The 72,089-nt window shown below is 37.2% G+C and overlaps 1 pseudogene; it reads right to left on the bottom strand.

The window, feature by feature from the left end:
- Window positions 1-57,015: 57,015 nt before the first annotated feature.
- On the bottom strand, window positions 57,016-57,326 carry LOC131508457 (protein S100-A11-like; annotated as a pseudogene).
- Between the last annotated feature and the right edge of the window lie 14,763 nt (window positions 57,327-72,089).

Here is a 72,089-nt window from a genome sequence, read left to right as displayed (position 1 = left end):
ATGGGTGTTCCAGCGAGAATATATAATACTTGTGCTCTTGACCAGTGTGGGGAAATAAAGAGGAAGCCAATAGATTTCATTTTATGTCCCAGTTCTGATTGCTCAAGGACAGTCATATCAATATTTTGTTGATAAAAGTTATGAGTCAAAGATCATTTAGCAATGTCTGCCAGGGACTCAAGTAGAGACATGTGATATGCTGTCTGGTGGAGGGGAATGAGGTAGAGTCACAGGGCCTGACTCTAATACAGGGATCGTGCATGGCAAAATGTTGGGCCATGGGCAAATCACTTAATAAAAATGAATCATTGAATATTTTGAAATCACACTGTAAGTTACATATCATATAATATGTTTTTATTATACTGCTAATTGTATATGGATTACAGAATGAAAACAATCTCTATACATTTAGAAACAAAAGGAACAACAACAAAAAACTTAGGTAAAATCTATAATCCCACCAAGGCAGCAATTTATTGATATTCTTTTACATACCTTTGTGTATATTATCAACTTATATGTCACCATATGTATAATTTTAATATTTTTCCTTTCTACTTGTGTGCCATGGATATTTAAAAATCAGAAGATAATTTTTACAAAGGTATTTTAATATTTGCATGGCAGTTATATGAATTTACCATAATTTACTAAACCAAAGACTTATTTAGACATTAAAGGAGGGTCTAACTCTTGTGTATTTAAATTATACTAACACTAAAGACAGATAGATAATAGATAGGAAGGAAGGAAGGAAGGAAAGATGGAAGAAAGAAAGAAAAAAGAAAGAAAGAAAGAAAGAGAAAAAGAAAAAAAGAAAGAACTGTCAACACACAGTGTTGCATTTGGTTCAGGTATACAGTGTAGTGATTGGACAACTCTACACCTTATGCTGTGCTCGCTACAAGTGTAGCTATCATCTGTCACCATACAACAGTACATAATACCATTGACCATATTCCCTATATTGTACCTTTCTCCACCATGACTTACTTGTTTGATCACTGGAAGCCTGTATCTTCCACTACCCTTCACCCATTTTGCCTGTTTTCCCCTGCCTTTGAACCATCAATTTGTTCTCTGTATTTATGGGTCTGTTTCTGTTTTTTGTTTATTTTTTTTTATTTCACATATAACTTAAACCATATAGAATTCTTTTTTTGTCTGACTGAAGTGAAGTAAGTCAGAAATAAGCATAATACCCTCTCCGTGCATCCATACTGTTGCAAATGGCAAAATATCATTCTTTTTTATGGCTGAGAAGTATCTCATTGTATGTACATATATATACCAAACCTTCTTTATCCATTCTTCTGTTGATGGATACTTACATTCCTTCTCTATCTTGGCTTTTGTAAATAATGCTGCAATAAACATAGGGATGCATATGCCTTTTATTTTTAATGTTTATTTATTTTTGAGAGAGAGAGAGAGACAGAGTGTGAGCAGGAGAGGGGCAGAGAGAGAGAGGAGGAGACACAGAATCCAAATCAGGATCCAGGCTCCGAGCTGTCAGCCCAGAGCTCGATGCAGGGCTCAAACTCATGGACCGGATTGAAAGATCATGACCTGAGCTGAATTTGGACTCTTAACCGACTGAGCCACCCAGGCACCCCACATATATCTTTTTAACTTAGTGTTTTTGTTTCCTTTGGGTAAATACCCAGCAGTAAGACTATTGGATTGTATGGTATTTCTATTTTTCATTACTTGAGGAACCTACATACTGTTTGCCACAATGGCAGCACCCGTTTACATTTTCATCAGCAGTGCAGAGGTTTCCTTTTTCTCCACATATTCACCAGCATTTATTATTTCTTGCCTTTTTGATACTGGCCATTCTAACACGTGTAAGGTGATATCTCATTGTGGTTTTGATTTGCCTTTCCCTAACGATTAGTCACATTGAACATCTTTTTATGTGTCTGTTGTTCATCTGTATGTCTTCTTTGGAAAAATGTCAGATCCTGTTCAGATCTTCTGCCCATTTTTAATCAGATCATTGGTTTTTGGGGGTTGAATTTTATAAGTTCTTCATATATTTTTTATACTAACCCCTTATCAGATATATCATATACAAATATCTTCTCTCATTTTTTAAGTTTCCCTTTTCTTGTGTTGATTGTTTCCTTCACTGTGCAAAAGCTTTTCATTTTGCTGTAGTTTCAGTAGTTTATTTTTGCTTTTGTTTCCCTTGCCTGAGGAGACATATCAATAAATATGTTGTTAAGACCAATGTCGCAGAGATTACTGCCTATGTTTTATTCTCGGATTTTTATGGTTTTAGGTCTCACATTTAATACTTAATCCACTTTGAGTTTACTTTTGTATACGATGTAAGAAAGTGGTCTAGTTTCGTGTTTTGCATAGCTGTCCAGTTTTCCCAGCACCACTTATTGAAGAGATAGTCTTTTCCCCATTGGATATTCTTGTCTCCTTTGTCATAGATTATTTTTTTATAATTTTTTTTTCAACGTTTTTTATTTATTTTTGGGACAGAGAGAGACAGAGCATGAACGGGGGAGGGGCAGAGAGAGAGGGAGACACAGAATCGGAAACAGGCTCCAGGCTCCGAGCCATCAGCCCAGAGCCTGACGCGGGGCTCGAACTCACAGACCGCGAGATCGTGACCTGGCTGAAGTCGGACGCTTAACTGACTGCGCCACCCAGGCACCCCAATCCTTTGTCATAGATTAAATGATCATACAAGCCTGGTTTTATTTTGGGGCTCTCTCTTCTTTTGATCTATGTATCTATTTGTGTGCTAGTTCCATACTGATTTTATTATTAGAGATTTATAGTATATCTTGAAATGTGGGATTGTGATACCTCCTGCTTTGTTCTTCTTTCTCAAGGTAGCTTTGGCTATTGGGGTGTTTTGTGGTTCCATATAAATTTTAGGATTATTTGTTCTGGTTCTGTGAAAATTTGCTGTTGGTATTTTGATAGGTATTGCATTGAATCTGTAGATTATTTTGGATAGTATATACATTTTGATAATATTGATTCTCCCAATCCATAAACATATGTCTTTCCACTTATGCATCATAGTAAATATATTTGAAATAAGTTGTTTCTAACTTCCTTTATCAAGTTTCACAAGTTACTATGTTGGATCAAATGAAATACAGATTTTTATGGGATTTACTTGATATTAAAGGGAATTGTTTTAAATTACACTACAGAATGTCTATGACGCTTGAGCCTTTGCAAACACATGTATCTGATTATGAACATAGGTCCAGTCAGTTCTCCTTAATCACTTATTTTGAAGAAGTGAATTTATTCCCTTTCTTTTGACCCATTAAGGGACAATTTGAACATAACATAAATTCCACATTTTTCTATGTGCTAATTTGTCATTGGAAAATACTATGTGGATATACAAAACAGCATCTGGTTGAAGATCTGTGGGAATATACACAACATAAACCTTACATGGCTCAAACATCTACCAGCTACTTCAGTTCAGCACAAGTGGTATGTGCTTAAATATCTAGTGTTTCTATCTTTTTTTCAGATCATCCTTTTCCCACCATTTCATAGTTCCTCATAAGCTGAAACCTGACACAAGAAAATTTCTGTGTTTTTTTTTAAGGTGAAGTACCTATTTATTTTTTTAATTATGTATTTCTTAGCCATTTAACATGCATACATATGCTAACACTTTTATTAGTTTCCTATCTCACAAAGTTCGTAAGTACTTTGTTGTTGAAACTCCATGTTTCCCGTAAGCTCTGCAGTTTTTATTTCATGACTTTGTATACTTATGGCAGTTTTTATGAAGACCTATGTCATAGTATAACAGATACGATGTGTGTGTGTGTGTGTGTGTGTGTGTGTGTGTGTGTGTGTGTGAATGTTTAAGAGGGCTTTCTTTTTTTAAAAAAAATTTATGTTTATTCATTTTTGAAAGACAGAGACAGAGCACATCAGGGTTAGGGCAGAGAGAGGGGGACACAGAATCTGAAGCAGGCTCCGGGCTCTGAGCTGTCAGCACAGAGCCCGACGCAGTGCTCGAACTCACAAACCGTGAGATCATGACCTGAGCCGAAGCCGAATGCTCAACCGAATGAGCCACCCAGGCGGCCCAAGGGGACTTTCTGAAAGACTGCCGTAATTCAATCTTTGTGTTGTTCAAGGCTAACGCTGATAAAAATGGTAGCTATTAGTTTTCACTCATTAAGGAGCCAGAGCTATGTAGCAGTTATATTCAAACCATTTATAATTCACTCAGCCCAGGAACTTTGAAGTTCTGTGATCCTTAATGCACTTTTAATGGATGAGTTTTGCATTAACTTTCACTGTACATTTATAAAGTGTAATTTTATTTAAAATTATTTTCTTTTCCTTTTTAAAATTTTTTTTAAGATTTTATTTTTGAGACAGAGAGAGAGAGAGAGAGAGAGTGCAGGGGAGGGACAGAGAGAGGGAGACACAGAATCTGAAGCAGGCTCTAGGCTCTAAACTGTCAGCACAGAGCCTGCTGTGGGGCTTGAGCTCACGAATGGTGAGATCATGACCCAAATTTATTTTACATTCACAATATTATCATAAAATGTATACCCTTCACTAAACTAGACAGTATCACTTTCTTTCCTATTTACTTTTAAATGTTCCCAATTTTTCCAATTTAATAGAAAAAAAACACCATAGTACTAACTAGGATTAATAATTTTATATACAGTTAATTTGCCACTTGTTCTTTTATTTTGAATAACATAGGCCATAAATAACCCCTTTTTTTTCTCATTGAATAGACATTTAAATTTTTTCTGTATTTGCATGGGCCCTTTATATACAATATTACAGAGCAATTCTCATTTGGCTAAATAATCAGTCCTTGGACAAATGAAGTAAATATTTCCCCATCTACTCTAATAATACCATAATAATATTTTATAAACACACATATACACTGAGTGAAACTTGAGCAGGATAAAACCAAAAAATCTATGCCAAGAAACATCACACTTAGGACACTGATAACTAAAGATAAGGAAAAATAATTTTGGAAGCATCCATAAAAAACTAACACCTTACTTTTAGGAAGAACAGTGCAAATGACAACAGATATCTTATTAGAAATGATGAGAGCCAGAAAGAAGTGATGCAAAAATTTGAAGTACTGAAAGAAAAGGTGTTTTAACCAAGAATTTTATACCCTGTTGTACACAGAAAAATTAGACAACTAAAAATAAAATGGCAGACATAAGTCCTAACATACCAGTAATGGCATTAAATGCAGATGGTCTAATACCAATTAAAAGAATACCAAAGTCAATTTAAAACATCACCTTCAATGGAGTACTACACGGCAACGAGAAAGAACGAAATATGGCCCTTTGTAGCAACGTGGATGGAACTGGAGAGTGTGATGCTAAGTGAAATAAGCCATACAGAGAAAGACAGATACCATATGTTTTCACTCTTATGTGGATCCTGAGAAACTTAACAGAAACCCATGAGGGAGGGGAAGGAAAAAAAAATAGGCTAGAGTGGGAGAGAGCCAAAGCATAAGAGACTCTTAAAAACTGAGAACAAACTGAGAGTTGATGGGGGGTGGGAGGGAGGGGAGGGTGGGTGATGGGTATTGAGGAGGGCACCTTTTGGGATGAGCACTGGGTGTTGTATGGAAACCAATTCGACAATAAATTTCATATACTGAAAAAAAAACATCACCTTGCTATATTCTGTCTACAAGAAAATAATTTAAAATATAGCAGAAGTAGATTGAAAACATAAGGAAGGAGTATTTTACACTATACAAACATTAATCAAAGGAAGGTGTAAGTGGCTAAATCAATATCAGACAAAATAGATTACAGAGAAAAGAAAATTATTACACAGGGTGATATACGTGTCAACCTACAGAAAATGCCTACCAATCCAAAACTGTGTATGCATGAAACAACAGGACTACAAAATATATGATTCACAAACCAGTAGAGCTGAAAGGAAAATTAGGTAAATCCACATAATAATCAGAGATTTTAATTTCCTTTTTTCATCAATTGAACAACTCCAGGTAAAATTAGCAAAGATATAGAAGAATTCAGCAAAAACATCAACCAACCGGATCTATACGAAAAACTCAACCCAACAATAGCATGTGAGGTAAAGTTTCTTTTCCATTGTCCATAAAACATACATGATAAATTATAACTGGATCATGTAACAAACTTCCACAACATTAAAAGAATTGAAATCATAGGAAATGATCCCTGACAAAAAAATGAAATCGCAGTAGAAGTCCATAACAGAAATGTAAAAGAAAAATTTCTGAACACATGGAAACTAAATAACACACTTCTTTTTTTTTTTTTTAAGTTTATTTATTTTTGGGAGAGAGAGAGTGTGTGGGGGGAGGGGCAGAGAGAGAGTGGGAGGTACAGAATCTGAAGCAGGATCCAGGGTCTGAGCTGTCAGCACAAAGCCTGAAGCAGGACTCAAACTCAGGGATGGCAAGATCATGACCTGAGCCAAAGTCGGTCGCTTAACTGACTGAGACCCCCAGGAGCCCTTAAACAACACACTTTTAAATAATCCATAGGTTAAAGAGGAGGTTGTAAAGAATATTTAAACAAAACAAAACAATGAACTAAATAAATATCAAAATACAACATATCAAAATTTGTTGGAACAACACTAAATACGTGTATTAGAGACAGAATAAAAGTCTCCTATCAATGATCTAAGATCACAAACTCAAGAACCTAGAAAAAGAAAAACAAAATTAACCCAAAGCAAGCAGAAGGAAGGGAATAATAAAATCAAGAAAATAACTATATGAAATTGAAAACAGAAAAAAGAGTAGAGGAAATCAATGAAATAACTGATTCTTTGAAAATAATAAAAAATTAACAAAGTAAAGAACATATGCACACCAACATTAGAAGTTTAATATCACTTACATCTATTAAAAATTAAATATTGGGGGGCGCCTGGGTGGCTCAGTCGGTTGAGCGTCCGACTTCAGCTCAGGTCACTATCTCACGGTCCATGAGTTTGAGCCCCGCATGGGGCTCTGGGCTGACAGCTCAGAGCCTGGAGCCTGCTTCCGATTCTGTGTCTCCCTCTCTTTCTGCCCCTCCCCTGTTCATGCTCTGTCTCTCTCTGTCTCAAAAATAAATAAATGTTAAAAAAAAATTTTTTAAAAATTAAATATTAGGTGTAAATCTGATGAAACATATACAGGAATTATATGTGAAAGCTACACAATACTGGTAAAAGTAATCAAAGACAATCTAAATAAAATGGAGAAATACTGTATTGATAGATTTAAAGAATCAACATAGGAAAGTTGTCACTTTTTCAAAATGATATATATCAGTTAATAGAATTCCTATCAAAATCCCAGCAAGATTTTTATAGATACAACAACATGATTTAAAATTTATGTGAAAAGACAAATGAACAAAACAATTGTGTAAAAGAAGAATAAAGTGGGAGGAATCAGTTTACTCAATTTCAGGACTTAATAACCACATTGGTTTGGTATTTGCAGAGCAGTAGACACATAGGTCAGTGGAATCAAATAGAAAACCTGGAGTCTGAATCACCCTCACATATCCAACTGACCTTATACAGATGTGCAAATCAGTTTGAAGGAGAGAAGACAGCCTTTTCAACAAAGGGTGCTAGAAAAATAGAACATTCACAGACAAAAAAAAAGTCTCTACCTAAGTCTTACACTACAAAAATTAACTCACAGTGGATCATAGACTTCATTGTAAATATAAAATGATAAAGCTTTTAGAAGACATATAGCAAAAATTCTTGGGGCTCTAGAACTGGGCCAAGAATTCTGAGACTTGATACCAAATTGTGATCCATAAAAGATAAAATAGATAAATTAAAAAAGTTTTCTTTGCAAAAGTTCTTGTTAATAAGGTAGAAAAGTTACAGATGGGAAGAAAATATTTACAAATCATATATCAAATGATGGAATACTATGGAGAACTCACATCTCAAATAGCATATAATCCAATTAAAATGAGCAAAAGATGAAATATTTCACTGATTATATGATATATATGATAAATAAGCACATGAAAGGATGTTTGATATCAGCCATTAGAGAAGTGCAAATTAAAGTCACATAATATCACTACACAACTATGTGAATAGCTAAAATTTAGATAGGTAGATTGGTAGGTAGGTAGGTAGGTAGGTAGGTAGATAGATAGATAGGTAGATAACCAAATGCTGGGAAATATGCACAGAAAATGAATCACTCTTACATGGCTAATGAGAATTTTAAAAAGGAAAGCCACTCAAGAAAGCAGTTTGGCAGTTTCTTAGGTAAACATACTACTACTGTATAACTCACCATTTATCCTGGAGGAATGAAGGTTTATTTTCGTTTGGAAATGTGTATGGGAATGTTCATAGCTGCTTTATTCATAATGGCCCCAAACTGGGAACAACCTGTTCTTCATCTGGTGAGTGGCTAAACAAACTGGTACATCCATTAACTTGGAATACTACTCAGTAGTATGAATTATGCTAATGGAAAAAAAGCCAATCACATAAGTTACATGCTGTAGGATTCCATTTATGTAATATTTTTGAAGTGACAGAATTATAGAAAAGAAGACCAGGTAAGTGACTGCCATGACAGAAGTGGGTGTGGCTATAAAAAGGCAAAATGAAGCCTCCTTCCAGTGATGGAAATGCTCTGTATGCTGACTGTATCAGTACCAAGATCCTGATGGTGATAATGCAGTCTAGTTTTTCAACATGTTACCACTGGGGGAAACGGTCTAAAGGATACAGAAGAGCTCTCTGTATTCATTCTTAGAACTGCATACGAATGATCAAAAAAAAAAAAAAAGTTTAATTAAAAAAAAACATTAAAACCAGGGTTTCTCACTAGCACTTTTCTATTTTTATCCCCTACATTTAAATTTTACTAGCTATAATTAGGCTTCATGAGTATGTGATATACAGGGTCACACACTAGGAGTCTGTGCTTGGCTTAGTGCTCTCCGGCTCCATGGTGAAGTTCTTAAGAATATTTGAACAATGTGTGCACATTTTTATTACAGTGGGCTGCACAAATTATGTAGCTAGTCTGGTCACAAGTAACAAACGGTTTACAGGTAGCCCTCTTTTTCTATCAGGATTAGAAAATTTAGCTATTAGAGACACAAGCTCAAAATCGTATGTATAAATGATAGGAATTAATTTACATTAAAAGGCTAGAGTGAGGCCTGAGGCTAGTCTGAGTCCTTTTTAAAAAAAATAATTAGCCACGGGGCGCCTGGGTGGTTCAGTAGGTTACCTATCCTACTTTGGCTCAGGTCATGATCTCATCAGTTTGTGAGGTCGAGCTGTGCATCGGGCTCTGTGCTGACAGCTCAGAGCCTGGAGCCTGTTTCAGATTCTGTGTCTCCCTCTCTCTCTGCCCTTCCCCATTCACATTCTTTCTCTCTCAAAAATAAACATTAATTTTTTTTAAATAATTAATCTTCTCCGACATCATCTATATCTGCCTGACTTCTAAGTTTCAAAAGCTATTGTTTAACCAGATTTGCAGTACATTTTCTGACTTTTCACAACAAAATGTGATTACTTTTCCTTTTTTTTTTTTTTTGATCTTCTAAACAGTTTGCCTATTGTGCAAAGATTTCTGAAAAAATCAAAGGTGCTGTTCAGATAAGAATTTTTGCAAAATGTACCATGCCTATTTATCATACCATGAAGGGTTATCATAAATCAAAAAAAAGTGTTTGTTAGGAAAATGAACAAGAAATGTACTCAAAAAAGAAGATTGCATTTGCATAATTTTCAAAGGTCAATCTAATACAACATGAAACTTGAACTTCAAAAATTTGGTCAAAATGCAGGTACTGAGCTTAACTAAGGTAGCAGGTTTTTTCTTCCTTTCTCTCTTCTGTTCCCTCCTCTCCCCTCTGCTCACCTTCCCTCTCTCCCTTCCTCTCTTTTTCTTTATCTCCTTCTTCACCCCACCTTTTGTATGCCCTTCATTCCATTATAGCATCAGTGACATATATGTTTATTCTAGAAAAAAACTCTAGAAGGTCTAGGTTATTGTTCCCTCTGCTTCATGCTTAGGGAAGTAAAATCCTCTTAGAGAAGTCTCTTTACATTTTTATTAAAGCATTTGATTACATTTGAAGAAACATTTCTTGAGTATATGATATATATAATAAATAACCACATTAAAGAATGTTTACTATCGTCAGCCATTAGAGAAATGCAAATTAAAGTCACAATATAATATCACTGTGCAGCTATGTGAATAGGGTACAAGTTGTATTCTTTAAAAACTTCTAAATGCCCCTCTTACCAAAAGTTGTTTGTAGAATCCAATTTTTGTGAGGAATCTAATTTTTGGAGGTTGAGGGGTAGGTGGGTATATAAAGATTTAAAACTTTTGAATTCTTTTTGTGTGATTTGGTGATTTTCACTACATTTTACTACATTACACTTGGCCGTTTATTAAGATGTTTAATTATTCAGGATTGTGTAGGTTCCCAGTAAGAGCAATGCTCCTTAACTAGTTTAGTGATTCTTAACCTTGTTGCATATTTGAATTACTAGAGGAGGTTCCCAAGTCACAATGCCTTACAAAAATAAAATCTGGAAACAAATTCCAGGTGATTCTGATGCAAAACAGCCATTGATTTAGCTTAAGAAATTAATTGTATTTCCTGCCATAATGATGAAAATGTCCCAGCAATGGTCCAGTTGGTTTCAGGCCTAACTAGATCCAGTCCTTCAATCATGATGTTAGAATGTTTTATCTTCTTTTATGATTCATTTCCCTCTGCATGTTGACTACATTCTTTTTTATAAATAATTTTCTGCATGTGGTTGGAGGTGACCAGTCACCTCTCCTGTCTTAGTGGCTCTTAGTCTAAGACTGCTCATGGCCTGTAAAGTCAAATTAGGTGACATGACTATACATGGGGCAGAGTCAATGTCATGAATTACATGAAATGGGAGAGAGGAGATTTTTCCAAAGGCAGGGACCTTGGGTATATCTATTGATTTATTCAATCAATCAGTAGTCAGTCACTTGGTCAACATTAGAAGTAGATTCTCTTCAGAGAAAATTAACAACCTAGAGTTTAAAAACTGTGCTACAGAGAAAGTAAAAGCTGTTTCTTAATCTATTTTTACTATTTTTTTGCGTTCTCCTCCCAATTACATTTTGAACAGAACATTTGCTTTTCTTAAATTGATTTTTTTTAAATACTTAGCACAATCTTCTCAAATCGTAAGGCATATCTCTCTGGTTAATTATGTTTCTCATGTGAAAGATAAAATAACTACAAATATAAAGTAGCAATTTTCTATTGAGAGTTAGTGTCAGGTTCTTTGCCTAACACCCTGAAAACATTATCTGATTTAACTGTATATATATTGGGTTCTTAGGACTGGTATAACAGAGTACCACGAACTGGGCCACTTACAAGAGAAATTTATTGTATCATGTTTCTGGAGGCTTTGAGTGCAAAATCAAGGTGTCTTTGGGGCCGTGGTTCCTCTGAAATCCTTCGGGGAGCACATCCTTCGATCGCTATAGCTTTTGAATGAAGCTCTGCAATCCTTGGCATTTCTTGAAGCCGGTGGCTCCATTCTCTACCGTCAGCATCTCCTGGAGTTCTGCCTGGGTGTCTTTGTCTCCTTGTCACCACATTTTTTTAAAAAATTAATTTTTAAGTTTATTCTTGAGCGATAGAGACAGAGCATGAGCAGGGTAGGGGTAGAGAGAGAGAGAGGCACTGAATTCGAAGCAGGCTCCAGGCTCTGAGCTGTCAGCACAGAGCCCAACTCAGGGCTCCAACCCAGGAATGTGAGATCATGACCTGAGCCGAAGCCAGATGCTTAACTGGCTGAGCCACCCAGGTGCCCCCCTCCCTCCCCCCCTTTTTTTAAATAAGGACACCAGTCATTTCAGGTTAGGAATCCTCCCTACTGCAGCATGACTTCATCTTAACTAATTATATCTACGGCAACCATGTTTCCAAATAAGGTCACATTCTATAGTACTGTGGGTTAGGACTTCAAAATACCTTTTTTGGAGAGGACAAAATTCAGCCAACAAAACTATGAAATTGTTATCACTCACATTTTTCAGAGAAGAAATGTGTATATGTTGAGTCATTTGCATAGTATTGCAAGTAACAGAGCCAGTATTTAAACAAAATTCCATCTCCGGAATACCAAGCAAAGATGAGTTACTCGTTTCACTCTTTGCAGCTGGTAACAGTTTTCTGTTGCTTGAGTGTGGAGTCACCGCCTAATGTAAGTAAAGAAAAACCTACCAAACAAGTAATAAGTCCATAGCAAAAGAGGTGACTGCTGTTTAGAACCTCTCACACTGCATTTTACAGAGCAGGTAATAGGCATTTGTTGAATGAATGTTAGCTACTTGGAATATGAAATGTCATGTAGATTTTCCACCATCTTGCCTTACTTTATAAAATTATTAAGATGAGTCTGATACAGACAGTTTCAGTTTAGAAAGAAATTTCTCATATCAAAAATTATAAATAGGAAAGAACATTTTTACTGTTATTTGACTAATTGTCAAAATAAAGTGGAACTTGCTAGTACTAAGTATATCTCGGTTAATGTGTCCATATGTGGATGAAAAGAGAGATAAGCTAAACAAATTTCTGTCTTTTAGGATATTTCCGAGATTGGTTTTGCCCTATCTTTTAGATATATGAAGAAATTTTTAACTAAGTATGTGTTTTCATTTTAAATTAACAAGATAAAAAACCAAACTGAATTATCAGTTTTTCTATCAGGTGTTCTCATTACCACTGAAAAGTTACTATGTGCCTTTGGGCAAATTGCTTGAATAACACAATAGACATTTATACTGAAAAATAGTTAAAACTAGAAACTCTGGGGGCACCTGGGTGGCTCAGTCTGTTAAGTGTCCGACTTCGGCTCAGGTTATCATCTAGTGGTTCGTGCCCCGCGTCGGGCTCTGTGCTGACAGCTCAGAGCCTGGAGCCTCTTTCAGGTTCTGTGTCTCCCTCTCTCTCTCTGACCCTCCCCCGTTCATGCTCTGTCTCTCTCTGTCTCAAAAATAAATAAACGTTAAAAAAAATTGAAAAAAAGCAAAAACAAAAACTAAAAACTCTGGTGTGCATCGTGGTAGGACAGCAAATGCTATTCAGCAGATGTGCTGGCGTTTATTCCATTTCTTTCCTGAGACCAACTCCAGAACACAGATGCAACTTGAAATACCTTGAAACCAGTTCTGCTATGATACACGAGTAAATTTGATGGATGGGGGAGTAGAAATGTGGAAATCTGAGAAAATGGGGCATATGGGGGAAAATGGGATGATTCAAAGAGGAAGTTCCTTCTCATGGTGTTCAAAACCTTTTTCTCCCCCAACCTCTAAAATATTGTGCTAGCCAATCAAAGCAACTTTGAGGTCCTATTTAGATCCTATCAGTAGGCAGTGTGAGCTCTCTCATCTTCAGAAGAAATGCTGCTAGATGTAATTAAGAGACAAAACCACTCAACAGTAAACACATGTAAGAAGAGTTCGTTGACTTACTAGCAGGACCTCAAACACCATCATCAAATAGAACCATATCTAATAATCCATGAATTTAATTTATTTATACAGTTAATATGCAGATTTGATTACATGTTTATTTGAGACCAGTTTTTCAGGTAAAGAGCTACCACTGCACAGTGATTTGTCTGTGTACATTCACAATGCAGAACAATCCATTCTACCTGTGGGATCTTTCCATTATTTTAATAACTTCCACAAAGAAGGAACCACTTAAAACAATGGAAATAAGACCAGAATTGATATGATTGGCTATTTTATTTTACTATTCATGAGGAGTCATTGCATGGAAGCAGACTTCACAAAATAGTGAGGTTTTCTCATTCTTTCTTTATATGCTATGAGGGAAATTGTATCTTATTCTTCAGAATATAGAAGTGTATATTCTCAGTATGATTTCAAATCTTTTGTCCCATAAAGTCATGAAAAACAGGAATAAGCCATTAAGAAGAGGGTATTTACTTATCCTTCACTTATACTTGCCTATTGTCATTTCCAAGAGCAAAATATTAGGGCAAAAAAATTTAAATGTTTCTTTCTTAAAATAATTTTGTTGAAGTTACTCATTATATTTTCAGAGTAAAATCTGTTTATCTCTTCTCACCCTCTTCCATATACCTATGCATTTACACCTCCCATTGCCTTAATTTTTAAATGTTAAATGAAAAAATTTTAAAAGCTGACCTAGCCACCTATTTATAAATGCTTTCCAGAAAGTGTGTGTGTGTGTGTGTGTGTGTGTGTGTAGCTCTCAGTTACTTACCATGTCTGTGTTGCTCTGATAGCCATTATAGTAACTGCGGGAAGGGAAAATTAGGAGGGGCACCTACTGATGTTTGACTCATGGAAGAATACTTTGTAATACAGCCCTGATATTAGGTAGAAGATAAGATACAGTAAGTAAGTAAATTTGAAGATCTCATTGGCTTTATTACATGATTCATGGAATCAACATCCTACCTAGCAAGTAGAGGGGGGTGATCTATGGAGCTGTACGAAACAAGCATTTTATAGAAAGGAGGATGGGGCAAGACATTATCACTGAAAGAAAAGAAAGGATTGTTGCAGACAGTCACCTTTCCCTAGGGGAAAAGACAGAGGTCATATCATGCAAATTACCTCATTTCCTTTGGGGGATGGAAAAGGCCCATGATTACCTCATTGGTACAGAACAGAAATTCCAGATTAATTGGTATAAAGTCCCACTCACTGAAATTAAGATAGGTGTGCGGTCCTGGGGGCAGGTGACTCCACTTTGGGCCCGTAGTTTTCTTTTTAACAATTCAAATGAAATGAAAGCACTTTTCTAAAATAAAAGGAGAAGCTAGGGATGCATTAACTGCTCAGGCCAGGAGAAAAGAAAGCAACATTGAGGAGAGGATTAAAAAAAAAAAAATGATGGACCGCGAGAAGAGAAGAGATTCACAAAAAAGACAAGCTCTGTGTGTGTGTGTGTGTGTGTGTGTGTGTGTGTGTGTGGTGGAGAAGACAAGTTATCGCTGAGGGATGCTCTCCACACATGGCCAAACGTTAAATAGTAAACTCTGTGTCTTTATTTGGTGCATAAAAATATGTTATCTAGACCCTTGTCACTCAAAGTGTGATTTGTAAACCATCAGCATTAGTGTTACTTTGGAGCTTGCTAGAAATGCGGACTATTGGGCCCTATCCCATACTTACTGAATTTAAATCTTCATTTTACGAAGATGCCAGGTAATCCTTGTGCACATTAAATTGGAGAAGCCTTAAGCTAGACTATAGAGAGCTAACCTACAGGTCTAAATATAGACTTTTTGGCCCAAGACACAGTACTGCTGACTATCCTCACCATTTTATTTTCTGTCAATATATTGACTGTGGACAAAAAGAACCCTGAAGCCTGGATAATAGCAGTTTTACATAAAGAGCACACTGAAGGAAGCTGGCAAAGAGGACAGGAAAACTGGCAGTTCTTGAACTTTCACCTCTTTTCACAATTTTTAAAAATGTTAGAAAGCTGTTCTTTAAAACCCATTTCTCTCTGGCAGTTGAATCTTTGTAGTGCAACTTGTGAGAGGATCTCAAAAACTCCCTCCTGCATGATTGAGCTGTGCTGGCTGACAGGCTGTGAGCCCGGCCATCCCAGCCCATCTCTTTGGTTACCTGCTCCCCCATCTACTTGATCAGAGGGGCCTCAAAACTGTGCAAAACAGCCAGTGACTTGACACTGATCATCAAATCTTTCAAGACACTCCATTTATTATTGCACTTCCACATGGAATTTGCATTTCTAAAGTAGGGCTGGGACAGGATTGAATATAACCAAGACTTGTCTTCCCAGAGGCAAAAGTATATTCTGAAAACGTGTTAAAAGGAGGCTGTTCATGCTTCTTGAGATCATAATATTTTGTGCCACTCTCTGCCCCGTTGAATACATTTTCAAATCTCTGAGGATGTTGTTTTTATCTTATATCCAGAGTTTCCTCTAAAAAGCAAAAAGTACATTCAAACTCACTTTCCTGTCCCCTTTACATGGATTAATTTAATAATCAATTGAATGACATGGACATGTAGTATCTATTTTAAATCTGTGTAGGCAGAAAGCACAATTGGGCAGAGCTAATCTCTTGAGAGCAAAATGAAGTTTTCAGTTTGGAATTGATTAGATTGCTAGGGGATTAAGCCCTCTGTTGGTAATGCTCTGTGGCTTGGAGCAGTTAGAAAGAAGGGGATTTGGGTTTCTGCTTTGTAAACAAATATGTAAGGTTTTAAAAGGATTTGCTTTTTCTTTGGGGAGTCGCTGTTGTACTTGGTGATTGTCAAGATGTGGCATTTTATTGCTTGGAAGGAAAGCAAGATGGACCCGAGGTCCTTTCCTCACATATTCAACAACTTTTAAAAAATGAATTGATTCTTTGGCTTTCATGGCATGTCACGACTAAAGGAAATGAAGAAAAAGGACAAGGAAGAGTAAAGTAAGAATGAAAATTTAGGAAGTGTTGTATAGAATACCAAGCAGACATAAGAGTGGAAAGAGGATGTGAAGACCCTTGCACAAAAGGAATGTCCCATATTAATATTTTTTTCATGTTTGGGATAGGTTTTTTTTAATGTTTATTTATTTTGAGAGAGAGAGAGAGAGCGAGCATGAGCAGGGGAGGACCAGAGAGAAGGAGAGAACATTCCACAGGGCTTGAGTTGACAAACCACGAGATCATGACCTGAGCTGAAATCCCGAGTCAGATGCTTACCTGGCTGAACCACCTAGGCATCCTGTGGAGTAGTTTTAGATTTTTAGAAAAATTACAAAGATCATACAGAGAGTTCCTCTCCCCCAACCAGTTCCCCCTATTATTAACATCTGACATTAGAATGGCACTTTTGTTAACAATTAATAAAATAGTATTGGTACATTATTAGTAAACAAAGGCTGTAGTTTATTCATATTTCTTTGGTTTTAACCTAGTCATTTTTCTCTTTCAGGATATGTTACATTTTGTTGTTGGGAAGCAAAAATTCCTGTTCCCTCAAAGGTCCTTTTAGCTGAACTAAGAATCAAATTGTCATGAGACAGATTAACAAGAAAAAATCAAATTTAATACATGTATGTATGGGGAATCCACGTAGACATGGAAATTCCAAAGATAGTCACGCAAGATGAGGTATATATGCCATCCTGAACTAAGGAGAAGGGAGTAGTGGTCTGGGATTTCAGAGGAAAGGAATATACTTCACAGGTTGATAAGAGCAGATGTTTGGTAATTAGATGTTAGCCCTGCCATTACAGACGGGTGAGTGAGATAAAATTTATCTCTCTTAATAACCCCTATTCTGGGAAAGGCCCCCAATTTGATTCTTCTGTGTGGTTAAAGGAGGGACAAAAATTTCTCTTGAGCCAATAGGGTCTCAAATGCCATCAGCTTAAAATAACCCACATGTCAAAGTGACACAATCTGGGGGAGGCTGTCCTGCACCCCTTCATTGTCATGCTTCTTAAGCTCCTCTTGACTGTATTTCTCGTACCTCCCCTGTTTTTTATGACCTTAACATTTTTGAGTAAGAATGGTTAAGTATTTTGTAGAATATTACTTATTTGAGGTATATGTAATGTTTTCCACATGATTAAACGGAGATCCAGGTTTTTGAGATAGATAAAGATAAAAATGCCATTCTCATCACCTCATCCCAAGGTTAAATGCTATCAGTGTGACATCACTCTTTATCTTGACTTTGGTCACTTGACTGAGGTAATGTTTGTCAGGTTTCTGCACGGTGAAGTTACTTCCCCCCCTCCCCCCGTACTCACTGTACACTTTGGAAGGAAGTTACTATACACAACCCACATTTAAGGAGTAGGGCATTATGCGCCACCTTCTTGAGGTGTAGGCGGAAAGTATCTACATAAATTATGTAGATTATGTTTATTCTCTTTATTCATTGATTGATCTATTGATAATTAAATTTCTCCTTACTACACTTATTTCATTATGTATCCATGAATATTTGTTATAATTAGGATTATAATGTTAAATAATTCTGGCATTGACTATTAGGGATAGTTTAGATGGCTTCTGGAATACTCCATTCTTAAAAGCACAATAAAAAAGAGATGAGAAACTATGACTGCTTTCTAAGCTATAATATGCAGTTAAAAGGAGCCTAGGATTAACAGACAAAAGCCTAGTTTAGGGTTTCTGGTCGACTAAGTTTTGCCATTCACCAGCAGTAGCATCAGCCTCATGTTACTTGTGTGTGCACTGGAAATACTATTAATGCCTGGGTGTACTTAAAAGCAAAATTAAATACTAATTCACCCTCTTGTTAAATTAGAAAGTGAGTCATTGTTAAGCCACACTAAGTGGGAAGCCACCATGCAAATGTGATATTTTGGAAACATACCTAAAGATTAGTAAGCATGATTTACAGAGAATTGACTACAAATCTCAACATTGCTTATCCATAGGATTGCTGATAGAAATGCAATATAAAGAATAAGAATTGAATAAGTCAGTAGACAGGGAGTCTTTCACATACCTCAGAATCATGTTAGGCATGGGGTGAAGCAGTTCAGATTAGCAAAACTCAAAAAGATCCCACTGACAGATCTAAAGAGCTAGAGTTGCTAGGAACCTTTGATGTAAGGACACTATAACTGAGGGGAAAATAAAAATAAAATACAAATGCCTAGGGAGAAGCTGTTATGGATTTATGGTGTTCCTCATAGGGCACAGGTGGGTGGGTAAGAAATTCTAAATGCCTGTTATATATTTAATATAATTCAACAGAATTCAACAGAAGAATTTCCTTTTTTAGTCTATGAATGTTAGAAATCTATTAGACTATAACATTCCTTTGTTAAATTCAGTATTTAATTTGGAATTAAATTGTGCCAAACAGTAGGGTGCCATATTATAGAGCAAGTGTTTTTCATGAGTTGAGTCATTGCTTATTAAACTTGAAATTAATCAGCAAGTCATTGTCACTGAAATTTTTGGTCTCTACCAATGTTAATTTGGAGTTGGACATGATGTTCACCCAAATGAGGCTACAGCACTTCTTAAGGCATTTTATAAATAAGTTATTTATACAAATTTGGAGCATGTTTTTACCCCAGTAAACTTACAGTAATTCTAGAAAAGTCGTTCAGGTTACAGTTTGCCCCAGACTGATTTCTACTTTAGTGCCACCTTTATTTCAATCTAGGACTCATTAGTTCTTTGCAAGTAAGGATGGAATGTAATTAACATTCAAATCAGTGATACTATGATTTAGCTTTACACGGGCATGTACCAGAAATACATGTTTCATTGATTTTATCATTTCTTGTGTCTGTGCAGCCTCTCCATCTACAGTGTGTGTTTAGTGGTAGTGGGGTGACAATAAAAGCAAAAATAATTATTAATTGCTTGCCTTAATTCAGGTAGTGTTCTAGTTACATCCAGTGTACCCATCTAGTCATAGTTTTTTATGAGTAACTCTTGCTCAGTAGCAATTTGCAGTTTATAAAGACGTTTCACATGTTTTGAAGATGTGAATCGCAACAAGTTCATGTACATTGATGTGCAAAAAGCAAACAAACGAGCAAAAACAGTGACATACTTTTTTATATTACTCATATCTAAATCCCACCAAGAATTTGGAAAATTTAACCTCATTTTTTTCCCAGGGTTTCTCCAAACTTAAAATATGTTGTGAATATGTATGGAATGTTAAATAGTGCCAAGATTAACCTTGGGCTCTGGTCAGTGAGCCATTGGCACCAGTTAAATATGAGAAATAACATCAGGGCTTCTGGTTCTCTGAGTTATCTATGGCTTCTGCCTTTATCTATCTTTATGCACTATCTACCCTTTTTGTCAGGTCTTCATGCCTTTTTTGAGTCTCTTCCCTGGCCCTACTATTATGTGATTTCAACATTTCCAATAGTTTTTGCTATGTCGTTATTTCAGAGACAAGCACTTTGTTTATGCCCAGTGCATTGCCTCTGTTCAGTAAGGCTTAGAAAGAGCCAGGAAACCATTTGGGCTATGTCAGATTTGTTCTCAGCTACATCCATCTACTAAGCCAGCAAGCACAAGCTCATTGAGTGGACAAGTGCAATATACAGAGAGAGAAAAATAAGATATCTATATCTATAAGATATGTGTGTGTGTGTGTGTGTGTGTGTGTGTGTGTGTGTGTGTGTGTATATATATATATATATATATATATATATATACACACACATACATAAATGTAATCCCACCATAGATAACTTCATTTGATTTACACAGTGGAATGTAATTAGGTCTTCCCCTACCCTACTTTACAGAAAAATACATCGGAACTTGATGAAATCCACAGAGGCTGTTAGTGTCAGTGCCAGACTTGGAAACACATGCTTCTGGGACAATATTTTATATAGTCCTTTCCATTTTGTCATCCTGTAGTTTTTATTTCTGAAATAAATTCATTCAGTATTCGACAAATGTTTATAAAAGCCTACTGTAATAAAAGTATGATATTAGGCACTATATCATATAGACTAGAAGTAGGATCATGTGGTTATTTTGATGAACCACCTTTTATAGATTGGCAATTGAGAATTAGATTCATTAAGGGTTTTAACTACGAGCATAAAGATAGTTAATGACAATCAACATTCATAGTCTAGTCCAGAACTCCTGAAATTCTATCTGGCCTCTTTCATTCTGAACAAAACATACTTCTGAACTTCAAGAAAATTTGATGATAGCTTCAAGAGAGGAAAAGTTGTTAGTAATACCTACTAGATTTTGCTGTCGGGGACAAGACATAAGCATGAGGATGAGTGATGAATCCTTTAAGCTGGAGGGATCAAGGGCACAAAGAGGAAAATGGAAAGACGAAGTGGAATTTGATCTGAGACCCATGAATGTTTAGGATTTCAGTGCCTAGGCATCTCAGCTTTAGACTCTCAGAGCAGAAGAAAGGACATGAGCAAGAAATTGTACAAAACCATTCTGATGATTGGAAGAGTCCATCAACATAAAAGGAATTGAGAAGGGAATGAAGTGCTTCAGCTCTAGATGGACATCTGAAAGTAAAGTGAGGTTAAGGCTCGTAGTTACAGTGAGGCATAGGTAGCCTGAAGGCGTCAAGGAAAAAGGAGTTGTCATTGTCTCCACAGACGTGCAGCAGCTTCCTGTTGGCTTCTTGTTGAATTTGGATATCTGGAGTAAATACTTTGTCTTGCCTCTTTCTTGTTAAAGCTACTTTCCTTCATCTTTTAGGGCATCTCTGTTTATCCTCTTTCCTCCTGACATACTCTTCATCTTCTCAAGGCTTTGTGACACATTTTTCCATCTCTGAATATAGTGGAAAGAAACAGAGAGGATTTCTCATGAATTACTTTCCCCTCTAGAGATTGAAGGGGAGACTTAAGACTGATGACATTGTTCAGAGAAATATTTTCCCAAGTATATTTTTTTCTTTCTGGAGGAAAAACCTGAATGTGTTCTTTAAGTAAAATCAGGAGTTGAGATCCTTTTTCTTTTAACCTGATTAATGCTCTTTTTCAAAAATACAAATGAGATGCGTTTAGTTTTTGAACACGGGCTACTTTTACACCCTGCTATTGTTTTCCTCTTCTGTTTTTGTTATTCTGCAAAACCAAAATAGTAGAATTTGAAACCTCCATGAAGAAAGGTAGTTTATCTATATTGTTCACTGCTGTATCCTGGGAGCCAAAAATATGCCTCGTACACAGCTCAAATAATAATTAAGCTGTTTTTTTAAATATTTATTTTTGAGAGAGAGAGAGAGAGAGAGAGAGAGCGAGCAAGTGAGCATGAGTGGGGGAGGGGCAGAGAGGAATGGAGACACAGCATCTGAAGCAGGCTCCAGGCTCTGAGCTATGGGCACAGAGCCCGATATGGGACTTGAACCCATGAACCGTAAGATCATGACCTGAGCCAAAGTCTGACACTTAACCAACTGAGCCACCCAGGAGCTCCAAGCTGGTTATTCTCACCTTGGGCAGCATTGTATTTAATGCTCTTTTTCAAAAGTCTAAGTCTGATTCTGTAGTCAGTTGTTTAGGCAAGAGATACATAAATTAATTGGATTATATAATCCCAATGGCCTATCCAAGATTAAATAAGAAAACTGTAATTGTGCTCCATTAGAGGTACTTTTATATAACAACAGCATATTAACATGTTTGTTTAGATTGTTACCAGTCACTCTGGAAGTCAGTTAAATGAGGAAGCAAAACATGGTATTTGATGGCTGTACAAGTCCATTTATCGTTTCAAATACACTCTAACACCAGGCGCATCATTTAGATTTTATGGCAAGATGCAATAACCAGCCACCTGCGAAGATAAAATATATTTTTTTTCGAATAAAATTTTTCCCCACAAGCTTTATTATGCATATTTTGTTTGTGGTCTTCTCATACTAGCCATGGATGCCACACATCAGATATGATGAAGAGGGTATCTTTAGGATACAGTTTTGAGAGGGAAACTGTATCCCACAGGAAAGAATTTATGCCAAACCAGAAAAGGATTTATTATGAACCATACTAACTACTCTGAGTCTTTTATATCAGAACTGGCATTAGAGACAACCAAGAGAGAGTAACACAATTAAATGGTCCATCAAAATGCGTCTAAATTGCATAAATATGAGTCAAAATCAGTTGCTTCTATTAGGTTGAACATTTTCAGGTAAAATTAATTTTTAGTCAGATTAATTAAATGATTAATTTCCTTGAATCAAGACACATTTCACACTGGTTGCAAATTCATTGGTTGCAGTGGGGTTGTTAATAAAATAACACTCACTGTAACCATAATTTCTTTCCCACTGATTTTTCTCCCCAGAAACAAAGTCTTCCGATATTAGTTTTTATGAGTGTTACCTCCATAAATGATTGGGCAAACAGGAGATTCTTTTCTTTTTAGTCATGTCTCTGAAAATATCTTTTCCTTCTTTCCTCCCTTCCTTGACCTTTCATTTCCTTCTCAGTCTTCCCAAAAGTAGTATCTGTCCATTGCCTTTGTGCATACAGAATAGATGATGAGCAACCTAATATTCTTTTCATTAGTCATAAACTTGATTTTCTTCTCTCAGGATACTTGTGGGAGTATCTTTCTATTTTTACTGTGTAGAAATTTCAAACTATGTCTGGGTTCATTATCTTCTTTTATTCTTTATTTCCATTATCTCAGACATAGTGGATCTTCTGAGTTTGTCTTGTTTTTTTTTTTTCAATATATGAAATTTATTGTCAAATTGGTTTCCATACAACACCCAGTGCTCACCCCAAAAGGTGCCCTCCTCAATACCCATCACCCACCCACCCTCCCCTCCCTCCCACCCCCCATCAACCCTCAGTTTGTTCTCAGTTTTTAAGAGTCTCTTATGCTTTGGCTCTCTCCCACTCTAACCTGTTTTGTCTTTTTTTTTTTAACGATTTTTGCTTTCTTCATGGTTTAAGAGAATTATTTAACTTTATTTAAAAGTCTTATAATAATTTTTGACACTTATGGTTTTATTCTCTGGGAGATGTTTCTTGGCTTTCAGTTTTTATAGCATACTCTAATTGTTGTAAAGGGATTTTCAACATTTCTGTATAGATTATAACTGCAAGGTGAGTGGATGAGAGAGAAGGGCTGTATAATGTAATGTCTGCAGACATATTTGGCAATTTGGCATATTGACTGATTGGCAACTGTGATGGGATTGCTATTGGCATTAGGTAGGTAGAAGCCAGAGATGTTGCTAAGCATCTTACAATACACAGGACAGCCCCCAACCAAAACAAACAAACCTAGCTGGCCCCAAATGTCATTAGTGCCAAGTTTGAGAAGTCCCATTTTAGAGACATTGATTTCTGTTCCTCTATAATTCCTAAGCTTCGTGTGGATGAAGATGAAAGAGAAAAATGTTCTAAATACTGGCAAAGAATAAAGGTTGAGTAAAGGATTACATGCTATTAGTGTTGAGGAAAGATAGAGAGGGATAAAGTAGAAGTCAGGTGATAAAGAACCTTACGGTCATGCTTAGTGCTATGAATTTAGAGCAGAAAAATAAAACGAGGCAGTATCTGAAAGAATTTCTTGGAAACCTCAAAACTCTGTTCAAATGTAACGATCACAAAAATAATAATACTTAATGAGAAGAAAGTAGCTTTTTGAGTGTGAATGAACACTTTGATGGAGAGGGTCAGAAGAAGCTAAAAAGTTTGTAATCCCAGAAGCTCTTTGAGGTATAGATGTTGTGCCTAACAAAGCTTTTGTCTTGCATGTTTCCTCCCTGCTTCCTCAATCCACACAAATTTACTCTAGGTGACACTGTATCTATTGATAATGTCCATTTGGGTTAAATAAAAATGTTAAACATCCTTGCAAAAACCTTGAAGGGGATGATGTTGCCCTTCTAAGTCTACTGACATACTGTTATTCACGAACATAGAGTCACTCTGCATGACGTTTTATCTCACTGTGGGTACTAGATTATGACCCTGGTGGCTCCCGAAGTAGCATTCCATGTCTCAAGTAGGAATGTAATCTGTCACCCTCCCTACCATCCACAATTTCTCACTCCCTTTATATGTGCAGGTGCATGTGCCCATATGCACATAAGTCAAATTGAATTTTAATCTTTTTCCTTCTTCCTTTTCCTAATTGAGTATATAATTTGATTAGCAGACATGACTGATGTTTTCTTTTCCCCTTGAGTTGTTATAGATTTCTTATTTTGGGAACTTTGAGCAGATATTTAGAACCGAGAGTTTTCTTTCTCCTTTTCATTGTGTCTTCTTTCACCCCTTAATGTTCCAAAATTGCTTTACATTAAGCTACCCATTTCATGCATACAACGGATTTGGGTCTGTGTGTATGTGCACACATGTGTGTGTGTGTGCGTGTGTTCATGTGTATTCAGTTGTTGAATTACTGAACTAGTTGATTAAGATAATTTCATTTAACACAGAGCTATTTCCAAACCGAAATAATCTAGTTTCTGACATTCTGTCCCCTATTTTGACATCTGGAAAGGGTTCCATCATATTATATTCTTTGGACTCTTGCAACATTTGCCTGCTAGCAATGGGAGGGTCTGTATAACATCTGATCCTGTAGTATTTTTCACTCATAAACCAGAAACAACTTGAGCCCTGTGAAGTATGGAGGTTTAAAGCAAACCTTTATTTAACATTTTGTGTGTCAACATTTCTCCAACTTGACCTGCCAAGTGGATTTCATAGCAGATGACTCTGGAACATGAACAAGTGTTTGTTCTTATATCTCACCCATTAGTGTTGAATTAAAGACTACAAGGTTTGGATCACATAGCAGACTTCAGTGCCTTATGCTGCTGATGCTGGCCAAGAACAGGAGCATTTGAATATTTATATGTTTATTCCTGTGGAATTTTAAGAAATCTTTGGACAGTTGACAGTATGCGCCTATACCGCTAAACCTGAGGGAACATCCAAGGCACTTGTAAATAGCTTTGCATGGATGGGAAAACTATGTTGATTCTAAAAAGATGTCAGATGAGCTCTTTAAAAATAACTATACTGGAACTCACTTTTCATGAAAAAGAAATCCTCTCGGCTAATAATTTATGGCAAAATATAAGATTTGTCTGTGGAGTGGTAACAACAGTGAGAGAATGCTCTAACATTTCTGTGTATTTCCCATGTGTGTATATTATACCAGCTGTTTTTCTGTGTATTATCTCATTTTGATCTCATGATGATGCGCTAAAACAATAACTACTACCGCCTCCATCTGGAACCTTCACTCCAGTCTGTCTATGACCATGTATGAATATGGTTATTCAATGTCTGCAGTTTTATTTTATCTTAAAAGTAAACTTTAAAAATGTATATTATTTCCCATCTATGCCAACAATTGTTTAAGTCAGTTTATCATCACTTTTTCTCTTGGATGTCACAATAGTCAATTAATTGTTTACTCAGCTTCCAAATTTGACCCCTCCCCAACATATTCTCCATATTTAGACTTCAATAGCTTCTTATTAAACCTAGAAACAGAATGGCACCTGAACTCCTTACCATGCTCTCCGAAGCTCTACAGGATATGTCAGGGTGTCAGATGAAGCAAAAAACCCCATATACCATATATATAATATGTATATTTATATATAATGCTATAAAACTTATATTTTATACATTTATGAATTATAAATATATATGCATATGTGAATATATAATACACATATCTGTAAAGTCCATCATATATATATATATATATATATATATATATGCCATTGATTTTCATTAATTGCAGTCCTTATGTTCTCTAAGATTTTCAACAACATTGAACTAGCAAATATAAAACTATTGTTCCTAGAGGAGTTAGAGAGTTAGGTTTCTGAGAACCTCTGGTTAGAGCATTTTCACTGAATAATCAATACATAACCTTGTATTATGTGTATTTCTCTTTAAAGACACTTTTATTATATATATTGTATTGTGTGCATATTGTTTGAAAGTATAAATATCAATTACATATAATATATACTATTTACTGGTGTAATTTATATGTTGGCCATGAGTGCAAATATCAATGAATCAATTATATATATTATATATATTTTGGCTATGAGTTCAAATATTGATGAATCAAGAATATATTTAATAAATATGGATGTATATAGGTAATTCCATAAAATGTTATATTTTATACATTTATGAATTATATATTATATTATTTATATATTAAATATAACATTTTATAGCATTACCTATAAATATCCATATTTATTAAATATATTCTTGATTCATCAATATTTGAACTCATAGTCAATAGCATTATAATTCATCCCTGAAGGAAGCTTATCTAGCACAAATATTTTTCTCCTCAGGTAAGTTACAACCTTCTTGGACTTAGCAACACTTGACAGCACTTCAGCTTGAGGACTGTGTTAAATAGCAAGATCACCAGCAAGAGCACTAAATGCAAAAATGCAAAAATAAGAATGACACTAGATAGACGATGAGAAGGACACATGTACAGTATGAGAGTTCCAACCAGAGCACTGCCTCGTTTAACTCTAGCTAGGAAAGTGCCTGTTTCGGGAGTTAAACTTTTTGATTATCATCAGTGACAGTGACAGCACCGCAGATACTGATTTGGGGTATTACAATTAAATGTTAGCAAGGTGAATTTATAAATATGGAATCCATAGATGATGAGGGTCAACTGTATGTATGAAAATAACAAAGGAATGTCCACTTGAATTGCAGATAAATGTCAAATCTTTAGTATAAATATGTCTCACAAAATATTTGGGATGTACTTGTATTAAAAAATCACTGTTTACCTGAAATCAACTGATTTTCCTATATTTTATTAGGCATCCCTATCTGATAGCTTTTTTTTTTTTTTTTTTATTATTTTTTTTGTGTTTATATAAAGTTTATTTTTTTTATTTTTTATTTTTTAATTTTTTTTAATATATGAAATTTACTGTCAAATTGGTTTCCATACAACACCCAGTGCTCATCCCAAAAGGTGCCCTCCTCAATACCCATCACCCACCCTGCCCTCCCTCCCACCCCCCATCAACCCTCAGTTTGTTCTCAGTTTTTAACAGTCTCTTATGCTTTGGTTCTCTCCCACTCTAACCTCTTTTTTTTTTTTTCCCTTCCCCTCCCCCATGGGTTTCTGTTACGTTTCTCAGGATCTACATAAGAGTGAAACCATATGGTATCTGTCTTTCTCTGTATGGCTTATTTCACTTAGCATCACACTCTCCAGTTCCATCCACGTTGCTACAAAAGGCCATATTTCATTCTTTCTCATTGCCACGTAGTATTCCATTGTGTATATAAACCACAATTTCTTTATCCATTCATCAGTTGATGGACATTTAGGCTCTTTCCATAATTTGGCTATTGTCGAGAGTGCTGCTATAAACATTGGGGTACAAGTGCCCCTATGCATCACCACTCCTGTATCCCTTGGATAAATTCCTAGCAGTGCTATTGCTGGGTCATAGGGTAGGTCTATTTTTAATTTTCTGAGGAACCTCCACACTGCTTTCCAGAGCGGCTGCACCAATTTGCATTCCCACCAACAGTGCAAGAGGGTTCCCGTTTCTCCACATCCTCTCCAGCATCTATAGTCTCCTGATTTCTTCATTTTGGCCACTCTGACTGGCGTGAGGTGGTATCTGAGTGTGGTTTTGATTTGTATTTCCCTGATGAGGAGCGACGTTGAACATCTTTTCATGTGCCTGTTGGCCATCCGGATGTCTTCTTTAGAGAAGTGTCTATTCATGTTTTCTGCCCATTTCTTCACTGGGTTATTTGTTTTTCGGGTGTGGAGTTTGATGAGCTCTTTATAGATTTTGGATACTAGCCCTTTGTCCGATGTGTCATTTGCAAATATCTTTTCCCATTCCGTTGGTTGCCTTTTAGTTTTGTTGGTTGTTTCCTTTGCTGTGCAGAAGCTTTTTATCTTCATAAGGTCCCAGTAATTCACTTTTGCTTTTAATTCCCTTGCCTTTGGGGATGTGCCGAGTAAGAGATTGCTACGGCTGAGGTCAGAGAGGTCTTTTCCTGCTTTCTCCTCTAGGGTTTTGATGGTTTCCTGTCTCACATTCAGGTCCTTTATCCATTTTGAGTTTATTTTTGTGAATGGTGTGAGAAAGTGGTCTAGTTTCAACCTTCTGCATGTTGCTGTCCAGTTCTCCCAGCACCATTTGTTAAAGAGACTGTCTTTTTTCCATTGGATGTTCTTTCCTGCTTTGTCAAAAATGAGTTGGCCATACGTTTGTGGGTCTAGTTCTGGGGTTTCTATTCGATTCCATTGGTCTATGTGTCTGTTTTTATGCCAATACCATGCTGTCTTGATGATGACAGCTTTGTAGTAGAAGCTAAAGTCTGGGATTGTGATGCCTCCTGCTTTGGTCTTCTTCTTCAAAATTACTTTGGCTATTCGGGGCCTTTTGTGGTTCCATATGAATTTTAGGATTGCTTGTTCTAGTTTCGAGAAGAATGCTGGTGCAATTTTGATTGGGATTGCATTGAATGTGTAGATAGCTTTGGGTAGTATTGACATTTTGACAATATTTATTCTTCCAATCCATGAGCAGGGAATGTCTTTCCATTTCTTTATATCTTCTTCAATTACCTGCATAAGCTTTCTATAGTTTTCAGCATACAGATCTTTTACATCTTTGGTTAGATTTATTCCTAGGTATTTTATGCTTCTTGGTGCAATTGTGAATGGGATCAGTTTCTTTATTTGTCTTTCTGTTGCTTCATTGTTAGTGTATAAGAATGCAACTGATTTCTGTACATTGACTTTGTATCCTGCAACTTTGCTGAATTCATGTATCAGTTCTAGCAGACTTTTGGTGGAGTCTATCGGATTTTCCATGTATAATATCATGTCATCTGCAAAAAGCGAAAGCTTGACTTCATCTTTGCCAATTTGGATGCCTTTGATTTCCTTTTGTTGTCTGATTGCTGATGCTAGAACTTCCAGCACTATATTAAACAGCAGCGGTGAGAGTGGGCATCCCTGTCGTGTTCCTGATCTCAGGGAAAAAGCTCTCAGTTTTTCCCCGTTGAGGATGATGTTAGCTGTGGGCTTTTCATAAATGGCTTTTATGATCTTTAAGTATGTTCCTTCTATCCCGACTTTCTCAAGGGTTTTTATTAAGAAAGGGTGCTGGATTTTGTCAAAGGCCTTTTCTGCATCGATTGACAGGATCATATGGTTCTTCTCTTTTTTTTTGTTAATGTGATGTATCACGTTGATCGATTTGCGAATGTTGAACCAGCCCTGCATCCCAGGAATGAATCCCACTTGATCATGGTGAATAATTCTTTTTATATGCTGTTGAATTCGATTTGCTAGTATCTTATTGAGAATTTTTGCATCCATATTCATCAGGGATATTGGCCTGTAGTTCTCTTTTTTTACTGGGTCTCTGTCTGGTTTAGGAATCAAAGTAATACTGGCTTCATAGAATGAGTCTGGAAGTTTTCCTTCCCTTTCTATTTCTTGGAATAGCTTGAGAAGGATAGGTATTATCTCTGCTTTAAACGTCTGGTAGAACTCCCCTGGGAAGCCATCTGGTCCTGGACTCTTATTTGTTGGGAGATTTTTGATAACCGATTCAATTTCTTCGCTGGTTATGGGTCTGTTCAAGCTTTCTATTTCCTCCTGATTGAGTTTTGGAAGAGTGTGGGTGTTTAGGAATTTTTCCATTTCTTCCAGGTTGTCCAATTTGTTGGCATATAATTTTTCATAGTATTCCCTGATAATTGTTTGTATCTCTGAGGGATTGGTTGTAATAATTCCATTTTCATTCATGATTTTATCTATTTGGGTCATCTCCCTTTTCTTTTTGAGAAGCCTGGCTAGAGGTTTGTCAATTTTGTTTATTTTTTCAAAAAACCAACTCTTGGTTTCGTTGATCTGCTCTACAGTTTTTTTAGATTCTATATTGTTTATTTCTGCTCTGATCTTTATGATTTCTCTTCTTCTGCTGGGTTTAGGCTGCCTTTGCTGTTCTGCTTCTATTTCCTTTAGGTGTGCTGTTAGATTTTGTATTTGGGATTTTTCTTGTTTCTTGAGATAGGCCTGGATTGCAATGTATTTTCCTCTCAGGACTGCCTTCGCTGCGTCCCAAAGCGTTTGGATTGTTGTATTTTCATTTTCGTTTGTTTCCATATATTTTTTAATTTCTTCTCTAATTGCCTGGTTGACCCACTCATTCGTTAGTAGGGTGTTCTTTAACCTCCATGCTTTTGGAGGTTTTCCAGACTTTTTCCTGTGGTTGATTTCAAGCTTCATAGCATTGTGGTCTGAAAGTATGCATGGTATAATTTCAATTCTTGTAAACTTATGAAGGGCTGTTTTGTGACCCAGTATATGATCTATCTTGGAGAATGTTCCATGTGCACTCGAGAAGAAAGTATATTCTGTTGCTTTGGGATGCAGAGTTCTAAATATATCTGTCAAGTCCATCTGATCCAATGTATCATTCAGGGCCCTTGTTTCTTTATTGACTGTGTGTCTAGATGATCTATCCATTTCTGTAAGGGGAGTGTTAAAGTCCCCTGCAATGACCACATTCTTATCAATAAGGTTGCTTATGTTTATGAGTAACTGTTTTATATATCTGGGGGCTCCGGTATTTGGCACATAGACATTTATAATTGTTAGCTCTTCCTGATGGATAGACCCTGTAATTATTATATAATGCCCTTCTTCATCTCTTGTTACAGCCTTTAATTTAAAGTCTAGTTTGTCTGATATAAGTATGGCTACTCCAGCTTTCTTTTGGCTTCCAGTAGCATGATAAATAGTTCTCCATCCCCTCACTCTCAATCTAAAGGTGTCCTCAGATCTAAAATGAGTCTCTTGTAGACAGCAAATAGATGGGTCTTGTTTTTTTATCCATTCTGATACCCTATGTCTTTTGGTTGGCGCATTTAATCCATTTACATTCAGTGTTATTATAGAAAGATACGGGTTTAGAGTCATTGTGATGTCTGTATGTTTTATGCTTGTAGTGATGTCTCTGGTACTTTGTCTCACAGGATCCCCCTTAGGATCTCTTGTAGGGCTGGTTTCGTGGTGACAAATTCCTTCAGTTTTTGTTTGTTTGGGAAGACCTTTATCTCTCCTTCTATTCTAAATGACAGACTTGCTGGATAAAGGATTCTCGGCTGCATATTTTTTTCTGTTTAGCACACTGAAGATATCGTGCCAAGCCTTTCTGGCCTGCCAAGTTTCAAAAGAGAGATCAGTCACGAGTCTTATAGGTCTCCCTTTATATGTGAGGGCACGTTTATCCCTTGCTGCTTTCAGAATCTTCTCTTTATCCTTGTATTTTGCCAGTTTCACTATGATATGTCGTGCAGAAGATCGATTCAAGTTACGTCTGAAGGGAGTTCTCTGTGCCTCTTGGATTTCCATGCCTTTTTCCTTCCCCAGTTCAGGGAAGTTCTCAGCTATAATTTCTTCAAGTACCCCTTCAGCACCTTTCCCTCTCTCTTCCTCCTCTGGGATACCAATTATGCGTATATTATTTCTTTTTAGTGTATCACTTAGTTCTCTAATTTTCCCCTCATACTCCTGGATTTTTTTATCTCTCTTTCTTTCAGCTTCCTCTTTCTCCATAACTTTATCTTCTAGTTCACCTATTCTCTCCTCTGCCTCTTCAATCCGAGCCGTGGTGGTTTCCATTTTGTTTTGCATTTCGTTTAAAGCGTTTTTCAGCTCCTCGTGACTGTTCCTTAGTCCCTTGATCTCTGTAGCAAGAGATTCTCTGCTGTCCTGTATACTGTTTTCAAGCCCAGCGATTAATTTTATGACTATTATTCTAAATTCACTTTCTGTTATATTGTTTAAATCCTTTTTGATCAGTTCATTAGCTGTTGTTATTTCCTGGAGATTCTTCTGAGGGGAATTCTTCCGTTTGGTCATTTTGGACAGTCCCTGGAGTGGTGAGGACCCGCAGGGCACTTCCCCCGTGCTGTGGTGTATAACTGGAGTTGGTGGGTGGGGCCGCAGTCCGACCTGATGTCTGCCCCCAGCCCACCGCTGGGGCCACAGTCAGACTGGTGTGTGCATTCTCTTCCCCACTCCTAGGGGCGGGATTCACTGTGGGGTGGTGTGGCCCATCTGGTCTACTTGCACACTGCCAGGCTTGTGGTGCTGGGGAGCTGGCGTATTAGCTGGGGTGGGTAGGCAAGGTGCACGGGGGCGGGAGGAGCAGGCTTAGCTCGCTTCTCCTTAGGTGATCCACTTCAGGAGGGGCCCTGTGGCAGCGGGAGGGAGTCAGATCCGCTGCCGGAGTTTTGGCTCCGCAGAAGCACAGAGTTGGGTGTTTGCGCGGAGCGAGCAAGTTCCCTGGCAGGAACTGGTTCTCTTTGGGATTTTGGCTGGGGGATGGGCGGGGGAGATGGCGCTGGCGAGCGCCTTTGTTCCCCGCCAAGCTGAGCTCTGCCGTCTGGGGGGCTCAGCAGCTCTCCCTCCCTTTGTCCTCCAGCCTTCCCGCTTTCTGAGCAGAGCTGTTAACTTCTGACCTCCCAGACGCTAAGTCGAGCTTGCTGTCGGAACACAGTCCGTCCGGCCCCTCCGCTTTTGCCAGCCCGACTCGGGGGCTCTGCTTGGCCGGCGAGCCGCCCCTCCGCCCCGGCTCCCTCCCGCCGGTCCGTGGAGCGCGCACCGCCTCGCCGCCCTTCCTACCCTCTTCCGTGGGCCTCTCGTCTGCGCTTGGCTCCGGAGACTCCGTTCTGCTAATCCTCTGGCGGTTTTCTGGGTTCTTTAGGCAGGTGTAGGTGGAATCTAAGTGATCAGCAGGACGCGCGGTGAGCCCAGCGTCCTCCTACGCCGCCATCTTCCCTACCTATCTATCTGATAGCTTTTTACCTAGCCAGGCTTACCATGCTTTGCTTTGTGTATTGATTGATTAATAACTTCAAACTCATTTCATTCTTTATATTTCTCTGAAATCTCAGGATTCTCTTTTTGGAGCCTCTCATTTACCCCTGACCTTGTTTTCAGGATCTCCTCGTAACTGAGTTTTTGTCTTCTTCCAAATCTTTCCTGACTCCCAGGTCCTCCTCTGTCCTATTTAGTGTGATTCCCATACGCTATTTGTAAAATTTATAATTATTGTGCTCATGTGTGTTTTCTTATTTTTGACCTGCCTCCCTAACAGGCTGCTTCCTCCAAGAACCACATTGATTTGCATCCTGATACATAACCCTAATACAGTATCTGACACATGAAGCCTTGAAGAATGAATGATGTAAATATTAAATGGAAAGGGTATGAGGGTTTATAGAATAGAATCCTTAGTTACATATCTGAACCTAGTCTACTCATTCTCCAAATATTCCTCAGCACCTTGAGCATAAGCATCTGTGCTAGTTTTAAGATAAGCTTACATTCTGCTGGGGCAGACAGAAAGGAGACAAATAAATAATTTACTTATAGCTTACAACACTGCCGTGAGGTAAACAGTCACAGGAATTAGATAGACGATAAATGGGAAAACCATCCTGCATAGAATTATCAAGGTTTCAGGAAGAGGATCCTTATAAGATTTCTGTTTAATAAACATTAGAACATGCATCCTAAATTTCTAAAGCATGTTCTAAGGAGTTTCTCTCTTTGGCCTTACAAGTTCGTGTGCGGTGAGAAAGGACCATGAATAAAACACTGACATTTTGACACCTTCCTCCCCAGCCATGCTACCGCTGTTTCACGATGTGCTGAATAAATGACACACACATGCACGCACACATTTATCCATATGTACTCAGTTAATTTTCACTAGTTTATATGCAGAGGACTAGCCGTGTAAATGACAATCAGTGATATAAGAAAGCAATTAAATTCAAAATAATAAGTATCTTAATGTCACTTTTTCAAAGGATTTTTAGAGCCACATTTTAATTTATTTCCTCGAACACAAATTTATTGAGCACCAGCAATTTATTTCAAGTCAGACATTGTTACAGGCTTTCAGAATACAACAGCAAACAAAAGCAGACAAAACTTAAATTTGACTTCAGGGAAGTGAAAGGTTCTAAACAAATTCCAATCTTAGAGTGTCTGATTTACAGCAGCAGGAACATGATGTATTGACATGTTAGCGCTCTTTATCCTCAATGTATTTGTGTAGCTTTAACTAATTAATCCTCATGATACTAAGCAGTGGATAAAGCTTATGTATTAAACATTGCATGCTCTTTTTAAAGCAATGACAATCCTTGTAAACGATGTGTCCGTTGCCAGAAATCCACATAAGTATTTTGGTTTTAAATTCCCTAAAGCTAAGAGCACTGCGAATCCACTGCTGAAAGTTGACTTTTTCTCTGTTGCATGGGACTTATGTATTTTGACAGTGGAGTTTCAGAAAGCATTTAGTTATTTTTAAACCAGAAGGTGTTCATTCTCTTCTCAAAGTTTATTTTGGCTGCTTCTACCAGGCTAGGCGGGGAAACCTGGATGAGTGTTCATGAATAAATGGCCGTGCCATTTTAGCATATGAGTGAAAGCTCTCTGCATCTGTTCCTGCCCTGGTCCAGTAGCTATTCTAATACCTGTCCTACTTACCTCATAGCAATGTTAAGACGGTGACAGAAAATAATGACACCATTCTCCCTGGAAACCGTGCCCTGACTTCCCACTGAACCTATAGTAACATGTAAACTCCTTACCATATCCAGCACTATTTTTCTTCTGGCCCCTGACAGCCTTTCCAAATTCTCCTAACAGTCTCCCTCTCATACTTTCCATTCTTGTCACAAGTGACAAGTTTTGGCTTTTCAGACATACCAGACCCTCTCCTTGTCACACATTCCCTCCGCCTGGAGTATTTTTTACCCACTTTTCACATACCTGGCTCTTTGCATTTTCCAGCTCTCTACTTAAATTTTACATTGTCTGAGAAACCTACCCTTATTACTGGCCACCTCAAATAAGACCTGCTCCTGTTCATTGTCTAAGACACCTTGGTCACTTTTAAATGACATTTTTCTTAAATATTTTGTTATTTTTTGGATGCTTTTTTATTCGTCATTGCTTTCTCTCCAGGTAAGGAGGCTCTAAGTCCCCCTAAGGGAAGGACCATTCGTGTTTTATTCACCGCCATATACCCAGTACTAGCACAGAATGGATCCAAGAAAGGCCTCAAATTTTTCTTAAGTATAAACTGAATAAATAAATATGTGCCAGTATGAGTGCTTAGAATCTGTAACTGGTAGTTGAATTAATGGAAAGAGCAGTGGTAACAGGTTGAGAAGATCTTTCTCGTCTTGATTTTGCCATTGTTTTTTTCTATCCAACGTAAGTTCTATATCTCTGGATATCATCCCTCATTTGTGAAATATAAATAATGGAAATGTAATGCATGTGAACTGTAATGCATTGAATGTATGCATATTGTATGATGTAAGTCTTGTACAAATATAAAGTGTCATGATTTATAACAACCGATTACGTTTTTAAAAACAGATAATTTCCTAGATCCTCACATTTTTTAGTAGACTTCTAATCCTTCACCAAGAGGGTATACAAGATCAAATCAATGAAAATAAATATAGTCTTTGTGATATGTTTTTATTTTCCTCTTTACATCTCACCTTGGTAATGTCTTTCTTGTCATTCCTCTTAATTTTCACATTTCCCCAATAGTTTAAAGAACATGAAATTGCAATATAAACTTAGTGCACTTGGTTAATGAGAAAACGTATGGAAAGAGTAAAAATAAAATTAAAGAAAATAGGTTCCCTCCCCCGCTCATTTTTTTTTACCACTTTTGAAGATTACTGTTAGTTATTAGAGTGATGTAGTTAATGGGCAAGGAAAATTTATTCATTATCCAATCACAGTGTCTGACCATTAGAATCATTAACATATAATGGTAATTACTTAGGTTTGCATTTCAGGTTTTTCTTTCACCTGAAATCAAAAGATCTTTTGGAGAAAAGAGATAACATATCTGTCTTCCTAAATTGCTCTATTCTCTATCTCAACCAGGTATTTAGTGAGGGTGAAATTTTATGGAAACCCATTAAAAATTAGAGGAGTATGGCTCTTTCAGGAAAATTAATTTGCCTCTCCTGTTTCTCCCCACTACCCTATTGGAAGTATAATTGACTTGATGCACAGGTCATGCCAAACTCATTAAACCTACAAGCCCATAATGGGTAGGATCACAGACCTAAATGTTTTCTTTGAAGCTTCCTTATGGCACATACTTGGATGCTACAGAGTCTTGCCTGTGTTGGGATGTGCTTCTTAAAGGAGGCTTGGAGGCCATCTGTTTATTCTGGCATGAGTTTCATTTATAGAGTTTGAAGACTTGGTAGCAATTTGTTTTAGTCTGTTTTCTAGTAATTAAAAATGAAAATGAGCTTGATTTTCTGTTTGTCTCACGTATATACCATTATTTTCATTTGTAAAACAGAAGTTCTCTGGGATAATTGTGGCTCAAACACTGTTGATATAGGTTGAATCTTAGTCATTTTGGGCTGTTCTAACAAAAATAACATAGGTTGGGTGGCTTAAACAACAAACATTTATTTCTAACATTTCTAGAGTCTGGGAAGTCTATGATGAAGGTTCTGACAGATTCGTTGTGTGGCAAGGACTTTTTCTGTTTTATAGACAACCATCTTCTCTTTGAATCCTTGCATGATGAAGAGCAGAGAGTAGAAGCATGCTCTTTTCTGTCTCTTCTTATAAGGACACTAATCCCATTCATGACTACTCTACCCTTGTGACCTAATTAACTACCAAAGGCCCCAGTTCCTAATACCATCATATTAAGGGTTAGGATTTTAACATAAAAGTTTTGAAGGGACATACATATTCAGTCCCTAACAGGTCATCAACATCAAGATGAGAATTGCAAAGCCCACCAAGAGATGAAACCAGGGATCACTGTTGGGGAAAAAAATGATCATATTGCCCCACCTCCACTGGGAAAGCCAAATGGAGGTAGGGTCAGGGAAAGCATCAGCATCAGCAACCAATGGGAAGTGTCATATTTGAACAACGCAAGCAGGAAACCTAGTATCCATGAACCAACTGGAGGTCATAAGCCCAGACACTGAGTGAAAGTTAGATGGTCATGAGAGTAAGCATCTGATTAATTCCCATTCTACACAGATTTTTATAGTCCTGACTTGTTTTTAAGGTTCTAGGTCCACATTCTATCAAAACATTCCCATTAACCATGAAGAGTCAGTGCTCCAAGAACTAGTTCTTGTGTTGGTATCAGAGTTTCCTTCTGTACCAGTTTCCAGCAATAGCCCACAGTGGTTGGATAGTGGGATTTGGACAGAAAAACTTAAGTATGAGGACATCTTGAAGGGATTACTATAACAGTTTCTTAGCATTATAATAGCCTCAGGCCACCAACAGTTATAACAGCACCTCGTATTCTTTGGGGAAAAAAAAGTCCCAATTTGTAGGATTTACCTACTTCTCTGTAGAGAATACAGCATGGCCAATTTCAAGTTATCAAAAGTTAAAACTCCTTAATATTTTAGCTTGGTGCTTTCTAGCTGACTCAAGTGGACTTTAGCACATGCCATCATTCATTCTTAAATAAAAAGCCTTCCTTTGATCCCACATTTTGCCGTGACCCAAATTTTCTACTTCCTTTCCTAGCCAAACTTTGTGAAAAAATTGTCTTTTATTGCTATATCCATTTCCCATATTCCAGAGATTCATTTATTAGTAATCAATACCCTCCATATGCCAAAATGAGTAGTCTCATCTTTATTCTTATTTTACCAAAGCTTTTAGCAGTTCTCAACATGGTCAACTACACCATCTTCTGGAAATCACTTCTTCCCATTGTTTAATGGATGCTACACTTAATGATGGTTTTCTTCCTATCTCTTTGATCTCTTCTTCTTAAAAAAATTTTTTTTAACATTTAGCCATTCTTGAGATTGAGAGAGACAGAGCATGAATGGGAATGGGGCAAAGAGAGTGGGAGACACAAAATCCAAAGCAGGCTCTAGGCTCTGAGCTGTCAGCACAGAGCCCGATGAGGGGCTCGAAATCACAGACTGCGAGATCATGACCTGAGCTGAAGTTGGATGCTTAACCAATTGAGCCACCCAGGTGCCCCTGATCTCTTCTTCTTGACCTCAACATTTCAAATATTGGAGGGTTTCCTTTATCCTTGAGTCTCTCTCGCTCTCTTTTTTTCTCATCTGTATGTTCACCACTGGGGCTCTAATTCAATACATTGAAATGCTGCTACATCCCAATTATTGGCCTCAATTCTTGACCTCTCCTCAGAACTCTAAAATTATATACCCAGCCTTGCACTTCCATTTGGAAGTCTGGTGGGCATTTCAAACTTAATATGACCTGAACAATTTTTTTTGTCTATATCAGGTTTTGGCAAACTACAGTTTTAATAAAATCTGACCTTCCAAATAATTCTAAGAAAAAAAATTTTGAATATGATCACACCGTTTGTTTACATGTTGTCTACAGACAATTTCACACTGAAGTGTAGAATTAATAGTTGCACCAAGACTGTATGGTCTGCAAATATTGCAATATTTATTGTCTGGCCCTTTACAGAAAGCTTGTCAGCAGCTGGTCTATATACCCAATCTGTTCCTCTCCAAGTAAGTCATTATCTAATTGGATAAAAACATCTGTTTCATTTCTTAAGCAGAATTCTCATAATTACACTTAATTTCTTTTTTTTTTCTTACCACATGCATTCAATGCATCGGCAATTCCTATGGACTTTACCTTTAAAATAAATCCCAAATCTTTCTGTTTTCAAATTTTCCAATACAATCACTACCATAAGTTGCCTAAAGCACCAAAACAACTTCCTAATGGTTTCCTTCCTACTTTGTAATCCTTTCTTAATTCACAGAAAAGTGTTCTTGAATCACATATCAGATAGTCCTTTCTCTGCTTAAAAACTTTTGGTGGCTATGCATTTCACGTAGAATAAATTTACACTCTCTACCTCATATAACTTTTATTTATTTATTTATTTATTTATTTATTTATTTATTTATTTATTAAATGTTTCTTTATTTTTGAGAGAGAGAGAGAGAGAGACAGAGCACCAGTCAGGGAGGGGAAGAGAAAGAGGGAGACATAGAATCTGAAGCAGTCTCTAGGCTCTGAGCTGTCAGCACAGGGCCAGAGGCAGGGCTCAAACCCATGAACCATGAGATAATGGCCTGAGCCAATGTCTGATGCTTAACTGACAGAGCCACCCAGGTGCCCTACGTCATACAGCTTTTGTATCATTTTTATTCTTCCTTCTATTGCTGCCAGCTCTCTTCCTGCTCCTTAGACACCATTTGTTTGCAAGTGGTTGTTAAACGTCACCGAGCACTTTCACAACGCTTCTGAGGTCAAATCGCATTCTTCTGGTCCTGAGACTATTGAAGGACCCAGAGAGGTAGTCATTTCCTATGGGGCTGTGAGCGTGTGAGTGTATGTGTGTGGTCGGGAATGGGGGGCTGTGGGGAGTGGATCATCTGTGGTCTTTACCTACTCAACATTCAACCTCCTTTCTTCCACTCACTTCATGTGATGTAGATGTGTGTTGGGGGGGCAGAACGTTCTCTTGATCTTTTTCAGACAGAGTCGAGTGACCCCAATCTGAAGGGCATATTTGAACCCACAGTTATAAAGCTTAGTTCAGAGATGAGTGTAGGATCCAAGTTAGTCCAATAACTCATTCCTTGCTAATGGGATCAGTTGCTAAGGAGGTTGGAGCAGAAAGTAAGGCTGCAGCAGTCAGTCTAGGCCCTGATTAGAGAAAAGAAAACCAATACAATGAAAGCACAGCCACAATATGGAGAGAAATGGAGGCTTACCATTCTTTGAGCATCGGAGAAAAAAAAAAAGATTTAAAAAACAACTTCTTCATCTTCCTCCTCCTCTTCTTATTCTCCTTCTCCTCCCCCGCCTGCCCCCAAATCTACTTCTGGGATTTTAAGCATATGAGCCTGTTCCACTGTAGGTTTTCTTAAGTCACTTTGAGTGGGGTATTACACATAATAATCCTGATTATCTAGGAGTTTATAATAATAGAAAGGTATTTCCTAGGGTGCCTGGGTGGTTCAGTCTGTTAAGTCTCTGACTCTTGATTTTGGCTCAGGTCCTGATCTCAGTCTTGAGATCTCACCCAGAGTAGGGCTCTGCAGTGGACTCTGTGCTGTTTGTGGAGCCTGCTTGAGATTATTCTCTCTCCCCTGCCCCTCCTCCTCTCTCCCTCTCTCTCTCAAAAAAATCTATATCAATATCTATATCTATATATCTATATCTATCATCTATTTCTTTCTTTCTTTCTTTCTTTCTTTCTTTCTTTCTTTCTTTCTTTCTTTCTTTCTTTCTTTCTTTCTTTCTTTCTTTCTTTCTTTCTTTCTTTCCTTCTCTCCCCCTCTTTCTTTCAGCGAGTCTCTTCTCTGAGCCTGAGAACTGAGCCCAGTCTCAGGCTACTGATGCCAAGGCTTTTGTGTGCATTAGAAACTACCACTCCCTCTGAAACCATCACCTCGGGCATGGGGTGGTTCTTTGCAGCTTAAGCTGTATCTTCACCTTGAATTGAAGATCTCGAAGTCAGCCAGAGGACACTGTGCAGAATACAAATGACACCTTATCCTGAGGTCCCCATAGTACTAAGAAGCAAGACCTGGAGCCATGAGGTAGAAAGAAGCTCTCTTTTCCCCACACCCACTGTTACTGCGGTCTGTTCCTAAGGTTGATGCCTGCTGATGTTGTATGTCTCTGGGGCATCTCCACACTGTACATACCACTGTGGTCTTGGCAGTGATCGCAAATGTTGATGATAGTTGGAAAAATTGTGACAAAAGTCACATTTCCCAGTGTTGTTTAGGTCTTAAGCTGGTATCTTTTCAGGAGGGCCTTCCTGAGTTTGATTTGGGGATCTCTACAGGAAATCTCTGTTGATGAAAGTCAAACTCAGCTGTTTAAGTAGTCTAGTTGGAGGCCATTTGGCAATTGGCCATTGGAAGATAACAAAGCATAGGGTAAAGCAGGACATTTGGCATATCTCCCCTGCCATTTGCCAGTGACATTTTCAGGGGTCAGTCTAGGGGACCCTACTCTCCTTTGGTTATTTCAGTGTCTAGCACTCCCAGGGGAGACCCTCATCACTGTGTGGGACATGGAGGGAGGGAAAGAACTTCCACTGGGAAGTCACCAGTGGTAGGCAAGGGCTTTGGGGGTGCAGGGGATATAGGCACTGCAGTGGGTTCAGGGAGATAGGACCCTAAACGAATGGGGGTGGTTAGGAGATTGGGCAAAGTTCCAGAGGCAGTAGTGGGGAACATGCTAACAGTGGGAGCGGTGCTCGGGTGCTGGGTCCTAGCACTTGTCCTACCTTTGTCCAGGCAGAGAGGGGACCAGACCTGGCAAGGAGCAGGTGGCACAACCAGAAACCGCTTTCTTCCTACTTCTTGACTAGTGCATTCCAGCCTCACTGAGTTTTCTCTTGCTACAACATGCTATTTCTACTTCCAGGCCTTTGCACTAGCTTCTTTCTCTGTCTGGGATTTTCTTCCTCATTGAGTGCCTCTCACTAATAGCTGCTTTTCATCAGTCAGCTTCCATTTTAAATGTCATTTCCTTCAAGAGACTTATTTCTTAACCACTCAACCTAATACAGCTACCAATGCACATGATTCTGTATCATCAATGACCTATTTTTAAATTGCAAAGTATGTTTACTATAAGTAGCTCTTCATATTTATGTATTTATTTATTTACTACTTAATTGTCTGTCTTTCCAAAATAGTACATAAGTTTCTCAAGAATAAGAATCATTTCTGACTTGTTCATTTAAGTATCCCTAGTATATAGAACAGTGCTGAGTAGTGTTGTTTGAATGGAAAAATACCCAACTTTAGTATTCCAAAGTGGTTTTCCCAGGCCATCTTGAAGGAGGTAGCCCAAGTTAACTTCCTTAGAAAAAATATGAAGGCAGAGGGCAGAGCCATGCATTGTATTAGTTTAAGTGACACGTGTATCCGTATTAAAGAATTAATTTGTTTTTACTGTGTATCTTCTTAAATATTTATAAGCAGAAAATTGGTTATAATCTCCTGTATTTACTACTCATGTAAAACAAATGAAGTAATCTAATGTAATTAAGGCATTTACCTGTTGGATTATTTTGTGCATTTCTCCCATCCAAGTACTAACCAGGCCCAACCCTGCTTAGCTTCCAATATCAGACAAGATCGGGCGCATTCGGGGTGGTATGGCCATAGACTATTTTGTTCATTTCTATCCAGCTCAAGATCTTTGAGGGCAGGGTCCATATTTAATTTGCTTACTAACCCATCATCTGTGCTTTTACATTCCTGGGACACAGATGTAGCATTGAAAATATCTGTTGTGAATTAGTGTTGAAAAGCAAATAAAGGCATAGTTCATGCCATCAAGGGAGTTGTCCAATAGGATAAGCTTAAAGACACAAATCAGCTGTCCATCCATTTTCTGGAATACTCCTCTAATGAACTCTGAGCTTCCTTACTAGTAGCATCTGTTGGTGCTAACTTGTGCCACATAACTATTGTAACGTGCTAATTCCTGAACACATGACAATGACTCATTAAAGCCTTAAAACAAACTTAAGAAATATATGCTATTATTATTCTCTTATTAAGAGATGTGGATGAGGAGGAACAGATAGATTATCTGGCCACAGCTAGTAAGTAGCAAGAGCTGGGATTTGAAGTCAGTCTGATTGTATCCAGTCTGAGTTCCATTGCCTGCAGTTAACCAATGAGTGAATAATCCTGTGTCATTAGCTGTGGCCAGGGTCTCAGAATCACAAGTTATATCCCATTAGCATACAATAGATTTGACTTAGTTAGGTGGCATTTTTAACAAGACAATCCACTCCTACTACAGGATACAATGGCTTTAGACAGTTTTGGTTTTTTTCATCTAAGTTACTTAAAATTGAAGGTAAAAGGAACTGTAGGAGTACCCTTGTCCTACCCTTTCATTTTACAACTGAGGAATCTAAAACTGGGAGGAGATTGAAGTCACATGGTTATGTAGTGGCAAAACCAGGAGAAAAAACTAGAAGCCTTTTGCTCTCTAAATTCTGTTCACATTTAATGCCAGGGGAAATTAACTGTTTTCTTTCCTGTAGCAGAAAAGAAAAGAAAAGCAGATAACTAAACATTTTTTTTGTTGTTGTTGTTCTACTTTTCTTTACCTTTAGAATTATTGCCAGAATATGATGATCTGCTCACTAGTTCTTGAAAGTGCAATCCTTCTGTGTCTTTCAGATGGTCCAGAATGTTTTTAATTTATGCATACATACATCCACTCACTTTTTCATCCCTTTATTTATTAATCAAGGATTACTTATACATTATACACTTATATACTATGTGCAAAGGTAAGTAGGAAAGAAAGAATAGTCCATTGTAATTTTAGTAATATTGAGTCTATATTCTCCTGTTTTATTTTCTCATTTGTCTAAAGTCCTTTCAAGGGTATACAGCTTATAATTCCTAAATGAAATAAATATAAAATACACACACACAAAATAGCATCAATGTGAAATTTTGCTGTCGACTCTAGTACCTAGCTATTATTGTCTTAAAATTGCTTTGTTTCTACGTCTCTCAATATGACTAGCTAACACTATTGCATGCCTAATATATAGCAAGCATTCTATTAAATTCTCCTTGTATATTACCTAATTTAATTCCCTAAAGAGTTCCACAAACAAATATTTTATTATCCATATTTACAGCTTTATATCACATTCTTAGTAAATGGTAAAGCCAGGATTTAAATCAAAAAATGATTTTCTCTAAAGAGGTTTTGCTTAATGACATCATCAAACTATCTTTAGAATTGTTAGCATATATAGAATATATCCCCAAACTTTGACAGAGAATGTTTAGGAATCTGAGTTATTTTACACTAAAACTAAGAAAACACATTTCTTTTCATTTTCTTCTAACAAGTACGCCTTTACCTCCCCTTTGTATAATTTCCTACAAAATTTTGCCCAGTTAGTGTTATAGCCATAAATTTATTTAATCCACTAATAAGCAATGATGTCATATTTGGAAACGTTAGAGGAGACTTACACAGTGTAACTTTTTTACTCCTTAAATGCAGTCCTATTTTAGAAAATGGTGTTGCAGGATTGTGCTTATTCACGTGCTGTATCATTTTTCACAGTCCTGTTTTTTAAGGGAATTAACAGCTTGAGAAATGGTCTGAGTAAAGGTAGCTATTCTCCTCAGCGTGGCTGAAGATTGAAGAAGGCATAAATAGCAGCCTACTCCCTTGATTTATTCTGAACTCTGAGACAACTGAGGCCCATATACATTATAAAGTGGTTGGCTCCAGTGGTGTTATTAAATTCTTTGTAGGATGCAAGCATTGCTCATTGGGTCTTCTTGTGTTTGAGTTTCATTTAAATGACACACATATATATGTTTATGTATAATTTCAGCCTCATGGGTAAGACTTGGAACAAACAACTTCCGTTACACCTAATAGATAGAGTCTGTGAGGTATATTGGATGTACACTGTTCATAAAAATATTGGTAAATTGACCTACATTTTGTAAGTTCAAAAATATAAACTTCAGTGTGTATCAGGAAACATATATTGTCAGTTATCCTTGCATTTCTCAGTGTTAAGTAGTTGTATTATGCAAGATGAGTGAGTCTGTAAATGCAAGGTAGATGTGACTGCATTTGGACTTTCTAAAAGAATTGTAGGCAATGTATGCTCAGAAACCACCTGCTGTTTTGGAAATAGACTTTGGAGTTGATGGTTGAAGTTACAGATTTTTTCTAAAGCAACATAGAAGTAACAAGGATTTGCCTGAGGATAAAGACATTTTCCTCCTATGCTACCACTAACTGCTTTCTAAATATTTATTCTTAAATACAATGTTCATAATAATATGTAAGAAACAAGTTGGTGTTCTCTTAGTTACACTGTGTATTTAACATGAACTCAAAAATGAAACACATCTCAATCCATAACCTCCCACTTACTGGTTAAAGAGTCAGAGTTAAGGAGACTCATGTGGTATTCTTGACCTCATTTTCATTCTTGTGTTTCATAACTTCTGGCCTTCAGCTCCTTATTTGCATAGACAATAGTGTCTAGTAATCAATCAACATGTTGTACATTCTATAATGACCATGTAATTAGCATGCCCTCTGCATTATTTCTGACCCCTTACAGAGAGCATAGAGATGTTGATTGCTTTGAACATGGAGACATATGACTTTGGGAGCACGGTAGGGCAAATTGAAAAATTACAATTCATACTGGCTCCTAGATTTATTGTTTCTGTTTTTGGAAAGAAAAATGAGTTTCCTATTAGTTGTTGTAGTGTTCACTTATTTTTCAAAGCCGCTTGAAATTAGAAAGATATTTAGTTGTTTACTAAATCTTACCTGATTATTTTTTTCCTAGGGGGAAAGTAGTATAGATTTGAAGTCCATTAAATAATACTTAATTTATTCTTTTATCTGAATTTAGGATTAAATGTCACTTTTGGTTTTTATCCATATTTATTCTATTTGAGAGCAATGTTTTCTCAAATACCTCAGTTACCTTCAGATAAGCTATTTTCTAAGGGATACACATTAACTCCTTCAAAATCAGAGATATCGTGTGGTAGCTGCCTTAAGGGCATCTCTGAAGCACCGAATATTTTTGCAAAGATTGATTTAGATGAAGCATGAATACTCACACAAAATACCAATACTGACTAATTATTCCTTCCTTTAGGACACAGATGTTTACCATGACATACCCTTGTTCCCTTCATTGCTAGAGGTATTGCCATAGATAGTAAAATAAGTGAAATCAGAATTTGTTTGTACTGCCAGGCTCCATCATCTATCATCTAAAGTGTATTTGATTTTTGTCATATTTTGCTAAGAAATTATTAATGCTGGTTTGACTGAATTAAAATATGTCATTTGTATCTGAAATAGCAAAATGAAATCCTGAGGAATGATGAGTTGCTGGAAAGATAATTGGAATGAGTAGAATATCTTAATTTATCATATTAAGAAATTTATTTCTATGCTTTCAATCTGTATTCATATATACTGGCTCCAAATGTAATGACATATACTCCCCTAGCATTAGATTTCTTTCAAGGGAATATGTTTTTCTATGACTCTTGTTTTATGACTAAAGAAAGAATAAAAAAAATATATGTATTTAGAATAACTAAAATTAAGCAAAAGGTCAGTCCAAGAACATCCTCCATGCTTATATGATTAATTCTAAGGTATACGTGTATAGAAAACGGGGACCATGTATGATATTCAGAATCTTAAAGATGTTCCCCTAGATTTATTTTTCTGTTTACTCAATCAAACACTAATCTAGGTACTGCTGTATAGCGATTTTGCAGACGGAACTAAGATTACTGGCCAGCTCATCTCAATTTGGGGAGGTAATTTTAGATGATCAGGGTGGGTCCACTGTAATCACATGGGGACCCTAAAAGCAAAGGACCACTGCAGAATATTTAGGCAGAAGAGTGGGGTAGTGTGGGGAATAAGCTTAGGAATGTCCCAGGCTTACACCAGTGGTTAACAAGGCATAAAGAAGTACAAAGCCATAGGATGCTCACACCTGATTTTGGGTAAACAAGATCAGGACCCCAAGATACAGCAGAGGGGTGAAAAGACACCCAGGATGGAGAGGGGTGTGCAAAGGCACCCAGGATAGAGAGGGGGTGCAAAGACACCCAGGATAGAGACAGGGCAAAGTCCCCCAATACAAACATATATGAGGTAAGCAAGATTAGGCGTTCAGGGTGAAAACGCCCCCCAATTTAGTACTATAGAAAGGGGCTTTCACAGGAAGGAAGGACCAAATTAGGTAAGCAGGTAAATAGGGCTATATGCTGCCTAGAGCAGAGATGATTAACAAAAGGAAAGGTGCCTTGTTAACAACCCATTGGTGTAAGTCCAGGGGATTCCTAAGCTTATTCCCCACAGGGAAGAAAGATGAGGCAGAGAGAAAAGAATCCGGAGATTCAAAGATTCATCATTATTGGCTTTTAAGGGAGTCAGTAAGTAGCCTGGAAATAAGGTCTCTAGAAGGTGAGAATGACCCATGTCAGACAGCCAGCAGTGAAGTAGGGACTTCATTCCTATGACCGTATGGCACTAATGCAGTTAGCCCAGACATACTTTACTGGCCTTGGGATGCTACAGAACAGTCAGCTCATAAATTTCTTTTGTTTTAAGCCACTAATTTTGTGGTGATTTGTTTTGATAACAATGGGGGGAGAATGCACTGTGTTTACCTGCACCCGAGATTCTTAAGTAGGCAAACCTCACATTGCTAACTCACTTTGGAGAAGTTTCACCTCTTCACCTTATTAGCACAGTTCTACCTTTTTAGCGATGTGTCAGGCAGTGAACTGACTCATTGAAAAGAAAAAAAAAAGCCAAGTAGACTCTAAATGACCATTTTTATTTTACTGTCAAGATTAAGTGTTTTAAATATTTTTAACTAGTGTACTGTAACCAAAGTGACCTTTTCAGAATCCACATCTCATCCAAGGTCCCATTTCCCCATCCTTCCCCACCGTCCTTCTTGCTTAAACCCTTTCAATGGCTTCCTTGTGCTGTTAGGACAATAGGAAACTTTAAAAAAAAAAGTTTCTGCCTGATTTGGCTTTTAGTTACCTCTCCAGATTCATACTCATTTTTTTTTTTATGATTCCTCCTCATGGCATGTTTTCGTTGTATCTGCATCCCTTTATCTACTTGCTGCCTGAAAGCATGCTAAATAGTTAATAGCACAGGCTCTAGAGTTATAGTCTCCTAAATTCAAGTCCTGGCCTTGCCACTTCTAGCTTTGTGACCTCAGGAAAAATACTTAACTTCTCTGTGCCTCAATTGTCTCATCAATATGAGGGGGAAGATTATACTACCAACTGTATTAGTCTACTTGGGCTGCCGTAACAAAATGCCAGAGTGAGCGACTTAAACTACAGAGATTTCTTTCTCACACTTCTGGAGCTTGGATGTACAAGATCAAGATGTCCACTGATTTTGTTCTTGGTGAGACCTCCTTACAGATATCCTTGCAGATAGCCACTTTCTTGCTGTGTTCTCCCAGGGCATCCCAGGGTGGGTATGATAAGAGAGAGATATTCTATTCATGTTTTTTCTCATATAAGGACATCAATCCTATAGAATTACCAATCTCCCCTTACAAAACCTTATTTAACCTTAATTGTCTGCTAAATTCCCTGTCTTCAAATACAATGAAGGTTTGGGCTCAATACATAAATTTGAAGAGAACACAATCTAGTCTATAACCCCTGCTTTGTCATTTGAAATATTTATTTATTTGTGTCACTTCTGTTTTTGGCATGCTGTACATTTTTTTCACTGACTCATTTAATGAGCATCTATGCAGAGTTCTGACTCCAGACATAAGCAATAAGCACAAGTATAATTTAGATATTTTTCTTCTCATGGGGCTGAGTAATTATACACCTACAACCACAAATGTAAAGCAGTGATAGCTATTTTTTAATTTAACACATATTTCTTATGTATAATCAAAATATATTTGCTTCTCTATTCTCTTGCTAATGTGTTTGATCAGATTCAGCAGTAAAAACAGTCAAATAATTTGGTCAAATAGCCATTTATTGATAAATTAGTCATTTGGAACTATTTCAACCAGTAGAGTTAAGTGGACTTATTTGGGATATAAACAAAGCTTTATAGTAGAAGAGTGTTTCATTGGAATGCAATGAGTCTTGTTGGGTGTTTTATCATAAGCTAAGCATATTAAAAGATTATAAGAAAAAATGCATATAAAGCACTTTGCCCAGTGCATGGCACATAATGAGTGGGTTTTGTTGTTGTTGTTGTTGTTGTTGTTGTTGTTGTTGTTGTTTGTTTGTTTTGTTTTCGGAAATATTTGATTCCTACAAAGTGTGATCATTTTTCTAGGAAACAGGACATATCATAAACATGACAAGAATGTAGTTCTTTTGGAGGAAAGGGATCTTGAACACATAGTTTAATATCAACCAGGACGGCTGCTACTAAGAATGGAGGATAAGGGGGGACCTGGGTGGCTCAGTCCGTTAAGCATCCGACTTTGGCTCAGGTCATGATCCTGTGGTTCGTTAGTTCCAGCTCCATGTCAGGTTCTGTGCTGACAGCTCAGAGCCTGGAGCCTGCTTTGGATTCTGTGTCTCCTTCTCTCTCTGCCCCTCCCTACTTGGTCTCTGTCTGTCTCTCTCTCAAAACTAAACATTAAAAAATAGATTAAAAAAAGAATGGAGGATAGTAAAATAGTGATAGAAACAAGTAGGGTTGCTGAGCTACTTTTGACAGGAGGTCAGGGGAAGATCTAGGACAGGTAACAATTAGTTTATCTCCCAGTGCTCAGAGGTTGAAAAAGAGTTTGCCTAAAGCCAAGGTCTTCAGCTCTGTGATTGTCCTTTATTTTGCCAATGAAGTCCCCCCTCTTTCTCTGTGCAGTCCATTGTGGGTGTCTTTTCTTAATGGAAGATGTGTCAGAAAATGGACTTAATAATTTTGTTCAGCATCAAGTATACCAAACTGATCAGTTAGTAATATAAATATTTATGTTACTTTGTTCTCATTTCCACCAAGAAGGACAATTAAAAAAATTCTCCCTGGTGGTGGTAATATCACACATAAAACAGAATCTCAGTATGTACTTGTTTATTTCTATTTTCTTTTGCATTAATTGCCTATTTATTGTAAAAGTCTAGTTAATTTTCACTGTACAAAATTTTGCCAGTGTTGCTTTATGTGTTTAATTACATCATTTAATTATTTGCATGATTTAACAGCCCATAGGCTACCGGAGAAATAATCGTTTTAAAAGCTTGATGTTGCTGACTCTTTCTGAAGGAAAATTGGAAAAGATTCAACTTGGAGAATGATTGATTTCTTAGTGATATCTTCCTGTCATAAACCCAAGATATTTGAGAAAGACATGTTATAATTTTTCCACAGCATAGTGAACTGCCAGATACCAACATCTTAAAAACTTGAAGGTATTAAAAGGAGAATTGTGTACCAACAGTAAAACTTCACCAATGTCCTATGGTTTCTATTTTGAATAAAATAACTTTTAAACGTCCTAGCAGTCAATGGGAATTCAGAACTATTTTATTCAGTGATTCAGACAACTGGAAAAAGCATCGTTTAAATTGTAGGCATACTGTGTTTATGAAGAAGGTTCTCCAAGAAATGTTAACTGTAGTGAGCATTCTAATGATGGCTGTGCAAATATTAAACAGGCTCTACAATTATGTTTCTGTTTTCTTTTCACTATTGAATGTTTACATTCTTTAAGCATCGCTGATCGATAGCTTTCATTGACTTTGTTTTCTCCTTTCTCAGCTCTTTCTTTACTTATTTTGCTTAATGCATTTCTTCACATGGTGGTTTGTTTATTTATTTATTTATTTATTTATTTATTTATTTATTTATTTATTTCACTGTTGATGTGGGGGGAAAGATTGACCTCTTTTTATTAACAGCTTGAATTATCAGCAGGCACTGAGGTTTAGTGCCAAGTAAAGAACATACAGACGAGCTTATTTTTTATCCAGTACCACTTTTAACCTTGAATACAGACCTCTGGGTAATGTCACATGGGATTCTTGCTGAATATTTGCTGAGGGCTTCTTTTATGCTTGTCTCAGCCTTGGTTTAAAACAACATCAGTAGAAAGGATCGCCAAACTGCTTTCAAAAAGGTCTTTTCTCATTTGCCCTTTCTCTCCCAGACTTTTTCACCACTCTCGCTTTCATGAATACTGAGCTGTGTCTTAACTCTCTACACTCTGTGTGTGTAAGGACTCAGTGGTTTTAAACATTTAAACATGACACATAAATTCACTATGACAGGATTCAACCCATAATCTCTATGGGCAAGTCCCCAAACCTGGTCTCCCTATCGTAATCTTCTCATTGAAAGACAAGAACATCACCATCCACTCCTTGTACAAGCCAGAAAACCAGCAGTCATCCTTGCTATCCTTCTTTTCTCTCACTGTGAAGTTCAACAAAAAATTCTGTCGCTGTTCATTCCTAAACACGCCACATTTCTTCCCAGTTCTGTCCATCTCCATGGCCATCACCACTAGTTTAGAACAAGTGTTTACTATCTCTTGTCTGGAGGGGGAAACTTCCTAACTGATTAATCCACAGTCACTTGTGGGTCTTTTTTAATTGCCATAACATTGAATTTATCTGAATAAATATTTAATGATATCACATGCTTCATCTCGTACATGAAACACTTCCATGGATTCTCGTTACAACTAATATGATCTATAAAATCCTGTTTGTATTTGCTCCTTTTTACAGCTTCATTTCAACCTATATGTCCCAAACACCTTTTTGGTTTTTCAATTAGACCATGTCCCTTCTATTATAAGACTTTAGCACATACTGTTCCTTCTACTGAAAACTCTTATCTTCATCGGTACCCTCTGACACACATACATATGTACATACATAAAATCAGTTTTTGCAAAATTATTTCCTTCTTATTTATTCATGTTTTAGATTGTAGTTACAATGCTTTCTTCCATGGACAACACTTCCTAACCTTACTAACTAGATCAGTTATCTCCTATGTGATACTTAGCTCATGTTTCATTTTACATTTATTTCTAGGATTAATTAGGTTGTGGCTGAAATTTCTATGACGGTAAGCTCCATATTTGTTTTCATTTAATATCCGTTCCTTGACATCTGGCTTACTGTCTGACATAATATCTACTCCATAAATATGTATGGAAAAAAACTAGCCTTTGTTTAGTACACATAAAAGAAGTGCAACTCATTTTCTACCTAACATTTCTTCATGTATTTGAAGAGAACCACCATGCTTCTCATTCTGACTTGGACCTTCTTCAGGAATAATTTCCTTCATTTATTTAATCAGTCTTTATATTAAATGCTTTTGTGACCCCTTACAATCTTGATCATCCCTCCCTGAGTATTCCTTTCACTGTCTAGATGAAATATAGATAACTCTGGAAGTAGCATGCCCAGAAATGAACCCAATATTCTATGTAACATTTTTTTCCTGTACATATGTCTCTCACCTTCCCTGTTCATTCAGTTTTATAGAGAATCGAAGATTAGCTCATAAAGTAGCCATCATGGAACCATTATTAGACTAGCCACCCTAATCTGTTTTTGAGGCAACTTATTTAATATTTTTGACATAATTCCCGATTCGGTTTAGTGTACAATACAATAGTTCTTTCTTATTCACTTTATTCATTTTAAACTATAGTGAACTTAGAATCATAAATATCTGAATGTAAAGATTTTTTATTTTGATGACTTTGTTTTTGAGATGAGGAAATGGAATCCAAAACAAAATTATGTGCCCAAGGCCCTGGGAAACATCAAAGTTAGAACTGGAATACAGCTTTCCTGACTCCTAGCCTAGGAAAAATGTAAAGATATACCAATGTTGATTAATGATTGGAATAACATCTTGGGAGAGCCTTTTAAAGAAAGCTCTATTTTTTGCATTATTTTGTACCTATTTTATACCCACTATTCAAGATTCTGTTTCATTTTATCTGAATGGAATTTGGCTATCAGCAGGAAGGAAGAAAAAATCCCATGGTGATTCTTTTAATCTTACAATTTATGTAGCTAATGTATTAAACAACTAGTATTTATTTTTATTATTTTTTTTTAATTTTTAGAGGAAGAGAAAGCATGAGTGGGGGAGAGGGGCAGGGATACTCTTAAGCAGGTTCCACACTCAGCATGGAGCCTGATGTGGGACTTGATCCCACAACCCTGGGATCATGACCTGAGCTGAAATCAGTAGTCAGACACTCAACCTACTGAGCCTCCCAGGTGCCCCAATGGTTAGTATTTTAGTAACCTGCTATTATAGTTGCTATTAAAATAATGATAATGGTGCTGTTGCTAATAATTAGATGCAAGAGAGAAATGCCATTCAATACTTATATAAAAATGAAACACTGCTAATTTTTAAAAAGTTTAATTATGTAGGTAGCACTGTATGAACATTTAGGAAAACTATGTTTTTCCTTTAAGCTGGGATCCCTCTGTATTAGTAGCCCCTTTGATTTCCAAGTTTTTGTTGTTGTTGTTCTTGTTTCTTTGATTAAGAGGAGTAAAACCTCCTCGTTCTATTTCTGATCCTCCCAGCCGCCAATCGTGAGAACGTATGCCACACCACCCATATGTTCGTCTCCAGATGGCTAGCCTGCTTCTCTCAGTTCCCCCACCTGCCTGGGCCAAAGGCATGCTGTGCTCAGAACCCCATGTATAACAGGGAAGATGCTGGCGCCTGCTGTCATCTGTGCACTCTCATGTCCACAGCTTCACAAGAGAACAAGAGAGGAAAGAAAGAAAGGCAGGGGTGAGGGGAGCAAACAGAGAGTTAAGGGAGGGGGAGAGATGGGAGGAAAAAAGCAGAGGAAAATGGGGAAAGAAGGGAGGGAAAGATTATAATTCAACAAGAAAAGTGTAGATATTTTATGATACCCCGTTGTTATTTTGACAATTTAAGGAAATGCATACAGCATACTCAAATATAAAATCAGTATCCTTTAAATATAGTTATATAAAACAAAACACAAATTCTTGTTCTGACATTAGAACTGATGCTGTATTGAACTGGCCCTGGACATAAATGATGGTAGATAAAAAGCTTCAAGTGGTTTTCTGTTGTTTTGTAGGGAAGACACCATGCATTTGTGTGCCATGTGTCATAAATGTTGCTAAGAAATAATATGCAAGATATAAAACACATGTTGCTGATGTATATAGTCATAATGTGTTTGAGTTGCAACTCAAGTTGAAACTCTAGAATAAAAGAGAGATGACAAAAATCACAAAGGGGATTGCCTCTCTTTTAACTTTATTTCCTCTCTGATTTTCACCCAGTGTACCATCCTCAACCTGCATCAGAATCACCTTGGACAGTCAAAGAGAACCATGCAGCAGTTAATCAAGGTTGTTGTAAAAGTTTGTCATAATGCCCCAAAGCCTTCCTTTCTCAAGAAAAGTAAAAGCCAAATGTTATTATGTCGAGAAGAGCCTAAAGACATGTAAAGAGGAAGAAGGGAAACTGGTTGTAAGACAGTTGCAGTAATCCAGGGGAGAGATAATGGAGGACTGGAATAGGATAGTAATGATGGAGTTGGGGAGATGTGGGTGCATTCTTGACTGGTTTAAAGGTAAGACTTATAGGGGCGCCTGGATGGCTCAGTCGGTTAAGCGGCTGACTTCGGCTCAGGTCATGATCTTGCGGTCCGTGAGTTCAAGACCCGCGTCAGGCTCTGTGCTGACAGCCCAGAGCCTGGACCCTGTTTCAGATTCTGTGTCTCCCACTCTCTGACCCTCTCCCATTCGTGCTCTGTCTCTCTCTGTCTCAAAAATAAAATAAATGTTAAAAAAGTTTTTTAAAAATTAAAAAAAAAGGTAAGACTTATAGATTTTCCTTATCAATAGGCCCTAGAATGAGCCAGTAAGAGATGAGTTAAGGTTAAGTCAAATGGACTTGGCCTGAAAAACTGGACAAATGAAACTGCCCTTACTTGGGTTGGGAACGAGTGTAGATGTAGAAAGCTTTGTTGGGTGGGGAGTGGGAATAGATTGGGAATTGTGTTTGAGTATGTTGATTTTGAGTTCCTGGTGGAGATTTCCATTAGGCTATGGTTGGAAGGAAAAGTCTGGGCTGTTGTCATCATAGATACTATTTGAAGAAATTATGTAAGATGAGATCCCACAGGGAATGGGTGTCATAATAAGCAATGAGGAGATGAAAGTATTGTGCGATGAATGAGACACTAATATTAAGAAGTCAAGGAGCTGAAATGAAGCCACCAAAGGAGGTTGAAAAGGAGTGGTCAGTTGGTGAAAAAATGAAGAATAGATGGTGTTCTGGAAGGCAAGTCAAAAGTTGTTTCAGGGATGGCAGAGTGATCAGTAAGTTCAGAGATAAGTGGAGAGAACATACGATTAGACATATTATTAATAAAATGAATACAATTACTAATAAAAAGAATGGTTGAGCCCAATTATTAACTATTCATACTTACACAAATCACAGTAAAATATAAAACTAAGATAAATGCTGGAAAAGAAAAGATGATATTTTATAACAATGAATAATAACAATAGAGACAGCAGAAGACATAGGGTCAGGAATCCTCCAAGGAAATGATCTTGAGGTGATGAAGGATGAAGAAGGTTGCGCACATGCACACACACACACACACACACACACACACACACACACACAGTATATGTATGTGGCACCTTAGATACAGGATTGTGTATGTTTAGGAGGAGATTCTTGAGAACCACCAAAGATGAGAAGTGCACCCCATTGTATCAGGTATAATGCTTTTGGCTGCATGTAAGAAAGTTTCTGAATAAAAATGTGACTTACAGACTAGGAGTTGATTAATAAATCTCAAAAATAAGTGCAGTGAGAGGTAATTCCAAGGAAGTTTGTAGTGACTTCATGATATCAGAGTTCGACATCACTTCTATAGGGACCCTCTTAATCTCCCCCTCCACATTCACTAGACGGCTGCTGCAGCTCATAGTGGCAACCGCTACAAAAAATTTCTAAGGCAAGAAAGAAGCAAGGACTTTCTTCTCACATATTTCTTCCTTTCTATCAACTAATAAAATATTTCTCAGCGGCTTTCAGCCAAGTTCACTTCAGCGTACCTGATCAGAACTAGGATCACTGGCCCTTCCTAGCTGCAATGGAAGTTGGAAATCCACGTTTCAGATGATTTGAGATTCAAGTTTGAAGGCAAAATTGTCGTGTGTTGGTAAATATTTAACAAATGGCTGTTGGGAGGGGCCACATGTTTGTACATTTATAAGGGTGTTATAAATTTCATTGCTGTAAGGGATATGTAGCACAATATTCACAAATAACCATAGTATATATAGTATTCTTTATGATAACTTTCCTATATCTTATTTATTTATACATAATATGTCTAACAAGCGTTTTCTTAACTTTGCATCTGTAGATTTGTATCAAACTGTTTTTGCAGCTCATAAGCATAGTTCAGCATGAATGTCAATTGATAATTTCATATGAGTTAATGAGTGATACAAAAGTCAAACAACAGTGAAGATGCATGTCAGAATTTTACCTATTTATCATTAATGTGAGGGCATCTTTGCTAGATCTTGTGTGTGTGTGCATGTGTGTGTGTGTCTGCACTTTGAAAAACACTCTTGCTTTATTACCTACCAGCAGGACTGGCCTGCATGGGGCATTGGATGCTCTGGGCTCAGTGTATGCGTAGGATGTGAGGAGGAGATGAGCAGTGGGAGTTTGCTTTGAAGGAAAGGGAGTGATCTGGAGGCCAGGCCCAGGAGCCCCTCAGATTCACTTCCATAATTGGGTAGACTTTGTAAACGAGTCATGGCAAGGTTTGGCCATGCTGCCAAGAAGATTAAGAAATTTTTGGAAATCTATCTGTGATCAGAATTGAAGTCCAGGTTCTTCCTCATGTGGTCAAGGATAGTAGGGTCCTTCTGGTTCTTTCTGAAGGCAGCCAGTTCTGTGTTCCTGAAGGTTAGGAACTCTGCCTTGGAGAGCATGCCATTGTTACCCTCCTTTCCAGCATATTTCTGGAAAATAGCAATCAGAGACTCGATGCACTGCTCAGTCTCGGCAAGGTTGGGCATTTTTGCCATGTCTGCATGAAGCAGGCATGGAGGCTGTTACCCTCTGTGGTGCTGCTTTGCTAGATCTTCGAATACCAGAAAAATAGTTCACAATGTGTGTTCTTTTCATAACGCAACAGCACTGATGTGACATACTTGTGACTTAATCTACATTATTAACATTTTTACATTACTCCTAGATAATTGGCAAAACAACGAATCATGTTTTGAGTTGTAGCATTTGCCTGGGTTTTTTTTTGGTGGAACTATTCTCAACATTGCCAGTTTCATGCTACCAACATGACAACCCTAAATATAGAGTTGAGGTGTGCAGTGACATACCATTCTGTAGAATTTCTACTCTACACATGCAATAAATGTAAATAAACTTAAGATAATAGATAATAGTACTCACTGGTAAGATAATTAGAAGTTTTGAGCTTTTACTATAATGCTTTTAATGCAATTAATTTAATTGTGAGTTTATGGAGTTTGATTTTTGATGTCTGTGTTTAATAACCAGTTTGCAAGATTCCTGGAAATTGAACACTTGGCTCTCACAGGCCTCTTTGGATCAGGTCCACAACCAAGACATAACACCAGTAAGGAAGGAGGAAGGGGATGTTGTAGAGTTTGCAGTTTTTAAACATTTATTTTTATTTAATTTTTTTTATTTTTTAACTTGTTTTATTGTTTATTTTTTAAAATTTACATCCAAATTAGTTAGCATATAGTGCCACAATGATTTCAGGAGTATATTCCTTAATGGCCCTTACCCATTTAGCCCACCACCCCCACAACCCCTCCCGTAACCATCAGTTTGTTCTCCATATTTATGAGTCTCATCTGTTTTGTCCCCCTCCCTGTTTTTATATTATTTTTGTTTCCCTTCCCTATGTTCATCTGTTCTGTGCCTTAAAGTCCTTATATGAGTGAAGTCATATGATACTTGTCTATCTCTGACTAATTTCACTTAGCATCATACCCTCTAGTTCTATCCACGTAGTTGCAAATGGCAAGATTTCATTCTTTTTGGTTGCCAAGTAATTCTCCATTATATATATACCACATCTTCTTTATCCATTCATCCATCGATGGACATTTGGGCTCTTTCCATACTTTGGCTTTTGTTGATAGTGCTGCTATAAGCATGGGGGTGCATGTGTCCCTTCGAAACAGCACACCTGTATCCCTTGGATAAATGCCTAGTAGTGCAATTGCTGGGTCATAGGGTAATTCAATTTTTAGTTTTTTGAGGAACCTCCATACTGTTTTACAGAGTGGCTGCCCCAGCTTGCATTCCCACCAGTGCAAAAGAGATCCTCTTTCTCCACATCCTCACCAACATCTGTTGTTGCCTGAGTTGTTAATGTTAGCCGTTCTGACAGGTGTAAGATGGTATCTCATTGTGGTTTTGATTTGTACTTATGAGGAGTGATGTTGAGCATGTTTTCATGTGTCAGTTGGCCATCTGGATGTCTTCCTTGGAGAAGTGTCTATTCATGTCTTTTGCCCATTTCATCACTGGATTATTTGTTTTTTGGGTGTTGAGTTGGATAAGTTCTTTGTAGATTTTGGTTACTAACCCTTTATCTGATATGTCATTAACAAATATCTTCTCCCATTTTGTTAGTTGCCTTTTAGTTTTACTGATTTTTTCCTTTGCTGTGCAGAAGCTTTTTATTTTGATGAGGTCCCAGTAGTTCATTTTTGCTTTTGTTTCCCTTGCCTCCAGAGATGTGTTGACTAAGAAGTTGCTGTGGCCAAGATCAAAGAGGTTTTTTCCTGCTTTCTCCTCAAGGATTTTGATGGCTTCCTGCCTTACATTGAGGTCTGTCGTCCATTTTGAGTTTATTTTTGTGTATGGTGTAAGAAAGTGGTCCAGGTTCATTCTTCTGCATGTCACTGTCCAGTTTTCCCAACACCACTTGCTGAAGAGACTGTCTTTATTCCATTGGATATTCTTTCCTTCTTTGTCAATGATTAGTTGGCCATATGTTTGTGGGTCCATTTCTGGGTTCTCTATTCTGTTCCATTGATCTGAGTGTCTGTTCTTGTGCCAGTACCATCCTGTCTTGATTACAGCTTTGTAGTAGAGCTTGAAGTCTGGGATTGTGATGCCTCCTGCTTTGGTTTTCTTTTTCAAGATTGCTTTGGCTATTCGGGGTCTTTTGGGGTTCCATATAAATTTTAGGATTATTTTTTCTAGATCTGTGAAGAACAGATTTAAAACATCATAATTCACTAAAGTACAACAGTAGGAGTATTTTCACTCCCAATTATGTATAATAATTAGAGATCTGTTACTTAAATGGGCACCTCCATATTTTTAGATTCAATAAGGAAAAGGACATCTTTGAATCTTTTTTTTTTTCTCACCAACTTTTCCTACCACTTCCTTACCTCCATAGATTAAGAGCAAATATAATATTGATTTCCAACACAGACAAAATGTCAATGAAAGGCAAAACAAAAGTGGAGTCAATTGAATTCTTTTTAATGCCTAATTGATTTTAAGCCTCCTAGATAATGAATGGAATAAAAAAAAAAAAATAAAGTTGTCCTGAAAGGAGATAATTCATTCCAAGTCCCGTTATATGCCTGAAAATGGACATACCTCATGTTTGGTTACCTTGCCTCAAGTTACCAGGTAATGACAGAGAAAAGATAAGAACTCTAGCCTCCTGACTGGAAGGTCATGCTTTTCACATTGCTCTATACCAAACCTTAATTCTGGACCATCTTTATCAGGGGAGTCTTTGATACATTCCTTGGGTGTGAAAAGAAAGGACTATCCCATTCATCACGTGTCTGTGCCTGGCCTTTTAAATCCACCACCGGCACAGGCACAGTGAAGTTCTATTCCAGCTCATTGTGCTAGAAATAAACGGAGGTCTCATAGCAGCCATTACAGTCTAATTATATTTGACAGCCAACCTGACAGGTTTTGTTTATTTGTTTATTTATTCTTTTGGTGCTTATGGCTTCAAAAAAATGAATCACACTGTCAAAACCATCTTACCCTTCAGGAATTCTCTCTTTGCTTCATTTAAAAGCTTACAAAAGCATTTATTTCTAACATGCCTGGTGAAAAGCATACAGCAAATGGTTTCATTGGGAAGTGTGTATAAGAATGCATAATTTGTGTGACAGCCAGTGATGGTCAGCTGTCTCTGATACACTGTGGTACACTGGGTAAAGGTGTGAGAATCATGACCTCATATAGGAAACCACATATGAAGATTTTTGTGTGTGGGAACAAATGAGAGGACTGGTATTATTTTTAATCCTTTAAGCAACAAATGTGTCTACAAAATTTGGGCAACATTAGACATAAAATGGTATAAGGTTCATAATGGCACTATCACTAGTGGATAATTAACAGATTACATTTGACCTTACCTTGATTTATCATTCTCCAGATGACCCCATTTTTTAGAAATATCAACATCATGTACTTAAATGTGATGTGATTAATTGAAATTGGTCACTTTAAAATAGAGTTGCTGACTGAAGATCTCTCCTTTTTCCTATGTAATTCTAATTTTACCTGTTTTCCTAAGACCGATGTTATATCCTAAATGGTTCAAAACAAGGTAATAAAAATTTGGAAGTGTTGAGATCCAATTCCATATCAGCCTATTGAAATGATAATTTGATCCTAATTAAGTACAAAAAAATTAAAATCCAGGAAGAGGCAGATAGGATCAAATAGTGATAGCACTCTGTGTGAAAAACGGCTTTGGTTGGCTTCAAGCTCTTCATGAGTCGTTATTGGGACAAGACTACAAAGAGCATGAGTGTGAACATTTTGAATCTTGCCTTCCTCTGAGAAATATAGGTGAGATCTTCTACTAGCCATACTCCGGTCCAGACTGGAGAGTTCATGCCCGGAGTGCAGTCAGCTTGAGCAATATGTTTTCATTTTCCATGCCTTTGATTAAGCTTCACCTGGATGCAATTGCAACTCAATGTTGAGAGTTTGGGCACTACTGCATTTGCTCATTCATCATGTGCTTATAGTGTTCTCTCTTCTAATTTATGTTTTTCTTACTCTCTGGTCTCATGTGGCTGTTGATAATTGGTGATGTTGTTATTTTTGACAGTGTAAAAAGTAGAGAAATACATTTTATATGTGTTCCCTTTTATATACTATTATATATACAGTGATTCCCAGAACTAAAACTTTCTAGCTTAATGAAAGTAGACTGTACTGAGTTTAGCTCTAGGGAGGACATAAGTAAAATATATAAAAATTGAGTATACTTGGGTGAAAATCCCCAGGAAGACTTTGGAGACTTAGTAAACCACCAAGTGCTATAGTTGGGAAAAAATAGAGACCTCATATTTATGTGTGAGAAAAATGAAAAATCAGTGGGTACTTCCTAACTGGGATAAATACTCATAAAAAGAATTGTTATACTTCAGTGAAATTCAGTTTATTTTTGTGACTCTGCTAGTGGATGGAAATTGTGGGTTCACAGATTCTGGTCAGCTTTAGAAAAATGTTTCTAACAGATGGAGGTATTCAGAGATGGAATATGCTGCTTTATAATCAATATCCTGTTTCAAGAGATGTCCAAGTAGAACTGAAAAACAAATATATTAGCTGGTTAATAAATTGGTGTGATTTATCAGATATAGAGTTCCAATAAGTGGATTATCAAAGATTTCCTTCAACTCAGAGAATCTATGATTCAATGGTACATCATTGGTGACTTCAACATTTATATCTCCAGATACCTGACTGTACGTAGCTTTCTTCAAGATGATGAAGAGAAAATGCCATCATCCTCATTTAGTTTTCTATTAGTTCGTAATCTCTCATCTAAAACACAGCAATGATTGACAAGTTTTGCTCAAGTACCATCCCTACCACTTGTTAACATTAATCACTCAGCCTAGAAGAATGAGTAGTGGCTATTTATAAACCTACACCTAATTTTTTTTAATCTTATTTTTCCTACGTAGGTTTTCACATATTTAATTAGCTTATAGACAATTCATTTATTAAATCATAAAGCTTAGGTATTGATTTAATATAGCATAGACTTTAAAAAGGAATGTTTAACAATGGAGAATGATGTTTAATCAACGTGTTGAATGTGAAACCGATTCATAATTTGAAAGGTCAACAATAAAGGGCCAGCATCCATCATGATTTCATCAGTCATCTTTTATTAAGAGCTACTCAAAAACAAATGAATACATTCACAAAAGGATTAGTTCCTAACATTTAAGCTTGTATTCTAAGACCATCACTAGCCATAGTGTTCATGGCATTAATTACCTAGAAGTATGCCATTTTCTAAAGGAAGAACAAAACTCCTTAAATATTAACATCGCTAAGATTAGGCTTTAGAAGTGTAAAATCAAATGCAAGCCTCTATGGGGTCCAAACTTTTTCATGAGAATGTCAACACGATAGAGAAAAAGGCCCCCTGAAAGATAGATAGTATGTTATGCATCCTCCAAGTGAAATAGATCATAAGTCCATTACCACGCTTCATTATCCTGAGGTAAAGCAATTAATATTCTTCTTTTCCAAATAGTGTTGACTGCCAAAGAAAACTTGTGAAGATGCCCTTTAAGCCAAAATATGTTTGTCATCCAAATCACTGTTTCAACTACCACTATGCCTCTTCTGCCATTCTGCGTGTTTTGGTAACTCAAATTAGCTCATATATGATTGATAAGTAGGGGGGTGTCAGTATTATGCTAAATTTCATTGGTTCACATGTGATTTTCTCAAGCAAGACAAGTGTTAATAGGTAGTGAATGAATGCTCTTCTTCACTAGACAGAGCTGATGATGCTGGTGGAATAGTGGGTTCAGCCAATGGAAGAAAGGGGGAGAACTTTGCAGCCTGAAGAAACTAAACATGCAAAGCCTGTGGTCAGGACCGATATGTTGGTCCTTAGTAATTTGAATTTGATTATGGGTGAGATGGAAAGCTGCTGGAAACCTTTAAGCAGGGAAGGGATATGACAGTTTATGTTCTGAAAATGTTAGTTTGACTTGCAGTTAATTGCTGGATAAAGAAGTAAATAAACAAGTTAGGAGATAAATACAGTGGGCTTGGTGAGGCTTGGTAGTGGCTTGGTAAGGACAGAGGGTGCCATGAGCAATGGAGATGAAGTAAGTTAGAGGTATGGTTTGGGGCTAGGATGGGAGGAACTTGCTAAGGGATGGAATGTGTTGCAGATGAAACAACAACATTTTGTTCCTTCACTTTTCCTTACTGGAGGTTTTCAACCTAAGGTTAGGTGACAACTTCCTGTGGCTTTTATAAAAGTTTTCCTGCCTTGGTCTGTTTGCATATTGGAGTGATATCACCTCCAAAGAAGCATCCACCAAATGATTTGTAGATGGGACATTTTAAGGAATATTATTCATTTAACAGCATGAACTATTAGGGAAGCAATGTGTATCAAGTGACCTACTTTCTGTAATCTATAAGGCCAAGTCAAAAGCTCTTCATTTTACCTATCTTCACTTTCACATTCCATTTTCCAAACATGCGTCTCATACTTCAACACATATACTTTTCAACTTTCAACCTCCCTCCAGAAAAATAAAATCATCAGTAAGCACTCTAATTCAAAAGTAATGGGCAATGAAAAAAATATTGATTATACCAAGTCACCAAATGCAAATGTGGTATGAAAGAATAAGCATGTTTGGCTAGAGCTACAGTATTATAAAATAAATGATTTGCTAGTCATTGAAGGCACTTGTCCATGTAAGTGAGTAGAAATATATAGGATTTGCTTATTATCTCCAGACCACGTAGTAAATTATCACTGAAATGGCAAAGACTGAAGTGGACATAAATTTGGGGTTTGCTGTGCTGAGGAGTTTGGAGCTGGTATATATTTCAAAAGCCTTTGGAGGCTACCGATCATCATGATATGCAGCCCAATGCTGCAGATAAAGTATAAAGGTGATTTCTAGTTTGAAACTTAACCAAGGTTTCCCTGGCTTACAGTTAGAAAATTTGTTTTCTCTGCTAAAGAGTTTACTGATTTCCTTTTATTTCTTTTTCAGTTTTAGATCTATTGCTAAAATACCAAATTTTTCATGTGTCATTATCCTCTGGGAAATAATTTTAGAATTAACCTCTTCACCATTTATTTTTCTTTTGATTACAGATTGGTTGATTCAACAATTATCTATTAACTCTTACCCTATAGCAGACACTCTTCTAGGCACTAAGGAGTGATGACCAAAAGAATTGTAGCTTCTGCCTTCAGAGTTTATCACCTAGTGAAGATTAGAAAGACAATAGAACAAGTAAATACGTATGCAATCAATTAATTAAAACAGGAGTGGTAACAGAGGAGAATAGTGGGACCTGTTTTGCATGAAAGTAAGTTTGCTTCAGGTAAAATACATGTGTATGTTGGAGTTATGAAATAGCTTAATCTATTACGTGCCCGATGATAAAGAGAACACAGTTGTGAATTTAGTCTCTGGATGTTCCAGTTAGCATTTTACCTAGTGGTGGCTATTATCTTACAAATAATTGTTGTTTATCACAAGGAAGATGGGATACAGGGTTTATATAGCTGAGTCCAGTCTGATCACCATTTCCGTTAAGAAAATAGAAGTATCTGACCTATTAATGGTTTAGTAGTGTCATCTTAGTGAGCAAAACAAGTTTCGTTTTCTTCTATTGTTATTATGTTCAGCACTGTAAGTTTGCAGTCTTCTATCAAGGCTGTTGTATTTATGTTTCATGTGCAAGGGATTTTATCCTTATGTTAGTGGTAGTTAATGGCTTCTTCCATTGTGGAAATGCCATGGAGTGCCATTCTCATGTCCTTCTACTCCCTTAGCTGCCTCCTGTCCCATATGGAGTTTCTCAAAAAGCTAAATTATGTGATTGCCTGAGGAAGCCAGCTCCAGAAATATCACAGAGTCATGATACTCTATTAAACTAAGATCTAATGCACATGGGAGGGAAATATGACTGGAAACTGTATTCCCTGGTTACTCTTCAGAGTCTCACACAGTTTTCAGTTTCTTTTGGTGGTATTACATAGCTTTTTGAGATAACTAATGTTTCTCTTCTATGGTACTCTTCCCAATGGAGAGGGAAGAAAGTCCTGATTCTTTTATAACCTTTTGCTGGATTATCTGTGCTATGAATTGCCTTTATGATTTTTTGAAAAACCCATTCTCATGTGTACTGTATCATTCATTTAGGAATCTCTGCATTGTCTTTACTGTTCTAATTTCCATTCTAGGGAACAAATTACAGATCCTTTATATTTTAATCATCAATTATCCTACTCAATTGTTTTAAGTACTCTGTAAACTAAACGTGGTTTGTGTGTTCCCCAATTTAAGTATTGAAGAGTTTTTGAAAGCATCAGTATTTCATTAGTGATCAGTATAGATTGGGCCAGTCTTCAACCACTTTGTGTTCATTATTAAAGCCTTAGTTTCCGATGCTAAGTTGGAGACAGAGAACTGATGATGCTGGTTAAACAAATGTCTAATGAGGCAAGTGGTAACTACCTCTGGAAAAATGTAAATGGTTCCAGTGACAGAGTATCACAATGGGCACTGTCACTCTCCACTTGTTGACTATTTCAAGCTGAGTTGAGATGCATTGATAACGTGTAGTGAATTACATGAAACATGGAATTTTCAGTGCTATACGTAATTGTGCTATCAGCTATTGATACCCTGGTATCTCAATCCTACTGCATTGACCCATTTCATAAAACAAACATCAGAGGCAGCAATTGTCAGCAAAAAAACCATTTATAGGGTGTGAAAATTGTGATATGCAACCATAATTGACCTGAAATTCCAGCAAAAATAGATTGACACTCCAAAACCAGTAAAACAATGACAAGGGATCTGGGAGATATAATTCTCCTAGCAAAAGGTACTGTTTAATCTTCTCATCAATATAGACAGAAGATATAGGAACATGAGTACAACTCGAGTTAGGTCAATGATTGGGCCAGTTGACTTTTTCTGGTTGTACAGCTCTCAGGGAGGTGGTGGCCATTTCAGTCTAGTGTTGATGAATGATGCAGAAACTACACTAGATGAGCAGTAGACACTTGGCCATGGGGAGCAGAAGTAATTCCATCACTTTTAAGGGAGATAGCTTGATCAGTGCCTTTCATTAAGGGCAGACATTGTGAATGTGTTTGTGAGTTTTCTGCTACTGCAGCTATTATGTCAAATATATCCTTGATAAGTAGTTATGTGTGTAGACAGTTACATAATATTTATGTATGTCAGTTTCATCATCTGTAAAATGGGCAAGAGATCTAGTGAGAATAAGTATTCTTTTGTGTTCTCAAAGTTTATGAGTCCCAGAGGCCATGGCAAAATGGTAAGATAAAGAGCTTTTACTACATTTTGAGATATGGTAGCCCTTCTTCAACACAGAAACAAAGGGCTTTCACTAAAACCATGTTTGAGTTTGTTAGAAACATAATTCCAGTAGCCTTTTTGTATTCTATGTTGACTGCTACTGAAGTTAATTTGCACAGTACTTTAGCTTTCGGCGGGAGGGGGAGGTCTTTCTTGCTCAACAAACTGTAGTTAGATTGAATAGGTGTGAGGAAGAAGAAAAAAAGGAAGGAATAACTATAGGCATGTGCTTTACATCTTCAATGATTTGAAGTCACTTGAGTTGTAGGAGAATATTTCCTCAACACCCCTACTATCAGTTGATGTGTAAATAGAATTTTCAGTATTCAGGAAAATGAACTTAACAAAATAAATACAACAGTATGTCCTTGATCTAGAAAGAATATACACATCAATAAAATTCAATTCCATGTGTGTTTATTGAATTTGTACTAAGAGCAAGGGTTTGATGTTGCTAGATTCTTTGCTAGGTTGAATGCTAGATTCTGTTGTAAAGACTAACCTAAATATAAGTACCTTCCCCCAAGGAACTTTTAGCTGGTGGAGTGTAGAGAAATTCACTAGAAGATAATGTAGACTTGGAGGGAAAAAAAACATTATGTGGAAGAGATTAATTGCAAATGGAAGACTTGGGCAGAATTTAAGGAAAGAAAGTATTTGAGTAGTTGATAAAAATGTATAGAATTTCAGTAGGAGAGTAGTAAGCACAAAAGGAAACCACACTTATCACTAATGTATACATAGAGCTCAGCTTAAATAATGGGGTGTCTGTAATAATCTATGCTTAAAAACTCCCCTATGTCACCAAAAATGTAGTAGGAATAGGAAAGATTTCTTTTTTTCCAATTAGTGGTTTTGATCTCTATGCAAATTCAGTAAACACACACACACACACACATACACACACACACACACACACGCACACATACACACACACACACACTTTAATAAAAATTTGGATGGTGGGGGCCCTAGATGAACTGTTTTGAAGGAAATTCAAGCAACATACTGATTCTATGTTGGCTTGCAACCAGGAAGTACTGATGAAGCTCCCTGAGCTCTGTGAGTAGATGTTTCAGAGGCGCATGTGTTGGGGGAGAGGAGAATATTATTTTCTGTCAGCTGTCTTTTTTTATTACTGTAATTGTTTTGTTTCATTTTTTAAAAACTAGGCTTGAGGGGCACTGGGTGGCTCATTCAGTTACGTGCCCAACTTCAGCTCAGGTCATGATCTTGCAGTTCATGAGTTTGAGCCCCACATAGGGCCCTGTGTTGACAACTCAGAGCCTGGAGCCTGCTTCTGATTCTGTGTCCCCCTCTCTATTCCTCCCTCCCCCGCTTGTGCTCTGTCTCTCTCTCTCTCTCTCTCTCTCAAAAATAAATAAAAACACTTAAAAAAAACTAGGCCTGAATATGAATTTTCAGTTAGAAAGATCTCTCCTGAGACCCAAAAATAGACACCTGTTTGCAGATAATTAAAGTCTGAGTTTATTTCAGAATTGTCCTCTCCAAGGCTCTAGCACAGAAAGAGAGGGGGACATCCATATTCCAAATGCCTGGTACAGATCACAGGACAGATTTCAAATTGGCAGCGGGCCAGGAGAATCTGACTAATTACCAGCTTTTTTCCTTTGATTTCAGCCTTCTGGAAGAAAGTCTGCCCTAACCATGCTTTCTTTGTCTTACCACTCTTTCAATTTTTAATACTTTCTCATTTCCTGAAAATATTTCCTAAATATTTCCAATGACTAGGTAACCATCAGATGCCCAGTCTTATTCTTCTCAATTGCTCTGAAGCATGAAACCTCCTGAGCTCCCCAACTTCCTTAGTTTCTAACACATGGCATTCTGTTTTCTCCTTTTACTGATAGGAGGAGAGTTATCATCTATTGACCAGGTGCACACTTTGGTGAGAGCTTTACATGAATTATCTCATTTCATTCTCATAACTCACCAAAGAAGTAGACCGTATTGTAATCTGCATTTTGCTAAAGACAAAAACCAAACCAAACAAAATAAACTGGGGTTTAGAAAGGTTATATCATTTTCTGAAGGTTTCCTACCTTCTGTTCTTTTCCCCTAAAAATTAGTGGTTTCCTCACTTTCTGTATTTTTATTTTTTAAAGTTCTTCTGTGATTTTCCTTTTTGTCAAAACCTTAAGTAGCAATCATAGGTAAATAATTCTTGGATTCATATCTCTAATCCCCGAAATGCCTAATAACTTCTAAGAATGCCAGCCAAGCTCAGGTTTCCAAAAGTTTCATATCATTAAATAAGTTAGAATAGTGGTGTTCGTTTTTGTTTTTCCTTTGGTAGTCAGTGTACATTCCCTCACCTTTAGGCAGAATAGCTCCAGCTTTGAGGAAACTAATTCTGTCTCCACTGGCTACAGTCTGGCAGGATGTCTGTCCAGATAGTCAGCCCTATTGTGGCCAGATGGTTGTTGCATGACCCCTATTCATCCATTTTGATCTGATTGACACAAAGCTTAGAAATAGTAGGAGTTGATTCCTTCCAGATACTTTATCTGAGAAAGATAGTCCATCAATACCTATAGACCCCTCGAGCTACACTGGCCCATGTCTTTTCTAAGCCTCCTGTTTCACGTCTCCCCTCTGAGTCTGCAGACTCCTCTGTATTCTTCCAATCAATCCTCTTCTTCTTATGCCAGCCAGAGTGTTTATGTTCCTTGCAAACAAATACACACACACATACACATGAATGCACACATAACTAATATTCTCAACTATTGTTTATTTAATATCTACCATGCAATGGGAATTATGTTAGACTTAGGGGCATAAAAATGAATACTTTACAGTCCTCTGAATACACAACTGTCATGTTAGTGAGGAGATAGACATAAATAAAAGATATCATTATAATACAATGTGATGGTGCCAGACCCCGCAGGCAACTGTTAGGCGTCTTTCTAAAATTTCTACTTTCTAAATTGCTGTCTGAAATTTATTTATTTTTAAATTTTTTTTTTATTAATTTATTTATTTTTTAATATATGAAATTTACTGTCAAATTGGTTTCCATACAACACCCAGTGCTCATCCCAAAAGGTGCCCTCCTCAATACCCATCACCCACCCTGCCCTCCCTCCCACCCCCCATCAACCCTCAGTTTGTTCTCAGTTTTTAACAGTCTCTTATGCTTTGGCTCTCTCCCACTCTAACCTCTTTTTTTTTTTTCCCTTCCCCTCCCCCATGGTTTTCTGTTACGTTTCTCAGGATCCACATAAGAGTGAAACCATATGGTATCTGTCTTTCTCTGTATGGCTTATTTCACTTAGCATCACACTCTCCAGTTCCATCCACGTTGCTACAAAAGGCCATATTTCATTTTTTCTCATTGCCACGTAGTATTCCATTGTGTATATAAACCACAATTTCTTTATCCATTCATCAGTTGATGGACATTTAGGCTCTTTCCATAATTTGGCTATTGTTGAGAGTGCTGCTATAAACATTGGGGTACAAGTGCCCCTATGCATCAGTACTCCTGTATCCCTTGGATAAATTCCTAGCAGTGCTATTGCTGGGTCATAGGGTAGGTCTATTTTTAATTTTCTGAGGAACCTCCACACTGCTTTCCAGAGCGGCTGCACCAATTTGCATTCCCACCAACAGTGCAAGAGGGTTCCCGTCTCTCCACATCCTCTCCAGCATCTATAGTCTCCTGATTTCTTCATTTTGGCCACTCTGACTGGCGTGAGGTGGTATCTGAGTGTGGTTTTGATTTGTATTTCCCTGATGAGGAGCGACGTTGAACATCTTTTCATGTGCCTGTTGGCCATCCGGATGTCTTCTTTAGAGAAGTGTCTATTCATGTTTTCTGCCCATTTCTTCACTGGGTTATTTGTTTTTCAGGTGTGGAGTTTGATGAGCTCTTTATAGATTTTGGATACTAGCCCTTTGTCCGATGTGTCATTTGCAAATATCTTTTCCCATTCCGTTGGTTGCCTTTTAGTTTTGTTGGTTGTTTCCTTTGCTGTGCAGAAGCTTTTTATCTTCATAAGGTCCCAGTAATTCACTTTTGCTTTTAATTCCCTTGCCTTTGGGGATGTGCCGAGTAAGAGATTGCTACGGCTGAGGTCAGAGAGGTCTTTTCCTGCTTTCTCCTCTAAGGTTTTGATGGTTTCCTGTCTCACATTCAGGTCCTTTATCCATTTTGAGTTTATTTTTGTGAATGGTGTGAGAAAGTGGTCTAGTTTCAACCTTCTGCATGTTGCTGTCCAGTTCTCCCAGCACCACTTGTTAAAGAGACTGTCTTTTTTCCATTGGATGTTCTTTCCTGCTTTGTCAAAAATGAGTTGGCCATACGTTTGTGGGTCTAGTTCTGGGGTTTCTATTCGATTCCATTGGTCTATGTGTCTGTTTTTATGCCAATACCATGCTGTCTTGATGATGACAGCTTTGTAGTAGAGGCTAAAGTCTGGGATTGTGATGCCTCCTGCTTTGGTCTTCTTCTTCAAAATTACTTTGGCTATTCGGGGCCTTTTGTGGTTCCATATGAATTTTAGGATTGCTTGTTCTAGTTTCAAGAAGAATGCTGGTGCAATTTTGATTGGGATTGCATTGAATGTGTAGATAGCTTTGGGTAGTATTGACATTTTGACAATATTTATTCTTCCAATCCATGAGCAGGGAATGTCTTTCCATTTCTTTATATCTTCTTCAATTACCTGCATAAGCTTTCTATAGTTTTCAGCATACAGATCTTTTACATCTTTGGTTAGATTTATCCCTAGGTATTTTATGCTTCTTGGTGCAATTGTGAATGGGATCAGTTTCTTTATTTGTCTTTCTGTTGCTTCATTGTTAGTGTATAAGAATGCAACTGATTTCTGTACATTGATTTTGTATCCTGCAACTTTGCTGAATTCATGTATCAGTTCTAGCAGACTTTTGGTGGAGTCTATCGGATTTTCCATGTATAATATCATGTCATCTGCAAAAAGCGAAAGCTTGACTTCATCTTTGCCAATTTGGATGCCTTTGATTTCCTTTTGTTGTCTGATTGCTGATGCTAGAACTTCCAGCACTATATTAAACAACAGCGGTGAGAGTGGGCATCCCTGTCGTGTTCCTGATCTCAGGGAAAAAGCTCTCAGTTTTTCCCCATTGAGGATGATGTTAGCTGTGGGCTTTTCATAAATGGCTTTTATGATCTTTAAGTATGTTCCTTCTATCCCGACTTTCTCAAGGGTTTTTATTAAGAAAGGGTGCTGGATTTTGTCAAAGGCCTTTTCTGCATCAATTGACAGGATCATATGGTTCTTCTCTTTTTTTTTGTTAATGTGATGTATCACGTTGATCGATTTGCGAATGTTGAACCAGCCCTGCATCCCAGGAATGAATCCCACTTGATCATGGTGAATAATT

The sequence above is a fragment of the Neofelis nebulosa genome, chromosome 4 (assembly GCF_028018385.1).
Source record: "Neofelis nebulosa isolate mNeoNeb1 chromosome 4, mNeoNeb1.pri, whole genome shotgun sequence".
NCBI classification, from domain to species: Eukaryota; Metazoa; Chordata; class Mammalia; order Carnivora; family Felidae; genus Neofelis; species Neofelis nebulosa.
The sequence above is the reverse complement of the archived record's forward strand: the minus strand, read 5'-3'. Positions and strand labels throughout refer to the sequence as shown.